General features: G+C 37.5%; 1 protein-coding gene across 1 annotated transcript; it reads left to right on the top strand.

Moving 5' to 3' along the window:
• Positions 1–29,433: 29,433 nt before the first annotated feature.
• On the top strand, positions 29,434–67,652 carry LOC128997488 (protein prickle-like). The gene is made up of 8 exons (XM_054423127.1): positions 29,434–29,600; positions 44,745–46,041; positions 58,947–59,189; positions 61,693–61,896; positions 62,332–62,530; positions 62,879–63,320; positions 65,725–66,859; positions 67,534–67,652. The coding sequence occupies exons 1-7, from the start codon at positions 29,434–29,436 to the stop codon at positions 66,797–66,799; spliced, it is 3,627 nt and encodes a 1,208-aa protein (XP_054279102.1). The 3' UTR covers positions 66,800–66,859; positions 67,534–67,652.
• The last annotated feature ends 956 nt before the right edge of the window (positions 67,653–68,608 follow it).

The raw sequence follows: 68,608 nt of genomic DNA, 5'->3' as shown, positions 1-68,608 counted from the left end.
CTTATGGAGAAAACCCGACCTTTGAGAGGGTCTCACGCCCTTAAGAGTAGGAATTTAAAAAATCTAAAACCTTATTGCAAAACTACATATTGAGACGAATCTTTTGACACCTTAAACGTTGAAATTGGTCCACAAATAAGGGAGGAGTTGCGTTAACAAAAGACGGCTTCACGTATTATATATATAGATAGATGTTTATAACTTACTCAAGCTCATAACATATTGTATCTAGAAATACGATTAGTATGGAAAACAACTAAAGGTAAATTAAAATAGATTTTTTGATTGTTTTTTGATTGTTTTTGGCGAATTTCCCATATAGGCAATAAGCTATTACAAAGTACCGCAGTACTCATGGTAAGACCTGGACGCGGGACCGATTTTTTTTTCGTTTTTAGGTCCCTAGAGGCCAAAAACACCATCCGTTCAAATTCATATATATATATATATGTGTGTGTGTGTGTGTGTGTGTGTGTCCGTTAGCACGATAACTCGAGCAAAAATGATTAAATTTGGTACAAACGTGTAAACCTACGTTTATTCGAACGAGTTCGCGATCCAGCATGATCGGACCATGGGAACGGGGGTTTACGGGGGGTTTTATGGGGTAAAAATAGGTTTTCCCCATTTCTGACCCAAAAAACATAAAATTTAGCAATTTCTTTCCAAACCATTTTGTAGAGCTTAACAAAACAAATAATTTAGTATATTGAAGCGTTATTATGCGCCTAATGGTTACGGAGAAAATTCCAAAAAATTGGAAATTTAAAATTCTCATGTTATTCTTATGGAGAATAAGTAAACTGTTGTAGTTTGCTTGTTTATGAACATATTTTGATCAAACTTGGAAAATGTTTTTATTTCTCACTAACTACTAACATTTTACAAAAAAAAAAAAAAAAAAAAAAACAGTTTAACCCTCCCTGATGCAGCAAACCTAAGTATTTGTTAAACTAATTCTATTTAAATAGGGAATAAATGTTATATTTTTAAGTAGACATTTCTGTGTAGATCCAATCAGTCAAATGGAAATTCGCTTAGTCTGCAGGTTTGCTGCGGCGGGGGGTATTTTTTGTTTTTTTTTTAGACCTGTGACATTTTTAACGTGTTTGAAGGGGAACAATCTATATTAATTTCTCTTTTTATTTTTATAACATTAAGCTATAACTTTTGTTGTTGTATAATTTTGTAACAAAGATTCTAATTCGATTTATCTTAAAAGTTTGTACGTATCCTTTTCTAGGACTGAAAAAGTGTAATTTTTGTAAGGATAAACTTATATAAACTAACTACTTTACTGAAATTATTTAAGCAACTCTGAAACTGACCACATTATATGTGAACCACAGACTATGTGCGATTTTATTCATATCAGCTGATCCAATATCAGTGCGGTTAGATATCGACCACAGCTGTGTCGTGTGGCTGGGACTGATAATGAGCTGATATTGTGAAATACTGGCGCCAATCTTGGTAAATAGATAGTTAACATTTAGTCATATTTTGAAATTTGTTACCAAACAGTTATTCTTAACCTCTAGGGAATTGGGGATATCAAACAGATGCTATTTCAATGGGCTAGGAAAATATTTAAAATTTGTGGTCGATTCGTGCAGCAATACTTGTAATATGAATCAAATTAGAGAAACATTTGTTTTACAAAACACATTTAAAATTTATGTATACCACTGTCCCAGTGTTTAAGAGAAAATAAGTTTTGAAAAGTAAAAAATCAAAAATTTTATCTGTGATATATAGTTTTATCTCTTACTACGTTTCAATCGTGGCAAACTGCATAGACAACTTTATTGAATGAATGAATGAACATACTTATTTATTGAGGCGAACAATTAGGACCACATGGTCCTTTCTTACAGTTAACCTCGTAAACCTCGTGTTTCTTGTAAGGTATTGAATCATTATCACTAGTTATCATAGTAAAAACATTCAAGTGCATAATAAATGTAGTAAATATCTTCTTTGATCAAAAACCTGGCAACAACTGCTTCATATCGCAAGGGATGTAAACCTAAGTATCCAAAGTCAACGGTATGTTTTACATCTGTTTACAAAACGACGGCTAATATTTACTCTTCTACACATGAATCTCAGAGAAACCTAAACAAACTCTAGAAAGGTTTTCGATGTTTTATTCATTCTAGGCGCCCTCGTGAATTACAATAAACCAAACCAAGGTCATATTGTACAGTGTAAAAATACCTTACTTTTGAATACAGAATTCGGGGAAACCTCTTTCTATAGTCAAATAAGTTTTTATTGACTGAGGCATTTAACTCGAAGAGGTTTACATATTTTTTGCGTTTGGTTGTCGGACTGGGTTATTTCAGATTGGTTTTACACATAAATACGGTGTCCCGGAACTCTCTACCAATATTTTAGGGCATTGTTCCTGGGTAGTTAACATACCTAAATATCATATTTAAATTGTCCGGAAGTCCTTAGTTACTCACACAGCCGCCATTTTGTTTTTTATGTTATTATTTTTTTTCTGAGGAAGCCATAGCATACAGAACCGTATTCCTTAAAAATTAATAAATACAGCTGTTACGTCTTACGATTTTTTGTAGGGAGAGATCTCCAAAACGTAGTCCGTTCTTCAGGTGTAGAGTATATTTTTACTGGATGTATGGACCTACAGCATACGGTGGTGTTCGAACAACGTGTCTCGGGATTTTCACGAGGATAAAAATTGCTATATCGGCTCTTTTTAAAGCTCAAGGACAGAACCACCGACTATAGAGTAACCTAGAGTATTGACTTAAAGATTTATCTATTTTCTGTAACAAAACCACTCTACTAGCTTTACCTCATATATATTCTTCAAGACGTTCCTCTGGAAGAACAACAAACATTCGTGGGAGTTGGTAGTAAATTTTATATTCCAGCAATTTATTACAATAAATTTGTGAAGAAATATGTACACACGTGAGGGTTGGTAGTCAGCAAGTATAAATAGAACATTCCTCAAACATGTGCAACTCTTCAAGGCAAAGCAATTAGTCAGCAAACCTAGGTTGCAACCGAGGAGAATCAAAATGGAGAAACTGCGCAGCTGATAGACACTCATTAGCGGAGATTTCTGATTTATATCTCTTGCCTACAGCGTTCGTATGATTGGTAGTTTTATTTGCCTTTATTCGTACAGCCAATGCGTCTACTGTAGATAGAAATAAATAAAAAGTTGATGGCGTATGAAAAATTTGCATGGGTTGTTCAAGTAGCTTTGTGTAAAATACTAACCGTACAGGTTACAAGTTTTATGAATAAGGAGGAAGTGCTGATTAAGATTCTGTTTGTAGTGTTAATAGTAGTTGACGCTTTGATGTTATTTATTTTTAAACTACGAGATAATTATGTAAATCAGTGTTGAAAATAGAGGATTGTGTAGTTGAAAAGTTTTTGAATGGATGATTTTCTTACCTTACATCTTTTAATCGTTCATTTAATAAAAAAATACAACAAATACAAGACAGAAATTAAATACCATAGACAAAATAGAATTAAATACTATTTGTTTATGGAAGTACCTAATTCCCCTAAAATCCTAAAAGTACTATCTCTAAAAAATGTTATATATATAGAAACACGACACAGAACTCAAAGAGAGGATTTAAACAATTATAAATCACCCCATTACGCAGCGTGTTCTGTCCTGTTCACCCTTCCACACTTAATAAATGTCCACATTTAATGTGCGAGTGCATTGAAATTAATAACCTCATAACGTGTAAGTAATAAGCGTTGCCGAGCGGGGGGTGGTAAACTACATTACCGACATTAGGGGTGAGTTCACTAAATGTACCTGGTGGTACGTTTTTATATTTATATTAATTTTCTTTGTGTACCTAATTATTAAGTATTAATCTTAAAATAACCCGTTAGCTATATCCGTGCTTTGCAACGGCATATGAACATAGAATATGTAAGAAATCTCTTTCAAGCCTTGTAGAAAATACATGTAGCTGCAAATCCCCATTGGTTATAGAACCACTACGTGTTTATACATATTGGTATCAGTTAAAGTAATTGGAGTATCGTAATATTGAGTATTAACTTTGGAGCATAATTTGGCTCAGTAATGTATCGATTTATTGGGTAACAGTGAAATATAAGGTAGAGATATTAGGGACACACATAGTTGGTATTAACCATAAACTAATGTTTAAGTAAACTGATAGTAGGAAATTTCTTTTTCGATTCAAAACATTGAAATGAAATTGAATAATTTATTTTTAATAATCCACACAAAAACTGTTACCCCTTATAACTTACATTTTCCCCATGAATATACTAATGAATACGACTGATGATTTTTTTATCGTGGACTATTTTCTCATATGACTAGAATGGTTTCAGTGTTTTCTCCAAACATCCACCTAAAACAACACAGTCTGATGTATTATTCAAACAATCGGATTGTGTTTATTTTGGCGGCTACGAGAAAGAAGTCTCGGCTTCTCCGGTCAACATTTGAGCAGCGGATTTGGCGGGGACAAACTAACATTTGGAGGGAAGCAAATCCAAATAAAAGTAAAAGAAAATAGTGCTTTCCTGCATAGAAAATAATAACAGCCTTTCAAACATAGCAATATAATATTGGCCAAAATAATTTTAATTTATCTACAAAACTTATGATACGCGGTATCTATGAATGATAAAATAATTGATGATGAAATAATCAAATAATTACTCAATGTATGGGAAAAAAAATAACAAATAGATAAAAAACATAAAAAAACTATGCAAAGTTGATATTTTATACCATCTGCATCTTCTTGTTTATTTAATAAAACGAAAATTTCGAATCTAATAACAGTATAATTTTATTTTCACAACGATTTATTAAGGAGACAAAAATACGCTTTCCAGTGAATGAAATAAAATTGGAATGCCCTACAGTATTATCCTATTACTGTAAAGTTTTTTGTGTAGAAACCTTGAATTAAACTAATTTGAAATATAAAAGTTTATTTGGCTTTCAATTTGTATGAATGGGTAGTGGGACGTTTTAGTGACTTCGTTCATATTATTTCGAAACCCAATAGCCCAGTCAATAAAGGGATTGTGTCGGAAGTAATTAGTGAAAGGCAGATTTTTTATGGATGTTAGTAGATCATATAAGGAACATTTTCTAAAAGTCCCCGCCTCTCCCCCTCTTGCTTCCCCCTACACCCTTTTAAGTTTATTCGTGTAGGCCTAAGCTTTTATTATTTTATCAATATATCGGAAAATGGCGAAATAAAATTAATCCTATTGCTGTTTGTTTCCAAGATATTGATAAAATAATAAAAGCTTACACAAATAAACTTAAAAGGGTGTAGGGGGGAAGGAAGAGGGGAAGAGGCGGGGACTTTTTAGAAAATGTTCCTTATATGATCAACTAACATCCATGAAAAAATCAGCCATTCACTAATTTTATACTTCTGACAAATCACTATTTCTCCCTTTACTGACTGGGCTATTGATCTTTACCGACTCTCCACGGAAACAAAAATTTAGTGGATAACCTGTCTCTCCACTAGTGGACGACAGAAAAAGTCGCTGTATTTTGTAGAAAAAGCGACTAGTTTCCGAAACTAGTGGAAAACTTAGTGGAAGACTTTGGTGTAATCGCGGCTTAAGAATTTAGATTAACATTGGCTTTAACAGAATGTAAAACTTAAAGCGGGTAAATATTTCAGACTTTACAGCAGACCCACTGTAGAAAGACTGAACATTTTTTTTACTTCTCTCTGATTCATCTCGGCGTAGAACCAGTCAGAGTAGATCTCGCTCTGGACTTCGCACGGGACATATCACGTTTCGCGAGATGATCTGCTATATCTCGTGGATAACGAGATATGTCAGCACGTGACAGGACGCGACATGTCTGCACGTGCTGCGTCGCGCGTTGCTGATTAAAGCATCAGCGCCATCTTGATAGCGTTCCTCAGCATCGCTTGTTGATCTTGCTTCTGAAGGAATCCGATATAGAGAGAGATGTAGCCTTGACTATGGAGCTAGAGATTCCAAAGGAAAATTTGTAGCAAATTTTGTAATAAAAATAAAAGTAAATGAATTTAGCCACTGGCTGATTGCCAATTACTTATTTCAGCACCAACTTTTCAATCAAAACAAACTCGAAGGTCCAGCTGTTTTTGACTATAGCACGTCATAAGCCAAAGTTTATACCAGCAGGTTATACGGTATAAGGTTTAAGCAGGTTTATACCAAAGTTCCCAACCAAAAGTTGCTCTGAACAAATTTGAGAATCTAGTGGAAGATTTTTTTGTGAAAACCAAAAGTTGCTCCACACTAATTTAGAGTGACTAGTGGAAAACTTGTTGGCAAAGAATTGGCGACCGCTCGACGACATACCCGGGGTGCGGGGAGGGGCCAGGGGGGACAGTTTTCCACAAGTTGCTTGCGCAATGCGCGTAGCAACTAGTCTTCCACTTTTTGTTGTAAATTTTCTTTGATCTTTACCGACTCTCCGCGAGAAATCTAAAATTAGTGGAAGACTTTTGTTTCTCCACTAGTGGACGACAGAGAAAGTAGTTGCTTTGTAGAAAAATCAACTAGTTTCCGCAACAAGTGGAAAACTTAGTGGAAGACATTACACTCTGTGGGTGTCATATTAAATTAGTTTAAAAAATAATTAGTGACCAAAGCTGGTCCATGTAGATATAATACATTTTGTAATATTGAAAAGTATATGGTAATAGGTAAATAGCGTATCCATGGGAAATATATTAAAAGAAGCAGTGTTGCACTCGCTTAAGGTCATAGCAACATGGTTGCTGTGAGCAACGCCGTAGCACTAACCGAGTCAAATAATTTAAAATTCCACCTAATTACTCGCAGTTGGATACAAAATATCTTTAATCCCTAAGAACTGCATAGACCTCTAAAGCAAAACCCTATATTTCTTACAAAATATAAAATTCATAAATTAAAATCCTATTCAGCGTTCTACTACGAAACTCTCGCCAGCCACTGCACGTGTGATTGTAAATGGAATGCTGTTATCCAAGACCAATTATAATCTGATCTCTAGTAGAGATGATTTATCGCTCGGTCAGTTTTGTGTACAACAGTTGTTGTTTTGTATCTCACGGGTGGGCCAGCCCTCATTGCCCCAACCCAAATTGAGCCTAATGGCAGGTGTCTCCTAAATGGAAGCAAAAAGCCTACGTCCAAAACAGTTGAACAAAAACAGTAAATGGGAAAATTTCTTCAGACTACCTTTAAAAATATATTTAGTTGGGTTTGTGGATATAATTAACTATTATTCCGTTATGAAACGCACAAGATGTATACAGGGTTTAGAGCAGTGTATCGTTTAGCATTCACTGAGTAAGGTGTAGTTAAAAATTTTGTTATCATGTTTTTTTTTATAGTTAACAATATTCTAAAATTTGTGTTAGGTTTTTCTGGCGCATATACATTTATCCAGTTTGCAAATGATTTTAGTCTAGCGAAACAGTGTGAGACCGCGAGTGTACTGGTCAGTCTTGCAACAATCTAAATGGATCATTTGATCCAAGAGGGTTGATTCTGGACTCGGATGAATCAGTCATTGAAGTATCAATTTATGATTACATCCAACATAATGTTTACGATGGATAAAATACGACAAGTATTTAGTTTATAATTAATGTAAAACTCTGTATGGACTAAAACAAGCACTTAGAAATCTAGTTTGAACTTTCCACACAAAGTAGACCAAGAACATAACAACGTTGTCCTGGATCGAGGAAGATATTCTCCTGTGGTCCAGTAGAGAACCGCATTGGTAGATATGAACTCCAGAGTCCGGTGGCTTAACCACAAACCCGGTTACTAGTGTGGTTGTAACCGCAAACTGTATCAGGTCATTGGAAACTGCAATCCGATAAGCATACCAGTGGCATGGCTGGTTAAATACCTAACCGGTTAAGTTTAAAGGTTCGATGCTTGACATTGTATACCGTTGTGGGCATTTATAGGCATACAGTAAATAGTTGAGGAATTGCTATTTTTGTTGTTGAAATGTATACATTTCGTTTGTTTTTGCGTGTTAGAAAGTTCTTGTCTGAAGGACCTACCCTTTTTCCCCTAGGTACACATACAGTGACGGTGGGTTCTGAACCATCGAGCCATGGAATTGATCACATGGTTGAAGACCATTGTGATTGGTGGGATTTGAACCCAAGGATCTGTTTCAACCCCTATGTAATAATAAATCCACCCAAAATCTTTGTTGTAAAACAAACTGTTTTATGATTGCTTAATGAAGACCAAACTAGTTTTACATTATCATATTCTCAATTGACCTTTAATTTTGATTTTTACGGACGACTTTGATCCTTATTAGCACAGATTACAAAGTAGACCACGCTCAGTCGGTTTTGCTTCTAACGCCACCTAGGAACCAGTCTGTCTTTGGCAGAGAGCACAGCTGGTCTTTGGGCTCAAAAAGTGTAAACTCATATTAGCATTGTGTGATCTGTGCTATTAGTCCGGATGCTAAAACAGTTCATTTGCGTTTTTACGCTTTTGGCATTTTTATTGTTTTTTTTTTGTTTTTTTTAACGGAACGGTCCAAATTATTTATTTGGAAGTATTAAAGAGGTAATATTTTAGGCCACAAACGCACTTTACTAAACCAACCAAGAAATTTGTGAAAACTTACAAACCAAATCAGTATTTATTTGTGAAAACGTATAATTTATTTCTGAGTAAAAAAATATGTACAGCAGGTATACGTCCTCTGATTTACGACGTAGAAGAATTATTTATCCTCATTTTCGCCCCACGAGCCGCCTGCTCGTCTGATATGGTAATCCCGCCATTTCCATCACCCGGGCGATCATTTTGGCGGGAAGGCCTGACGTCCGGAGAATCATTACCCAGCTAATTGATACCCTGTGACTTTGATGTGTCGGAGTTATATTCAAAGCCATAATCGCTGCATATTTTCGGGTAGTTAATAGATTTGGGAGATTATCGACTGTGAGTGGTATAGCTGGTTATGTCACTTTTCAAATCAACTCCCTTTTGTTGCGGTCAAGGTTGTAAAGATCAGTAATTATTTTGAGGTTAAACATTTGGAATTCGTTTTATTCCGAAATGAAAGACGGATTGGTTGTTTTCATATTCGCAGTATACAAGTTTCATTCAAACTCTAGCCTCTGATTTTAAACACCCTGTATTTTTAGTATGTTATATTTCCTGTTTCCTTTTAACCACTAAGCTTACAAAATTCATTTCAATACTCTCCCTTAAAAATACGAGTCTTGATCCTTGTTAAAAATAGTTTCAAACTTGTTAAAATAATAGGAAATAAAGCATACATTTAAGAGTTTTCTTTGTTTTCGGACAGAAACAACCTTAGTCAAATCTTTGGCGGGTGATCCATGAGGAAAATCTACAACTGATCACTATTAATTTACCATATTATTAAAGGCACTCTTGTAATATTACGGTGGTATACCATTACAAAAGGAACATTCTTAGGTTGCCTCCCTCACATGTTTTTTATTACCAACATTCAAACAGTTACAGAATAATTTATTTAAAATACACAGGAAAATGTTTGATATCAGTACTATGGTTTTTGTGGATATCATCAAAATATTCTGCGCTATTACAAAACCTGTCCGAGATTACAGGACACGTACAAATCACGAAATGTTCATTTTAGCCACGACGTGCAGACCAGTGCACGTGACAGTGGGTATCTTCAACGATTCTTTCATACTCCTTTGCAAGTGCTAACCTTACAAACACTTTAGTTATAATAGGTGATAGCTTCACAAAAAATTGTTTATACTTGCATTATTTTCCTCGTATTCCAACTCACAGATACATTGTGGTTAATTTTTAACTGTCAAGTCTGTATCAATATTTGGTTTGACCTAGATTTGCCAAACCTCCTTAAAAACAATAGTTCAGTTTAGTGTTTAGCTAGGAGTATTTCGAATGGAGGAATTGCAAACGATTGTATGGGAAAGCGGTGTAAACATATAAAATATACTCTAACAAGTAGGTTGACGTATACAAGTAACAATGCAAATTTAGAATTAAACGTTGCATTGAATACCGTCTAAAATCAAACTTAAATAGGATTGAATAACTCGTTTATTAGTTATAAAGTAATTTTGTATTCACAATAGCATAACTTTCTACGAGTTTGTTTTTTTTCTTTTCCTATGACGCTAGGCACGAGCCTGGGATTGTTTGTCACATTACTTCAGGCTAGACCTAGGGGTTGCGGCATTTCAGATAAAATCCATTAATGATTTGGCGGGATTTGAACCCGGGACCTCTTGGACCGAAGTCCCGCGCTCTAACCACTAGAACAGCTCGCTCCCCAACTTTCTAAGAGTAACACGTGAAAAAGTAATGTATAACACTGTACTACTTTATAGAATTAATTTAGCAGTGTTGATAGCACTTATATTTTTATTAATTCAATTTATTGAGTCTACAAGATCAAACGCAGCTACCTGCGACGGACAGTGAGAGATAAAACGAAGTAGTCACAATTACAAAGTGGTGTTCCCTTGTTAAATACTAGTTATAATCCCATCACCATCATACACTGACGGGGCAACAGTCGGGCAGTCAGACAGTCGGTGTCGGGGACCGAGCATAGGGGGTGAATGCAGGTGATTAGAACTGTGATGCACTTTCTTGTCAGGACAAAGGAAACTACATCACATAACATGGTGCAGCCCAGTCAGTTCTGTGTCAAATACCAAATTGTTATGTTTTTAAGAGTTTTATCTCATCGAGATGTCACATGTAAACTGAAATCATTTGGCATGTGTCTCAAACATTTTGCTTTGTATGCATAATTTTTATGTTTTGTCCACTGATAGTTTTCTTCAATCGCATCAACCTTCCTCACAATTAAGAATAAGAACAACAATGCAACAAACAATACAACAATTCAAACATTACAAAAAGTTAAATTATAAACATATACACTAGTACGTTTTAAAAAGAAATTTAGTGGATTGACTTCCTGGTAACTTATTTAACTTAAATTAAAACCCCCTTTTTAATGTGAAAACTAAAAAACAATATAAAATAAATTTTAAACCTCATACAATAAATTATACAAGTATAAACATACGTAATATTATTTTGTGTAGTCTTGAGTCAATTAAACATCTAAATAAGAGGTCGCCCTCGTCGGATCCTTGTCAAGAATATCAAGATTCTCGCATATTGAGGTCGTCACATTTAACACGCACACAAGAACATTGAGACAAAACATGAAAAAAACTACCATTGTAAACTATTGATTAAGAAAGCGTCAAAGTCACCGAAATGATCGTCATCCCCTCATTTAAACGTACTACATTTAGATTACTAAAGATATCTTGCCTACATAATCAATTTGCTAGATGACTTGGAACTTAACCTTTGGATGGATCTAAAACAATGAAGCTTGTGTTCTAAAAATGATTCTTTATTACAACTTGAGGTTTGCTTCTATACAGTCAATTTCTAACCACGTGATTTTATTTCCAACCAACTTAATTTAATATTCATTTCGATTTAACGTTCAAAAAAGTTATAAATTGATATTTTTTTTTACAAATCAACTGAACTCATCCCTCGTTCTAGTAGCTCACCTACCACGTCAGATTTCTCTGTTGCGGAACTAAGTTAGATGTCACGTTGATGTTATCGGTCAATTGAACGGTTCAACACCTACTATTAAACTCCCGCGTATGTTACAAGGTCCCACAGACCTGTTACCTGCCCAATCCTGTCTGACGGTTATTCACGTGTCAAAGATGCTGTGGCGAGATGACGGACCAGTTCACCAGTTCCATCATGCTGGGTGATTACTGTTATTTCATCTCCGAACAAAACGCCAACTCAGCCGGCGGCAGCTGTGGGCCTTGAGACTTAAGAACTGGTTAAATAATACGCCGACAGTCGTGGCCTCTGAAATATGTAACAGGCGATAGGCGAAACTGAGGGAAAACTCTGACACCAAATAGAACATCGGCTTTGTATAATGAGTTTAACACGTTGTCAGTATACAGTATCGTGATCTATAATGAAATTGATTCCCCGTTATATGCAAATAACTTCTTGATCAGCATTAAATTATCAAATTTCAAATTATTAAATTACCTGAAGTACAAATATACGTCAAATAACACTTGTGATAATATTGTTACAAGCCAGGAGCCCCGCGCAACAATAGCCAGGCGTCGTCTCAAAAGGATTGTTTGTTTACACGGGTTCTCCGAAAGACAATAGACCCATGTCAACGGACTACGTCAATAGGGGTTTTGACATCTACCAGAAGCTTCCACAGCGATCTGTAAACACCTTTGTCTAGCCTACGAGTAGTCTCTAGAATGTTCCACGGCAAGCTTATATAAGGGACCGTCTTCCGGCACACGGAGTTGAGTTGAGTTAAGCCTTCCGAGAATCTCGCAGCAAGCGCCCGTCGGTGACCAGTGCTAGTGCTAGTGAGAGTGACAGTGTAGTAACGGTGTAGGACAGTGTAGTGACACTAGTGACAGTGTAGTGACAGTGTTGTGACAGAAGTAGTGATAATTCCTGTAAAGGCTAGCTGTAAGTAGAAACATTGTAAATTAGAATAGGCTTTAGCTAGGTTTAGATAGGGTTAGTTAGGTGTTAGGCAATTGTAAAATTTGTAAATAGATAATATTTAGTGTAAATAAATAGTTATTATAAAATCGCCAAGTTTTATTTGTAAAGAACCTGCTAAGCCCGCAACAATTGGTGTCAGAAAGCGGCATTATTTTGGCGATTTTAAAAGTAAAATATTGAGTTTAATTTTAGTTGGATTAGATATTAGTAAAAATCAGGGTCTTGGTTATATATTAGCAATTTGTGTCTTAAATTTGTTTACAAAGGACAAAATAATTTATTGTAAAATTATTTTAATTGTTTGCATAAAAATGGCTTTCAAAGGTGTAAAACTTGATGAATTAAAAGTAGCTGATCTGAGGAGAGAATTAGAAGAACGAGATCTAGATACTAGTGGAACTAAATCAGCCCTTCAGGCACGCCTTAAACAAGCTTTAATTGATGCAGGTGAAGACCCAGATAATGTTTTATTTGAAACATCTGATTTCAATAAAATGCTTAAAAACTTAGAGGCAAAAATGTCAGATAATAGCAAAACATTAGAGTCAATGTCAGAAAATAGCAAAGCATTAGAGTCAAAAATTTCAAACCTAGAAGCAAATATTGAGTCAAAAATGTTAGAAAATAACAAAAACTTAGAATCTAGCATTGAGTCAAAAATGTCAGAAACTAGTAAAGCGTTAGGAAACCTTGAAGCTAATATTGAGACAAAAATGTCCAATGTAGAATCAAAAATGCTGAACAAATTAGATGAATATTCGAGCAAAGTTGATAGTTTAGAAAGTAGAATGAATGAAATGGATGAGAAATTTAATTGTTTAGAAAAAAATCTAGAAGATAGGTTAGTTGATAAGCTCAGGCAGGAGATGGCTGCGTCGGGAAGCTTCACACCTGCGTCATAGGCTAGCACGGACGAACTTCGGCAGGATAACACCCCAGAAACGATCTCCAATCCAGCGCCCACCACTGCTGCCGTTGCCCCACAGAACATCGTTCCTCACTTCGATGGCAAAACCCCCTGGGAGGACTACATGCTTCTCTTCGAGACAGCGGCTATGGTCCATGGGTGGACTGAGGAGACAAAGGCTTCAGCACTGTGCCTTGCACTACGGGGTGATGCGTTAGCAGTTCTGCATGCTATGCCAATGGCGGAGCGGAAGAATTTCCCAGAACTAGTGAGGAGATTGGACATGCGCTTTGGGCATCGACACATGAACCAGCTTTACCGATCTCAACTGCGGAACCGGATCCAGAAACCCAGCGAGTCACTTCAGGAATTTGAAGCCGAAATTGCTCGTCTGGTGAGAAACGCCTATCCATCGGTCACGGATGATGTCTACGAGAGTTTGGCAGTGGATAAATTCCTAGACGGTCTACGTGAACCTGAGACTCAACAGGCAGTGAAGCTCGCCAGACCTAAGACCCTGAGTGACGCACTGACACAGGCACTGGAGTTCGAGGCTGTACGGCAGTCGGTGAGAGGTCAGGCCCGAGTCCGTGTAGCAGACGCAGAACCTACATCTCCACTCGACATCGAGGAGCTGGTGAAGAGAGTGCTGGAGGCACTAAAAACTCGTCGCCGACAGATACGCTGTTGGAGCTGCGGACAGATGGGACATCCCCGGAGTAAATGTCCTTCGACTACATCAGAACTGAAGCAGGAAAACTAAGGAGGGTTGATGGAAAGGGGCAACCGTCAGCCCGTGATTCGAAAGCCCCGAGGAAAAGTGTTAAAGTTGCTTCACTGGGAAGTCAGTCAAGCAGTTTCTACATCGACGGAAAGGTGAACGGGCGTCTCCAAAGCTGTCTTCTGGACACCGGAGCGACTATGACCATCCTGAATCCAAACACTGTGTCGACTGAAGATATTTCACCAACATCATGGTCTCTACGTACAGCTACAGGTCAGCTGGCTCAGGTCTATGGGCAGACGGTTGCTACCTTCCATATCGGCGGCTGCGTATTTAAACATTGCGCACTAGTTGCCGACATAGACGAGGACGTGATTTTGGGAACTGATATAATGGTGAAGTACGGACTGAAGTTGGACATATCAAGAGGACTAGTGACTCTCGGAGACGAAGATGTCATACTTCGGCGTGGAAAAGATATCTCTGCACGCGTACTTCTACTGGAAGACACAACGCTACCAGCGCGCAGCCAAGTCATCGTTCAAGCTACAGTCGAAGGAGATTGGACTAGTGGGCAAAGTGTTCTGCTGGAGCCAGCAAGTGACAGTGAATCCCAGCTTGGACGTGGTGTCTTTGTCGCCAGATCCTTATTTAACTTAGGACATGAAAATCCGGTGCAACTGATGAACTTGAATGGTTTTCCTGTTACGATAAAAAGAGGAGTAACGATCGGAACGTGCGTGGCTGTTAATTCGGTGGTACGTCAACTAAAATCATGCCCGCCATCTCCAAATGGATTACCGAAGGAGCTAGAAGATTTCGTGGAGAGCACCTGTCAGGAGCTGACGCATCAACAAAGTGCAAAAATAAAGGACTTTATTATTAGATGGCAAGATGTCTTTGAGTACGGAAGTGGCCCTAGAGGAAGGACGAGTATAGTACAACACAAGATAGACACCGGAGATGCAAAACCCATACGTCAGGCCCCTAGACGACTCCCACTGGCAAAACGTGACGAAGCCGAGAGAATCATAAAGGAGATGGAAGCGGATGGTGTCATCGAGCCTTCTAGCAGCCCTTGGGTGTCACCTGTGGTACTAGTGAAAAAGAAAGACGGCTCAACAAGATTTTGCGTAGACTACCGCCTTCTCAACAATGTCACCAAGAAAGACAGCTACCCTCTACCCAGGATTGATGACACACTCGACACTCTGGGAGGATGTCAGATATTCTCAACCTTAGACCTCAGAAGTGGCTACTGGCAGGTCGGGCTCGCTCCTGAGGACAAGGAGAAGACAGCGTTCTCTATTGGGACAGGACTTTGGCATTTCACTGTGCTGCCTTTTGGACTTTGCAATGCCCCTGCTACCTTTGAAAGGCTTATGGAGAACGTCCTCAGGGGATTGTCATGGGAAACATGCCTGGTATACTTGGATGACATTATCGTCCTAGGCAAATCTTTCGAAGACCACCTGAAGAACCTGGAGAATGTCTTCATGCGACTGCGGATGGCTAATCTCAAGTTGAACCCCAAGAAGTGCAACTTGTTCCGCAAACAGGTTAATTACCTCGGCCATGTTGTATCAGACAAAGGAGTATCTGTAGACCCGGAGAAGATTAGTGCTATCACTGATTGGCCGAGTGTAGGGGCGCTGGCGACCCGGCTTATCGAACTCGTAAATTAAGGGGTCATTAGAGTGTCGAGGCGAGTGGAGAAGACTACCTGACATAAGCCTATTCTCCCCAACAGTACTATACCGGGTATTTTGCTGGGAGAAAGGGGTGGTCGAGTAAAGAGGGGCGGGAGAAGGAGAGAGAGGGTGAGGAGAGTGTCTGTGGCGAGAGGAGAACAACACGAGAGCGTGGCCGTGTGTTGTATGCACTACAAGTAGATGCAAAGTAGTTTCTAAACAGAAAACAGAGCTTCCAAGAAAGTATCTATTGATTGGCGTTTGACAATCAATACTAATGCTATAATTATCGAACATTTTTTTCGAACATATGTGTAGCCTATGAGGCGTATATATACAAAAATATTCTTACCTACAGTTGGATATTTTAGCTAGAAGCAGTTAAGGTGTGGTGGAATATCTTTGAAGATGAACCTATTTAGCTGTAGTGCGATCATGTGTTTTATGTGTCAAATTTTGAGGTTAAATCAAAACAAACAAACTGGCATGTTGGCAATCAATAATTAAGCATTTAGAGGCCCGGTTGTATTACGGTATTACTTACGAAAGAATTGCCATTAAAGATCAAATGAAATGATTTAGTATATTTCATTGTTTAATTTATAAGAAAAAAATCTGTTTTTAGGCTACTGCATTTTATAAACCAAACTCGAATCTTGCTTCCTTGGCCTATTGTATAATGTTATCCTGTTTGTATGAGGTGAACTTATTTGATTAGTGATTGCATTAATGAATTATCAGCAATACAATTAGCTGTTAATTATAATTTAAATGGGTCAAACCGTGAGTCTATAAAGGTTCATCTCGTCATCTCAAGAGTATTTAATTCTGATCTCTAACATGAAACCCAAAAGGCAAGTTTATATTTAGATGTTAAGATATTTCAAAACTAAACGTAAATCACCATTACTGTATGTCCCAACAGTTATTTTATGTGTATCCCAGTCGCAGCAACCATATTATTCTATTAATATAATGATCGAAATTAATTAACTTATGCAAGAAGATTCAATATTTTAATACTAACTAATATAATTAACTATTATCAAAGCAACCATCACCTATAATTTGGAGAAAATAATTAAGTATCAACTTATTCATTAGCTGATTTGGAGTTAGGAATCACTTCTCTATTTCACAGTAAATATTCTATATATTGCCAAGTAGTTATATAAAAGTAGGCTAGAGTAAGTATAAAGTATATTTAACTATTGTCAATTCCAAGAATTATTATGTCAGTTTGTTTTTTTTTTTACTTAACCTCAAAATTTGACAGGTCTGAACACATGATCACACTACTGCCAAATAGGTTCATCTTCAAAGACATTCCACCTTAACTGCTTCCAGCTAAAAAATCCAAATGTACTTGTTATAGGACTTTATTAAAGAACATGGGCAGCATTAGTGTATTGGCAATCGAAACATCATTATATACCGTACTGATATTATAAAGCTGTAAGTGTGTGTTCGTTATTTGTTTGGGACTCAATCAAGAAATGACTCGAATTGGGTTGAAATTTCGCATGATCATAGCTCATTTTACCCATTAATAAATAGGCTGATTATTATTCCAATAGTTATTTGTGTAACTAGTGGGCGAAGTGGCGCATTGCTGCATACGAGAGAAATGTGTACGCTGTTCCGTGGGCGAGTGTTTATCGAAAGTTTATCGAGTGCGGCAGAGGTAGTTTGAACTCGTGTTACACATATTTTCCCAACAAATCATATAAATCATACATCTCAAACATTTTAAATTTAAAACAATAACGTAGGCCTAGTAACTAGTCCTAGGGTCTTTCAAAAATTTTTTAGGTTAAGTTAAATCCAAACATCGAACGAAATGGGAAACGCTATGGTTCCACAGACTGCGGAACTTCCGCCATGCGGTGCGTAATTTTCCGCAGCGTAAATCTGGAGGGGTGGACTAACTGCGGAAATAACGTTGCGGAAATTCAATTTTGTCCAAACTAGCAACGAGTAGGGAACACAAATATTTACCATAAATACTATAAAATAATAGGCTATTAGGTAATATTCAGACTTTATATTTAATTGTGGTTACTTTTATTGTCAACTGATATTAGACATAGTTCTTAAAAATCACCTTATTGATTTTTATGAGGATGGTGATGGTAAACATTAATAAAATAACAATTTGAACTTAAATTGCAGTTTTATTGATACACGAATAAAAAATACAATCCCTAAAAAGAATAAGGTTATTTAAATAATGTTAGGAAACTAAATTATCACAATAATTAATAGGATTGGTCACAATAATTAATTGATGGCTCTTCTCCGCTGGCGGAATCCGCACTGCCAATGCTCTCAGACCAGTATGATTTGTCCGCCATGCGGAACCGAAAATTCGGGATGCGGAAACGCACGTCAGTGGAACCGCATGGGAATTCCATTAAACCAGTGTCGTTGTAATTCCGCAGCGGAAAAAACCCGCACCGCACAGCGGAGATTCCGCATCCTGTGGAACCATAGCTTAATAAGATATATACTAGATAAGGCTATTGTCCAGGTCCCAAAACGCAGCTGCCCGGAGTGGTTTCCTAGACTGCGTACAATACACACGGTTGGTGCGTAAGATAAGTTCACGGGAGAGATTACTAGTGGCTACTATGAGGTTATACGATGATTTAGATAATGAAATGTATACTTTGGTCAGTTTCGAAGAAGCGTAAGCAGTGATAAGTACGTGATTAGGAAATGTAGTGGCCCTCGCGGAAGTTTAAACCGTAATATTAAAGCAAACATTTCAATTTAAAATGTAAAAAATTAATTATAATTTAACCTCTCCAACTTTGCTTTAACTGTTATTATATTTAGGTCTACCTATTCGGAATTTACCGAATTGACGAAATAGTATACTATTTACGAGTATAACTGCAATAAGCATTTCATACTTATACGCCAACCCCGTAAGAAGGACGGGTACTCTGCTAGTAATTAATATACTGTAGGATTATTACTAGGATATTCAGGGGTTCTTAAAATAATTATGGGGGTTCTTATATTTGGGAGTTGGTGTTGTGCTGGCTTGAAAAGAATATTTGTCAACATTAGGTTTATTTACAAATTACAAATATGTGAGGACAAATTAAGTGTAGGGAACATTTAATAAAGGGAATTAAATATTAAAATTACATATAATGTGGGGAATTAACACTACCTAACGAATGATATGAAATGTAATACTATAAATATTTTAATTGTATGAACAACGTACTTACATAATATGATATTTCAACAGACAAATTCAATCTCATAATAAAATAACCTACTCCCGCCGCAGTAAACCTGCATGCAGATAAGCTAATTTCCATTTACCTAGCAAGATTTACACAAAAATATTCCCTTAAAACTGTCTAATGATAGTGATTTAATGATTACCTAAGTTTGCTGCTAAAGTGATAGTAAAGAGGTGTGTTTGCTGGTTAAAATGTCGATAGCTTGGTATGAAATTAACAAATTTCCCCGATTGTATTAGGTACAATATCCGTCAATAAACAAGCAAACTACAACAGTTGATTAAAAAAATAAAAATAACAAAGAGTAATATTTACTTTACCATTTTTATTGAATTTTATCTCCCCGGCAGGCGTACAACCAACGCTTTGTGGTACTAAATGATTTTTTTATAAGCCCTACAAAATGGTTTAGAAAGAAATAGAAAAACTGTATGTTTTAGGGTCAAAAATGGGAAATCCCTATTTTATTATTTAACGAAAGTTTAAATAATAACCGGTAATAATAATAAGTTTAATAATAACGTTTAAACCACATTTCATCAACATCAGATTATATTTGCTTGAGTTATCGTGCTGACGGACATATATCTAAAAATGTGGACGGGTGGTGTTTTTGGCTGTTATGACCCTTCAAAACGAAAAAGTAAATCGGTCCTGGGAGTCTTTCAACGAGATCTCCGGTAATAGCTAATATCCTATACCTTTGAATAAGAAATTCGCTTAACAACCTGATCAATTTGTACTGAAACAATAGAAACAAATCAATAGGCATCATTAAACTATTCATCCAAACCCGCGTGATCTTCCAGAGACCGCTCATATATAACTAATTTTTGTTTCAAGGCAAAGCACAAGAAAATTCACAACCGAATGTTGTATATGCAACACTAGTTAGTAGGCCTACGTTATTGTTTCAAATTTAATCACCATTATTTAAATGCGGCCAAAATTAAAGATACTTTTATTATGAACTCAACAAGGTATATAAAACTATTTATTGTTCTTATGAATTTGATTGACTAAATATATAATAAATTATATAAAACAAAATTCACAATAACAAATATACAATAATAATGAAGTGATGATAAAATTCCAAAAAAAAACACATCTAAGTTATTGGTTTTTATTGTAAAATAAAACAGTGCACTAAGGGAGCAGAAAATATAAAGGCGAGAAACAACTATGTATTAGTAACTATTTGGCAATCTCCTGAGCCATCCATATATTACTTATGCTAAAGTTTAAGACGGAAATAGCTAGCTCATTACCTGAATCGTCTTTATGCTATTACTCTAGTGATTCAAAGAATTGGCTGCAATACATTTGTTTAACTTAATATCTCAACAATAAGAATTCAATTCTAGGAAGGTCACTATCCCATCAGTTGCCCTCAGTAACGAAAGTGTTTCCTCCCCAAAGCCATTGCCCTTTGCACCCCTCCCCCCCCCGGGCACCAAAGTCATCCTCCTCTCTTACCCACGGGTCAGGTACTTTTTGGGGAGAGAGGTATTCTTGGGGGAAAGCTAGTTGGTGTGCGAACTGAAGCCTAATGAAGCGTAAAAGGGTTCGACCCCGGATTAGGGCCAGAGCTCGCCAGGCTTCCGTTTCCCGATTGGCCAATACCTCAGGATAAACACCAAGTTAGGAGCTTCCTTGGGCTGTGCGCTTACTACAGAAGATTTGTAAAAGGATTTGCTAATATTGCCAAACCACTAACTAAATTGACCGAAGACAAGAGAACCTTTGTTTGGGACAACGACTGCGAGAAATCTTTTGAAGAGCTGAAGGCCAAATTATGCAGCGCACCCATATTGAGCTATCCACGACCAGACGGAAAATTCGTACTAGACACGGATGCCAGCAATACCGCCATTGGAGGAGTCCTTTCTCAACTTCAGGATGGAGAAGAACATGTGATCGGATACTTCAGTAAGGTACTGTCAGCACCTGAGCGAAATTACTGTGTCACCAGGAGGGAGCTTTTGGCAGTGGTGAAGTCCATAGAACACTTTCACAAGTATTTGTATGGAAGAAGGTTTCTCTTGAGAACGGACCATGCCGCACTGATATGGCTTTTGAGATTCAAGTCTCCAGAAGGGCAGGTTGCTAGATGGTTGGAAAGGTTACAGGAGTATGACTTCGAATCAGTCCATCGTGCGGGACCGAGCCACAGGAATGCGGATGCACTTTCAAGAAGACCATGTGGAGACACCTGCATACACTGCACACGCAAGGAAAACAAAAGTGCATCGGTTCATCGTGTGACAGCCGTTGACGACGAATGGGACAGCAAGAAACTGTCAGAGGACCAGAAGGAAGACCCAGACCTAAGACACGTCATGCAGTGGAAGATGGATAATAAAGGAAGACCATCGTGGCAGGATGTTGCTCCATTCTCTAAGAACGTCAAGACCTACTGGGCGCAGTGGAACTCGATTTTAATGGAAGAAGGAGTTTTGAAACGAGTCATCGAATCGGAGGAAGGGGGACACCGAAAACTCCAAATAATAATTCCAAGGAAGAGGGTTCCTGAAGTGCTAAGGGAAGTGCACGATGGAATTTCTGGAGGCCATCTAGGGGTACATCGTACACTGGTGAAAGTAAGGGAGCGCTTCTACTGGGCTAATCAGAAAGATGACGTCATAGACTGGTGCAGAAGATGTGTGACCTGTGCAGCATCAAATGGCCCTGTCAACAAACGAAAAGCCCCAATGAGGAAATACAACGTAGGTGCCCCGTTCGAGCGCATCGCCATTGACGTGGCAGGACCGTTCCCCATGTCTGATTCTGGAAATAGATTTATTTTGGTTGCAATGGATTACTTCAGCAAATGGGTAGAGGCCTATGCATTGCCTAACCAGGAAGCGGTAACAGTTGCAGATATATTAATCAAGGAAATGGTGAGCAGATTTGGCGTCCCGCTCGAACTTCATTCTGACCAAGGAAGAAATTTTGAGTCAGCAGTATTCTCCAGAATGTGTGAAGTTCTTGGTATCCGGAAGACTCGAAGAACACCTCTGCACCCACAGTCAGATGGCATGGTAGAACACATGAACAGGACGATGGGAAGATATCTGTCAAAAGTTGTCTCCGAACATCAGCGGGACTGGGACCAATACCTGCACCTGTTCCTGCTTGCGTATAGGAGTTCTGTCAACGAAACCACCGGCCAGACTCCAGCCAACGTAGTTTTCGGCCGAGAGCTCCGTCTTCCATGCGACCTGCAGTATGGATTGAAGCCAGATGAATGTGTGGTTGGCGAGGACTACGTATCCAACCTGCGGAAGAGGATGGACGAGATACATGAGAAAGTTCGTCGCAACATATCTGGAGCATGTGACAGGATGAAGGAGAGGTACGACGTGAAGGCCGAGAAAGGAGGGTTCACACCTGCAGACCTCGTTTGGCTACACAATCCCCGAAGGCGTCGTGGATATTCACCAAAACTCCAGAACTCGTGGGAAGGACCTTATGAAGTTATTTCCCGTCTAAATGACGTCATCTACCGGATTAAGAAGCAACCAAATGGCAAACCCAAAATAGTCCATTTCAACAGGCTTGCACCCTACAAAGGAGATCACGGCCAACAAGATGAACAACAAGTTCGCAACATCTCAACCGAACCAAGAGACGTCGTGCCCGAGAAACGTGGAAAGGCGGAATTGAAACTGTTATATAAGGACCTCTTCACCTTGCCAGTGGATTATGCCTTGGCCCACTGCGTAGCAGAAGACCTGAGAGTGTCACGAGGTTTAGCCACAGTCTTCAGGAAAAAGTTTGGAGGGACTGAAGACCTTGAGCGTCAGAGACCCGCCATTGGAACCACCCTTCACCTGAAGCGCAATGGACAGCATTTGTTCTACCTCGTTACGAAGGAAGCGTCAAGCCAGAAGCCCTCCTACGAATCGTTGAAGAAAAGCCTGCAAGACCTGCGAGACAAGCTCCTTGGGATTGGAATAAAAAAGCTTGCTATTCCAAGGCTGGGATGTGGTTACGACGGACTGGAATGGAAGACTGTAAGAAATATGGTGCAGGAGCTTTTTGAGGACACTGGCATCGACATTGTGGTCTGCGTATACAACCCATGGGGAACCGGAGACATTATTGGTCCAGAAGATCCCAAACTTCGAGAGAAATCTGTTCTGGGACAGAACAGTCTTAAGGAGGGGGCAGTGTTACAAGCCAGGAGCCCCGCGCAACAATAGCCAGGCGTCGTCTCAAAAGGATTGTTTGTTTACACGGGTTCTCCGAAAGACAATAGACCCATGTCAACGGACTACGTCAATAGGGGTTTTGACATCTACCAGAAGCTTCCACAGCGATCTGTAAACACCTTTGTCTAGCCTACGAGTAGTCTCTAGAATGTTCCACGGCAAGCTTATATAAGGGACCGTCTTCCGGCACACGGAGTTGAGTTGAGTTAAGCCTTCCGAGAATCTCGCAGCAAGCGCCCGTCGGTGACCAGTGCTAGTGCTAGTGAGAGTGACAGTGTAGTAACGGTGTAGGACAGTGTAGTGACACTAGTGACAGTGTAGTGACAGTGTTGTGACAGAAGTAGTGATAATTCCTGTAAAGGCTAGCTGTAAGTAGAAACATTGTAAATTAGAATAGGCTTTAGCTAGGTTTAGATAGGGTTAGTTAGGTGTTAGGCAATTGTAAAATTTGTAAATAGATAATATTTAGTGTAAATAAATAGTTATTATAAAATCGCCAAGTTTTATTTGTAAAGAACCTGCTAAGCCCGCAACAATATATTTACACGTATACTGTTTACTCACAAGACGGTAAATACATATATGAGATGGTAAATGGTGATTGATTTCGATTGGACACTCCAATATCGTCTGACCCAATTGGCGAATGAGAAGAATCTCAATGGCGTCCCTTATATACTATTGGCTACTGGACTCCAGTTGTACTTATATAAAATTCTTGGCCGGTACTTCCGCTGGCGAATAGAATACAAGGGACGCCATTGAGATTCTTGCCATTCACATATGATTATTGAAGTGTCCAATCAAAATTGATCACCACTTACCATGTGAAATATTTATTCACCATAATGTGATAAAGAGTATAATTTTAAATATATTAGGAAACGATAGGAAAATGGTTCTAAGAAGGTAATGAAGTCCTGCCAAATCTCTATTGAGTCTAAATGGGTTACAATAAATTATTACAATTTCTGTTGGGCCATTGACGTGAGGTCTACAACAAAAGTATATAATTTTGCATTGTGTTTATCTAGCCAATCCTGTTATTTGATTAACTGTTTTAATTTAGATTTGATGAGCTATTAATTACTTGTGACATACTGTGGGATGAAATACTACTCTTACTTACTGGACAATCTTTTTATAAACTGTCCTAAAATATATAATCCTAATGTTACATTATACGCATAGTTTTTAACAGGTACTCACCTGTTAATTGCTGACAAACATCACTGTCAAACTGACAAACTGTCGGCTGTTAAATGCATGTTTCTTATGCATTTAACGTAGAGTGAAATCTCACTTGCACTTAGGTTTGTTTCTAAATCTAGATTTTCAACACCCAAAACAATTTTCTTTTTCAGTTCATTATCCATCTCGGGACGTCCCATAAATCCCGCCCTTTCATCATCACACGCTCCTGATCTTCGATCAGAGTGTCGTATTTACAGACTTTATGACGCAATTTACGACTCATCAGCTCAGCTACCCGATATTGCCTATAAAAACATCAATCACCTTCAATTTATTAGGTTTTTAAGTCAATAATGTGTTTTCTAGGGGTTAAATAAATTGCAGGAATTGTAGGAACATCTCTTGGTTCTATTACTGGGTTTCTTTGTCGGAATTTTGAAGTGTAAATGAATCAATTCCCATGGCTTTAAGTTGCTTGGATTGAAAAATATGCCTTAGCTATGTTTCCCCATAAAATAGATTTAACTTCAGATTTGGGTCATAAGTTTTCTTTATAAAATTCTTACCAATAATGAAAAGTTTCGTAAAATTTGCGTAAAAGATTTTTGTAAAAGCAGATGTTTCAATACAAAAACGTATCTATTGATTGATTGAAGTGTAACTATCTTAATTTAAACCTGTACTCATCAACCAGTACACCTCTATGAAACCTTAGACGTCCTGTGGTCGGTTTTACCACAGAAAACGTACTACTAGTAGTACGTTTTCTGTGGTTTTACTGTCTAATTTGTTGTAGATGTGTATACACTGAAATTAACCGATCAAACTGTTTCTATTGTATCAATTAACCACTAATAAGGAAGAAACTCACTCTCAATGCTTATTTCAAGTTAGATGTGGTGAATAAAGAATAGAGCGAGAACATATTTGTGTCTTTGTTGGGTAAGAGGAGATTTTTCTTTTGCAAGGGCCATGATGCCCTTTTTCATTTTCATCATTTTCCTCAATGATCAAGGAAAGTTTGATCTAGTTTTGAAACATGAAAGCACCATCATTTAACCAAGGTGAACATTGTAGTAAAGGAAGAGGTATATTAAGGGTAAAATGAGAAAATGATGACACAACTGTTGGATTAAAGTGCAAACAAAGCCATAGACTCAATTGAACGCTTGGTGGCAAAGAACTGTTTTTGCCAATATCCGTCTAAACGATTCTAACGTCACAGTTGGAATGACGACAAAAGATTGGCTTTCGTGACAGGAAATTGACAAAGGAAAATAATTCCCGGTCCAGTGGGAAAGAGAGGATAAAAACTGCAATTGCCAATAACATAGAAACTACAAAATAGTAATTATAGTATTTTCTACATTTGCAATGTCATGGTGTGCGATAATTTTTATTACGACAGTAAAAAGCCTAATCAAAGCGTGAAATAGATTTTCTAATTTTATTTGCAGTTTAATTAATGAGTTAGATAAAAAAGTAATCGCTGGGCTAAAAAATGAAAATTTTATGTGTTCTTCTTTTATTTGGTTGTAATTTGGTTGCTAATCAAGAAATCGTTTTAAGATAATTATCAAAGCAAAACCATAAAATCAAACTATAAACAGATTATACAACTTGCTTTTAAGATTTAGTAAAAAATTATGTTAATTATATGTAATAATGGGTTATTATTTCAAAACATTTATTTTTCATAATTGATGTTTGCTAGGCCTATTTGCAACGGTAACCTAAGGACATCCAATATCAAGGTTAGCCATTTCCTGTGTACTGCTGCCAATCACTGATTTATGTCTCTCCTACATTTGAACCAATGAAAGGACAACTTATTGTGGTCTTTTATGTCACATTGACAATCAAAGTGTGAACAACTGAGAAAATAGAGCATGATAATTGCACACTTTGTCAGTGACTATGTTCAATTATAACAAAAGTGGTTACATCTAGTTCACTGATGGTATGTCTAAGCTAGTGTACAAAAGTCAATTGCTTAATCGTTCTCCAATACCCGCTACACAGGACCACCCAATGACACCTAGCGATTCTATTCTCAAAGGTATAACTCGACACCGCTCCCTAAACCACTTCTCCAACTTCCAAATACATCTAATGACAGGGTCTCCGCCCTAACGCCGCCTCTGGAGTGATACGTGATCAGGCTCCAGCTCCAGGAGCGGGCATTGTCGTTGGACAAAGACTCCAGCCGCTGGAGAACGCCAGTCACCCACATTAATCATACAGACAGACAGTAACGCGGGAATGGTGTGATCTTTACCAGCCAGTGTCAAGTGGGAGTATTGGTCCACAATAGATTATCGTTAAGGAGCAAGGATAAATTACGTGTTAAGAACAGCCGGGAGTAAGGATTATTGTGTGTGTTTGTCACAGGATTGAAGGAAGTGTAAGAATCACAAAGAAATGGAAGGAAGTTTGACGCAAGAATCTAACCTACGATTTGTTTTATATGTTATTTATTCTGTTGTCCAATTTAAATTTTGTATAACAACATCCGACGTCGACCTTTTCTTTAGTACCATCATTAATTAAGTTAATAACCCAAAAACAAATGGCATCTAGGTCTGGTAATGGTCTCCCTTGGAATCAGACTAGCCATCTTCAGATTAAAAGGCAAGCACTATAACAACTCGGCTGCCCAGACAAAGATGAAAGTACTACTTGATGTATCAAATGATCCTATTTTTGTTAGGCCACCACTGGTTTCAAACCTAAAGTTTTATCATCAAGCTAATTATCTTCAGCACTGGTGTTGTGAAGAATCGTAAAAAATACATACATAGATCTGAATACACACCTATAAAACCATGAACACCAATGGAAGTTTTGCCAAATGAAAACAATACCTAACACACGTGGTGACAACTTAGATGTATACATTTAAAGAAACCAAAGAGCACAGGTAGCACCAAATTTTGCAACCAAACTATCAAAATATTTTCTACAAAAGACGAATGAATAGATAAAACAGGTCAAACAAAATTATGATAACTAAAACATAAAATACTCTTGATAGTTAAGGTGACAACATCAACAAACATCACAATTCCTACATTATGGCACGTAATATAGCAATTAACGGAGAATCTTCTCTTTCCATACTTTAACTACGATATTTGTTCTTGTTAAAGTTTTACTGATTGGACCACAAATCAAAGCTTCATGTATCATTGCCGTTGAGATTTATAGGTTATTCAGATCGCGGATTGAGACGAGCTTCAACAGAAGGCCTTTAATTGAGATGCAAATTCACGTTGGGAATGTGGGCTTCTCGATCTGTCGGAATGGAAGTCATAAACTTGAATTGTGATTATCTGGGGTTCATAAAATTGGATTCTTCGATTAAATCTCACTTAGAGGTTTCTAACTTATGCAGTTAAGAAATCGCAAATATAAATATGAGTGATGTAGATTAAAAGTATAAATGTATTTTACAAATCATAACTGGTTTAATGTTTTGATCATAATATTTACTAAAGTATAATTAATGTTCTGTACAACCTTTTGGTGAATGTTGTGAATCATTTAAAAAAATAGGTTAAAGTGTTACTTACTACTTGAGATAATATCTGAATATTTAAAAATTCTCATTCGTTTATGAGTAAAACTTGTATATTTTGTCCCAGATACCTCTTTAAACCCCTAAACACCTCACTCCCTATTGCCTGTCTACCACCTTTGAATTTGCATATTGGAGTAGATTTCAAATATATTCAAGCCAGATGTAGCTATTGGTTGCATAGACTGTACAACAGTGTGTTACTGAGTTGTAGGTCATATGAGTTTTAGGTTTCCATGATACACTTGCTCAAATAAGTTTATGTTTCAGTTTGACATGAATAGTTTACAAGAAAGAGAATTGTATTTACAGTGACTCATTCTATCGGTAGCTCAATTTAATTAAATATAAATAGCTACAACTTGACACTGGAATAGAATGAATTATTCTCTGTTGTATTATAATAAAAGTTACCATACACTTTACTCTCACGGTATCTCACAGGTTTGAATTCCATTTGAGTAATATTTTCTATGGTGTCATATTTCTATCTATCGAAGTACTCATGTTTATATCTGTAAACTATGAGCTAGCCTTGTAATTAAAAGGCCAAAGGTCTTTCTATCCTGAGAAAACCATAGCATTTTTGATGGATCGAAATTAGATCTTACAGTTTTTGATCATTGGACCTTTAATAATCGTTTCTGGTTAAACAAACAGCTGATCTTAGTAAAAAACGAAGAACAGATTACCCCTCTCCACACGGTCAGTGCTCATAATTCACTCGTACTCTGCTTACCAACTAGGTGGCGTTGCTCAAAAGCAACAATGAAATTATAACAATGATCAACACATCTGTCATATTACACAATGTTTATAACATGAACAGACTGTACAGAATACATCCAACGGACGACAATAGTTATATAAATATTGCTCCCAGTCGTGAATAGAGACCCGAGCGTTCATCATGTGATAGTTTGTAGGTCGGTAACTACTGAGCCTCCAGTGCCGCAGGGGTTTTTACCAACTCCCCGTACAACAGTGCTGGGGGTGGGGCAGAGCCCTATCCATCCATCAGCAATCTGGATTCTGGAGTCAGTGTAGAACCGGCGTCCGCGGCAACTGCACCTCGGGAGGTGCATGCTGAAAGCTGCAGAAACCTGCCGTGCGTTTGCGGAAAATTGACTATCCATCGAGTCAACCCCCATTTTCATACTTACATTCTTTTGATGAATACTTAAAACAACTAGTTTTAGATACGTTTCAAACTTTTTATTTTTCTCGTGTGTAATGATGGAATCGACGGGTGCGAACATGTTGATGTGTCGTCAGTGGTGGAAGGTGTGTTGGATTTACGGTGATCAGGAGAAATTCTATAGACAACTGTATGGGAAAAGACCCACATCTATGGGGCCTACCATGGTCACAGTACAGGGTGAAGTTTCTACGGTGCATAGCGAGTAAGTAATGAATCCATAAATTTACTTTAAAAGTAGTACGTGAATAATTTAAGAGTAATTTAAAAGTAGCTTACGTGATGGAGATAGAAGGGGGTTTTAAGATAGTTGAGTAAAACCTCTCACACGATTTGGCGGTTTATATGAAAAGCTGTCTACTTAACTCATATCTCAGTACTTTAACAATACTAATAGCCTACTCTGCTCATTTGCATTTATTCGTTTACTAGCAGAGTACCTTTCCTTCGTACGGGATTGACATATAAAATGCTTATTGAATTTATACTCAAGCTTTGCGTTTACAATGGGGGGGGACACAGTTTGATAAAATTTCCTTCTTTAAATTTACGGTATACTATAGTATTACTCATCTACCATAGCCATAATGTTCTACTACTTCACCTAAACAATAGAGAAAAATAAATTATTAAATATTCGCAAAATATTACAAATTATTCATGAAATTAAAAACATAAACATAAGTGCAAACAAACAAACTTTGACAGTTCCCATTCTCTCACGTTTTTTTTTTTGCTGCTTGGTTCAAACTAGCTGTTTTCATAAAGAAAAAAAAAACAACATTGCTGAACCCTGTTGATAAATCTTACAACTTTTAATGCTTTTGCATATCATAGAACCAACTTTTTAAGTTGAAATAGCTGACTAAATTCTTTAATTCCCTTTAAATATGAATACTCATAAGGTTAACATGGGGAACTACAGAGCCACTGGGGCGGAGCCCGAAAGGATTTTTGAGATAAGAATATGCAAATGAATTTAAAAATCGGGAATGTGAGCTATCATCATACCAAATTTCAGCCGAATCCGTCCAGTAGTTAATGCGTGATTGAACTTCAAACAAACAAACACAAAAACTTTCACAGTTATAATATTAGTAAAATTACTAAAGGAATCGAATACTGAATTATTTACTAAACATTTATGGACGAATGAAATGTTCATGTCATACAAAACATGTATGAAGAATCGACAGTATGCTGGTATCGTGATTGAACAGTGGGACTTCTATCTTAGAAACCAGGACTCAATCCCTGCCAATCACCAATTACATTTTGATATGTTAATCCATGACCTGATGGTTCGGAATCCACCCTCATCTGTACTATGCACTTAAATATAGGTTTCTCAGCCACGTACAACCTGCCTCCTATAGATATCAAAGAATGCCTACGCCAATGGCAATCTCAAAGTCAATTTTGAAAACACAAATTACTAAAAACCCAAACCAATACTTCGTCGAGTACGGTAGAATTTATCGCAAATAAACGCAGTTTAAGTATGTTAATTAGAAGAGCTAAGTAGACCTAAACCACTGATATACGCGGCTTACAGACATATTTCATTACTCTGAGGTAAATAAAGCAGAACTCAACCTCATAAACATCCCGGTTTATCTCGTCATAAACCTCATATTGCCTCCAATCTCATATTTTACTTCCGACCCGTATATTATCTTCATACTTTTGTTCATCATGTTAAAATGTTTATATCTTGTCGTAAGACATGAGGATAATTTTTTAAGCGTAATAAAAACGTCAGTTTAGTAGAGTATCTAAAATAATTATGTTGTCTAATTAATATTATCGGATTGAATTATTGTAATACTGTCCATGTGAGATGTAAAGATAAATTTCTGCATTTGGATACATAATTTTGTTTATCATTATCATCTTGTTACTCGTCTTAAAGAACTCATTTCTTCTCTCGGCCTACCACTCTACCAGATGATTATTATTTTAAAATCATAATCCACTCGACATTCTCTCTAATGCAAGGCCGCCACGGTGGTGTTTGGCAACGTCGCACCGGCCGGTCTATTACCACGGTAAACATAAACATTGTGCAGACACTCCATTATGAATTAGTGGAACAAATGCTCCAGTAGGACGGGTCTGCGACGTTGCCACTTTTGTCTCATTGCGTACTTGTAAAGGAGGCCGGTAGCTGCATTCAGGCACGCATGACTCAGTATGTTCAGTCAATGATTTTTGTACAGTAGATCAATAAATTTAAGGAACTATCTCGAAAACCCGTTGGTATATTATAGTTCGGCCGCCTCGATAGCGACCTGCACGCTATGCTAACCAATGCTAGAGGAGGTCGCTATCTAAGAGGTCTAAGGAGGTCGTCGAACTATAGAACTGTTTTGGAATATTATCATTAAAACCAGAGATTAAACGTACTCTTACACATTTATTACCTCATGGATCAGCAGAAAACATATGATGTAGAGCGATGCAAAAGTAGGTTAATTTCGAAGCCCGTACGAAAAAAAGGATTCGGGTTTTTTACAAATTTTTGAAGAGTCTACTTCCTACTTGCTACATATTTCGCCGACCAAGCTTTAGATTCTACTATAGAACAAGAAGTCTCCTTGATAATGTCCATGAAGTTATTTATGATCTTGTGAATAAGTAAAGAATCTCAACGTTTCTTGCAAGAAACAAACCCAAATCTTGTTAACAGAAACCAAGACCTGCTCGACTGTGAGACATGTTTCACCGATCGAACCGATCCGTTATTGTATTAATTAATCGCCGTGTTCAGGGCGTAATCTTACTAGGATTTCTATGATTACCAACTCCTTAACCAGCTGAACAATGGGGGTCATACCTAATTAGTCGTGTACTGTGGGAGCCGAGCTATCAGCTGTTTTCTAATCACCTGTTCTCTTGTCAGCTGTTAATACGGTTGCTACTTCTGATCGCGTCGGTTGAATAGAGATGGGAATTTAAGATATATGAAGATGACAAGGGGTGGGATAAGCGTGGATCGCCAACAATGAAACAATGTGGACTTAGTTTTGTGAGGATTATTCTTGTTTTGTTGGTACTGTGAAATTACAATTAGTAATACATGTAGCTATCCAATAAGTGCAGAAATATTTCGGAAGTATACGACAACGTGTTTACGTATAGTTTTCTAGTATGCAATATTATAAACGCATATTTATTTTATTTTCATTCTCTTATATTTTAACCCGCCACATAATTGACCAAAATGATATTCTAAAATGGAAAACGTAAACTGAATTTCACTGAATAAAAATATTACAGTATTGCAATAGACGCTTAATACGCATTATAACGACATACATGAACAATTAAAAACACTGATCAAATGGGGTATCCGTAGTATCAAATTAGAGAGTGTAGGATAGTGGATAGTGTAGTATCCAAGACCTGTCATATAGCTGATTTTTATTCGTGATTCTTAACAACTGATGTAAACATCTAAAAGTCACTAAAAGATCCTTATAAAATAAGGAATATTTTATATAGAATATTAAAGATCCTAATAGAAATAATAATCTTAATTATTTAAACTGCTCCTTTTGGTTTTATTTGTGATTTAAACACAGCAGTAAGTTAAGTAAAATCTACTTTACAATTAATTTTTAATTCTTCTTATTGCAAAAGTTAACCTAACATGAACGTCTTCCTTCAGCTAGACCATGCTTAGCCGGATAGGATTACTTTTCTTGTATATCATAAAAGAGATGATATATTGCCTTACTAGTTTTTTATCTGTTCTAAATATTGACATTTTTGGATCCAAATATATAATCATTAAGAACCCAGTTGAATAGAACCCAGTTGTTTTCGACTGATTAAATATAGAGAAAGACTTGTTATGTACTAATAACATGTGATATACCAGTCGAATGAATATAGGTAAATTAAATATTTGTTTGCGCTACATATGGATGGTAACAAATTAGTAAAAATCTCCAAGTAGTGCTTTAAATAGAGGAGATACATAATTTAAATGTACATATCCAAAAAACCGTTGCTTTTATAATAGTAAAGATTTACCCTAGAGAAGGTAAAGGAGTCACAAGACGAAATTAAGGTAAATTAACCTCTTAGAACATGTTCAACTAAAGATTCAAAATATTCGTTTCGTGATTTCGGTAGTTTCCCAGATTAATTCATTAACGCAAGTTTCACATTCTGCCCTTGGAACTGCATAATGGAATTAGTTAATGGCACCATAAACGCGTAGTCCCGTGTCTCGGACCGACAAAGACGTAACAGAACAATAAAATACATCATTAGACGTGGAATGTTGATTGGTGTGCGAACATTACTTTGAATTTTAGAAGTAAAATATTATCTTCTGTTAATGACTGGGTTGAGTAATTTTTTATTTGTGGGAGAGGAAGTTAAAAAATCCATTCCGATATCATTCATTGGGGTACAACTGTGAAACGCATTTAGTTTTACTTTAGATGTCATTGTTAAGTCTTTCAGTATGGTCTGTTATGCATCACTATTTCTTTGTATAGGTATAGTTCTCACAAACCGAATTGATAGCCCAGTTAATAAATGTTTTTAATCGCAACTAAATGGTGGAAAGCTGGATTTTTTATATGTGATAGAACCACATGAGAGGTGTATTTTCCCAAAAGTCCCCACTTCTACCCCTTGAGCTTTCCCCCCCACCCCTCTCCAAACCTAGAAATTGCAGTGTTTTACTTAATTGGTCATAATTCAAATGCTATGTGAGCTATCGAGCTGCAATTTGTTTTGTTTTATTTCTTATTAGTTTTCCTACAACTTTTGTATTTGTAACATTTTTCTAAAACCAATACTTAGGGAGATATAAAATTTAAACTTCGTTAAAAGCTTTGTTTCAGAGTGCAAAATTATGTTTTTCTCTATGTATACTTTTAAATAGAAATAATACGCAAATAGGGTTCGAACAAAAGTTTTAGTACGTTTTTCAAGGTTTACAAATATATTATTGGTTAGTCATCTAGGTGACCAGGTGAAGTGCTGGGCGTCGGCAAAGTGAGCGTGTGCGCGCTAGTAGAACAACTCTGCGCTGCGTCGTCGCATCTAGCCCAGCCAATAAACGCACAAACTGCCTTTTTTCGTAGCTAAATAGTGGAAAGCTGAGTTTGTAATATGTGATGGAACCACTTAAGACGTGTATTTTCAAAAAGTTCTCGATTCTCCCCACCCCAACCCCCTCCAACCCCCTACAAACCTGGAAATTACAGTCGTTTACTTTACTGCATATCATTCAAATTCTACGCATGCCATCGTAGTGAAATTTGATTTGTATTATTTATAATAAGTTTATCTCCAACTTTTGTACTAAAGGTTTTCTTATAAAACTATACCCAAAGAGATATAGCATTTTAATTTTTTTTTTTTATGTTTATGTATTAGAGTACACAATTTTGTTTTACCCTCTATATATTTTTTCAAATAAAATACGCAAAATGTGTAAGAAACTAAATTTAGTATGTTTCTTAAGGTTTATAAATATATATTTGATTATTCATCTGAAAAAAAAAAAAAAAACTGATGTGGTGTGGGCGTTGGCAAAGACAGCGCGTGCAGGCTTCCGTGTAGCCCCGCCCGTCGATGCATAATAAGGACCGGCACCTCTAAGTTCTCAACTGTTTCATACAAATCCGACTTAATAATTTGTAGCCTACGTTACTACCAAAACAATCTGTTTCCAAGCTAAACCGTGACTAAATGAAGCACCTCACGGTCAGTAAAAAGTGTTCGTCGACCCACTGATACAAACTGCGTCCTATCGTTGATATGTCCCTCTCTTCACGCTTCCCGCTAGCAAGGGTTCTCTTTCTGCTCTGCCATGAGTTGTAAGCCTATGTTAAAATAATATCACGAACAACGTAGAAAACTGTCGGGAATATTTATAAGCCACTTTTTATCATGGTAAGGAACACAAATTAAAACCAGTCAATGTTAAAACTAGTTTTTTTATTAAGTCTATATATAGGAGATTTTAAAAAACTTAATAAGCGCATTCATCTTTATTAGCGATGTTAATCGATTGCACAATGTCTACCACAAACCAATAAAGAACTATTATGCTGACTCTTTTTAGGATAACATGAAAACAATCAAATATTAGAGAACAGAACCTCACCAAGATTCACAGTATAGTCTCTAAAAATGATTGATCTCGACGACGTATTAGTGCCGTAAAGCAGATTCGTAATACATTGCTGCCAATTTTTACGGAAAACCCCCAATTTGATTGACACATCTACACAGTATGTTAATTGTTAAGAAAGGAAATTTGAATAATCTGCCTGTATGTATTACGTAAATAGCCTTGCCTGCATGTGTGGTGACACAAATATACTTTTTTTATTACATATTTATAACTTTTGGATATATGCCTTTTTACATTAATTAATTGGAAAGTAAATAAAAGAAAATACGTCTAATAATCTAACACTCAAAACAGAAATTTACACTTATAATGTTACTCACCATACTGTAAATATTACATAAAAGATGGTAAGTGGTGGTGGATTTCGATTCGACACTCCAATCATCCTGAGACCCATAGGCGAATTGGGTCATCTCATCATTGGGTTCAGTATGTTTCTTACCCAGCTTTATGTAATGTAATATTTCTTTAATTAACATGGATATGTATATTATTGTCAATAGGTGTAGCCATTAACAGAAATTATTAAATAAATTATTATTTCAAATGAGAAACGAGTTAAAAGTAACAATAAATCTAAGAAATGTACAAATGATTAGGTTTCATCTTAGTATTTTTTTGCAGTTTTCTGTTTAGATCTTGACTGACCGCGAGGCGCAGTTAGTAAAAACCTTGCGGAACAAAGCGAGTCCCATTGGTGGTAGATAATGGAAATCACATTGTAACGTAAGGATGAGCAAAGAGTATGTTTGTAGTGATTTTTAAAGTGTTTACTAGGCCTAATGTTCTATACCTCAATCTATCAAACTTCCGTTGGTCAAAGATGAAGAAATCAAGTACCTATTACAAGTATTGCAAGTATAACAAGTAAGTAGGTAGAGATTAATTTACCTGAACCAAAACTGGTTATAAACAAGTAAATGATTGGGTTCCATCTAAATAATAATTGTTTTTGGAGTTAACGGTTAATCTTGGATACAGATTGTTTTGGTAGTAAAATACAAAGTACAAGGCCTTAGCATTTGTATATACAACCTTTGAGAACTTAGCGATGTCAGTGCCTACGACGCGACGCATCGACGGGCGAGCCTGCACGCGTTCTATTTGCCGACGCCCCACATTACATCAGTTCGTTCGGCCGACTAACCAAATATATATTTATAAATCTTAAGAAGCATAATAAAATTTTTGTTTGAAACATTTTAAGAAACAATTTTTTTGAAACAAATTGACAGAGGGTAAAAAAAATTGTGTACCTCTAAAACATAAACATTACAAAAATAAAATAAAAAAATTATATCTCTATGGATATAGTTTTATAAGAAAATCTTTAGTGCAAAAGTTGTAGATAAACTAATTATAAATAATACAAACCAAATTTCACTACGATGGCATGCGTAGAATTTGAATGATATGCAGTAAAGTAAACGACTGTAATTTCCAGGTTTGTAGGGGGTTGGAGGGGGTTGGGAGGGGGGGAGAATCGGGAAATTTTTGAAAATACACGTCTTAAGTGGTTCCATCACATATTACAAACTCAGCTTTCCACTATTTAGCTACGAAAAAAGGCAGTTGGTGCGTTTATTGGCTGGGCTAGATGCGATGACGCAGCGCAGAGTTGTTCAACTAGCGCGCACACGCTCACTTTGCCGACGCCCAGCACTTCACCTGGTCACCTAGATGACTAACCAATAATATATTTGTAAACCTTGAAAAACGTAGTAAAACTTTTGTTTGAACCCTATTTGCGTATTATTTCTATTTAAAAGTATACATAGAGAAAAACATAATTTTGCACTCTGAAACAAAGCTTTTAACGAAGTTTAAATTTTATATCTCCCTAAGTATTGGTTTTAGAAAAATGTTACAAATACAAAAGTTGTAGGAAAACTAATAAGAAATAAAACAAAACAAATTGCAGCTTGATAGCTCACATAGCATTTGAATTATGACCAATTAAGTAAAACACTACAATTTCTAGGTTTGGAGGGGGGTGGGGGGGAAAGCTCAAGGGGTAGAAGTGGGGACTTTTGGGAAAATACACCTCTCATGTGGTTCTATCACATATAAAAAATCCAGCTTTCCACCATTTAGTTGCGAAAAGGGGTGTTTTATTGCATTCATTGACTGGGCTATGAGCTCATTTGTGAGTGTATATTTGTGGTTCCATCATACTTTTATTAATTCATTCAAAGCCACTTTTAGATTTTCTCTTTCATTTACGTCAGGTATAATCTCAACATTTTATTTCTTGTGTAATACGTTTTACACAATAGAAACCAGTATATATGTTTTTTTTTATTTGTCAAATATTAAATGTAAGTAATTACGATAATATTTTTAAGTATCGTAGAACGCGATCCCTGAAAGAATTTTTAAAATATGGATGAAGATTTTTTGAGTAGGCCTACTTAAAGAATATAGAAAACAGTAAGTTTGCCTGGCTTAATAAAATATTGATTAGTTACCGGTATTGTAAAATCAAAATTAGACTGGGTTCACAAAAGTGAAGCTTTTAAAGCAATCTTGAATAACGCTTAGGAACGGGCAAGGCAGGTCTTGTGGTCTAAACGCGCTTTTTATACTCTAGACACCCGGGTTAAAATCTCACCAAACACTAATGGATTTTATCTGATAATGCCGTGACCCCTTCTAGGCTTAGGCTGAATTAATGTGGAAAACAGCTGCGTTCTAGAACCTGGAGAAATAAAATTACATTTATATAGTACTGTAAATTACCCACAATACATATTTCATACAAAATCGGTTGTATTACAACTAAACGAATAAGAACAATCAACTGACATAAATGATAAAGTTGGTGTTTACAATTGAATCTACCTCTGGGAAGATAGACATGCTTTTTTATATAAAATGTATGTAACAATAATCCAGAAGACGACCGATACCAAGCCTCCATGAGTAGTTACGGTTTATTAAGCTAATGATGTTTCGATGTGCTTCAACGATTGATTGCTTCAAAGGAGATACGCTTAAAGGGATTCCTTCTTCATATCCTGCAAGAGGCTTCATTTGATACTCAACAACTAATGTCAACGCTGCTTAGCTGATTTTATGTTTTAATTTGACAAAATTGAAACATGGTGAATTTAAATTTTGTACACGGATTTAAATTACTGATAAGATATACTGTATGATTGTACGATATGTTATAATACTTCACTGGATAGTATAACTTCTATGCAATTTTATATGTTGCATGTGGGTCTGTATTAATCACACTGTTAAATAATAAATTTATGATTTCATAAGCATTTCCACATCACGCAAGACGCGCTGAGTTATATTTAAAAGATAATATGTTTTGAAAAATGTTAATGACTTGATATAGTTTTTAAGTATAATGTTATTGAAAGTATTTGACATTCCTTAAATTACTGTTGGCAAATTTGATGGCAGCGTGTGTGTACTTGCATTACGTCAATATTTTATTTTGAAAACTGCACATTACAAACATTTGATTTATAGTTATAAATTTTAAGCTTTTAAGATTTACAAAACGTGGATTTTTTGCCAAAGTGCTGCACAGAAATTTTGATTTATTAACGAAACTTAGTAACCGTATTCAGCTCTATAAAGAAAGAAAATAAAAAATCCAAAACCATCCAGCCTTTGACTCTTTAACACTACTATTTATTACACTGGAAACTAATTCACTTGAGTCTATTTTTAAACTTGAAAAGACACAAATGAGTTTCAATTTTAAAAAACCAATAACAAGAAACCAATTAGACAGAAACTCAATTTATCGGTACTTTACACAACTTAACTCAGAGGTCAGAATCGCTAAAGAATACAGGGTTTTATATTTATAAGCAAGTGAGACGTGCTAATTCCAATAGTTATGGAGTGAACCAGTTCCGCAGATACCCAGATAACTGCATAACGGATTAGTAGTCTGTCTGTGAGACTCAGCCTTTTTGTTTCACCTTGATTTATACGTTTGACCTTCACAGATTATTCATCTGCAGCACTAACAAGAGTTTCGCTAGATTCATCTATTTGCAAATCGCGTCGGCTTCTGAGTAGGCGTCAATTGGTTTCTTCGTGACTGATATTCTGCGACGTTGAAGATAACCATTGGAATATTTTGCTAAAGTTAGTACTGGATAATGTAAAAAAATGTTGGGTAATTTAGGGTTTATTAATTATTTTTCTTTCAAGAGTTGACGCTAGGCCTAATTTTTCAGACGAAGCAATAATGTCTACATTATCTAAACAAAGCTACAGTATAGTTATGCTTAAGCAACAGAACTTAACACTAAGTCATTTAGCTTTATGAATCCAATGGTTGTCTATAATATATATAATTATTCAAACAAACCATAAAACTCTGAGGAGAACTAATGCATCTTAGCCCCGCTATTTAAGACCTTAAATTCTCATTTGGAGACGTACGCTACAAGGTCAAATTATCTACAAACGAATTATGTGCATACCAAGACCCACCGATATTTTCCTAAGCTATCGTTTGTTAATCACAAAAAGTAATTAAGCCGACTTTGAATGCAAGAAGGTCCCATTGAAATTCAAATGAAGCGGTCCTGAATTGATGGTGGGCTCAAATGTTTGAACTATTCATCAACGGCCTTGCTTTAGACATAAACCAAAACGCCTCCGCCGCTCTTTGTAGACGATCATAACCGCGGGATTGTGTCTGGAGACAGACTTTTGGATATAGACATACATCTGGTCTATGATCAAGGGACAGACAATTCGTGGGGTAGAAAGAATTCAGAAAAAGTGTCATATGAAAAGAATCCATTATGATCTCTTTATTGCACTGATTCCAGCTAGCTATAAATATCATTCGTATGTGACAACAATGTCCAAAGTATATAACACAACGTTGTTTGCATAGTATGAAGATGAAGGTTAATTTTTTACTGTGCCCGTTAATAGTTTAAGTCAATTGTCACATTGGTTTTAGCGAAGAAAGTTTTCTAAGGCAGAGAATATATTCCTTGCATTATACAGTATACTTATTCTTTTTTCTAGACAGGTGGACATTCAGTTTAAGGTAGGAACCGAATCACTAATACACAATATTATTACATTAAGTCCGTTAATGATTTAAACCTACAATACACTTAAACGCTCTAGCCATTGAAACAACCATACCCATAGCTTGTAGTGAAGTGCATTTAATACGGTTTTTACTAACCAAAATTATTTGATTAGAGTTTCTTTGGTTAACAGTTAAGTTTCAAATGGTCAATGGCATTTATGAGTCCAGCCAAAAGAGTTTAAGATCGAAAAATATGAGATAGCTCAAAACAATTTTTCACCCAGTAATAAAATTGTTTTGTTCTTCAACTTGAATGATTGGGTTTTTATGAATAGACTATTTTAGGCTTATAGGCTTAAATGAACGCATTTTAGTAGGTAAAACCATTGAAATAAACAGTACATACTTTCTGTTTTCTTCTTGAACTTAAAAAGTCAGCAAATCAAATATCACCTGTTTGGAAAGAAGCCAAAGCCTCCGTCTGGTATGTCATGATCATGATCAGCAATCACGCAATCAATTCTCCTCAGTTGTAACAACATTTCTCTAGCTAGACAATCGACATCGCTAACGCCAGGTTGAGCCAAAATAGAAGACATGTTCGACCTACTTATGTCTAGAAACAAGCAACATCATATAACGAACAATGCATTACGATTAAGACAGATACAATGGGTGATGACAAATCTGGAATGAAAAAATTCTACATGATGCATGGCTAAACTTGTCAGGATGCAAATTCAAAGACAACGGTTCTTACAAAACATCACAAATTTACCTAGAGTCTCATTTGAATTACGAGGGATAAAACCTAATTAGGTGTGGCTAATTGAATTTGCCTTTATTTACCCCTGAACTAAATTAAACACGCCATACAAAAATGAAGTGTAAGACAGAAAGAGTTGTGTCTCTATCTTTATTATTTGACACAACGTGGAAGATGTATATGCGTTTAGAATTATTCATTTCTGAAAATAGAGGTTGTTGAGCCTAGTTCCATGTTTAGTGCTTCTTCTTTGATCGCTTTTCTTCGCTGCTAAACTATATGATGCACTCCATTCATTTTATTACCGTTACGAAAATATAGATGGAGCCTTGTCTTGCCATTAACCTTAATGATAAAACAGGTAATCTAGCAATCGATCTATCTCTCACTTGCAAACTGCATCCTACAATAACAGTGTTGAGTAATACAAATGGATCGAAATTACAACAAAATTTGCTTCAAGAACCAGATAATATCTGGAACGATTTGGCTAAGTAGTTGAATTACTTGACGTCGCTTCAAACCGGTTTATAATTCCTAAGTGTCATGTACGTATCGCATCCTCGGGGTTGGAGCAAAAACCACACCGTTACTTTGTTGCCTCAAGAAACCCATAGGAAGGTCGTGTCAGGTGAATTCCTCTGAGTGCGTAGTCACTTCCGGTTGTTGGTGCACCTGTTTCCGGCAATTACGTGTGCAGGAATACCACCCCTCTCAATGTCTCCTACGACTTGTGTTGGGAAAATCTACAGGTAGATCGGTCAAAGCAAACGGATAATTGTATCTTAATTCATATAAATTCCTATCTGCATTTCATCCTAAGTGATCTTCCATCTTCTAAATTATTCCACGCGTCCATTGCGTTCAAACGGTATACAAATCGCAATTCCAATGCGAGTACATTTCATTTGTCTCGTATCAACGGGCAAGATCGCATTAGGGTCTGTCGCTCTGCCATAGTCACGGATTCCTCGGTGTATGCAAACGTCGAAGAACAAACTGATGTTTTATTCAGCAGCGATGGTAGGCTGCCTGGGATTCAAATTGGCCGTCAACATTTTGAATTCAATAACCACTAGAGCTCCCGCGGCTGTTTCTTACTAGTTGTAAAATATCTGATGCGTAAAGATAGGCCTAACTTGCTTCTGGTTACGAAACTTCTGGGAATTCAGTGGTTAGACCATTCGATGAGAGGGATTTGATGGCTGGTTCGGAGTAGCTCGAAAACTTGTCAATGGCATTTAAATACAGGGTTATGAAGTAAGGAAGAGAATCACTGCTATCAAAGCTTCATAAAAAGACGTGCTATGTAATAATATTAACTTTCCTTCTACTCAGAGAAAATAATATTTTTTTAGTTTTAGGTTTTTGATTTAGACCGCTTTTAAGTTCACCCAACAAACCATTATGTGATACCATTTGTATTGCAATGTCTACGGACATATTCTGCAATTAAAACTTCAACACGTATCCTACTTGCAAGTTAAAATCACATAGGAGTTTCTCATAGTGTACAGTAAAACCATTACAAAATATCATACAACTTGGGTGATAAGTGATTTTTCACAACAAACGACTCTCACAGTTAGTCTTGTTAGTTGATTGGCCTAAAATGAAAGACCTCCAACTCCAACTAAGGGTAATTCTGGCTAATACCAGCGTCGGTGTGGCAAAGCTATCGGCTGATTGGTCCTGAAAGACCGTAGTTACCGCCAATACACTACTACGGAAACGACAGAGAAAGACTGAACTAATTGACCGAGAAGAAACTCAACAAATAAGTTTTCAGAATAGTACCAGTCAAGAAGGATGATTGGCTGAACAAGAGAACTATCCTGATTCTGTAAATTCCGTACCTCAAAGTGATAAAATTTCCAGGCAGGTTTAGTCAATATGGTTTCAAAGGGCATGCAACTTTATTTGCTCTTGATATCTTTGAAGTCAGTGAAAAGCTGCCTGAAATGCTTCCTCGGTCGAGCACAGATACAGGAATTGTTTTACTGAGTGAAACTCTGAAGAACCTTAATGTATCCAGAGATTATACCATTTCACCAGATCGTGTTTATAAGGCACTTGATTGGCTAATTGTAAATAACCCACTATATAAGGATGTAATAGTCAATCGATTTATAAATGATTAATTAATCATGCACGCACATTAAAACCAAAAAGTATAAAATAATTTATAAATAAAAAACTTTTTTAAACAAAACATTTTTAAACGCCCTAAAAAGTAGAAAATAATTTACAAATAATTTATAAATATGTTGAGAGAGTATAAATACTTGTACGATTTAAAACGAAAAACGTTGGGTGCATGCAATTAATTGATAATAATACATTAGTTCAGTAGGTGAAGGTAAACTATCTATTGCATGCACCCCACGTTTTTCGTTTTAAATCGTACAAGTATTTATACTCTCTCAACATATTTATAAATTATTTGTAAATTATTTTCTACTTTTTAGGGCGTTTAAAAATGTTTTGTTTAAAAAAGTTTTTTATTTATAAATTATTAAAATTAGTTTTAATAGCGTGTCTTCGTGTTATTCTGAACCTATTGCAGGATTACACTAGTGCTAAGTGTAGACAAAAAACAGAAAAGATTGCCAAAGTGGACTTTATGGTTGAATTTATGCTTACTCACCTCATTTTTTTATCTTAGGGGGTGGTGCATTAGGTGTAAGAAATTGTTCTAAATGTGTATGTTCTAGATTCTCCTCATAGGTATTGAGAAATATTTTTCAACTGAGTTCAAACGTTAAGAGGAACGTTGAATATTCCCATAAACAATTTTGTGGGCAATCAAAGTACATCACTGCAAAATCTCCGTAGAGTTAAAATAGAGAAATTACGTTTATGGCCGTAATATGAAATACCAAGTCCAAGTACAAGTCTGGACAGCTGTAAGTTTATCCCACAACTTTGCCATAGACGGGAGAATGTTTTATCGATGACTTAACCGATCACGGTGTGAAGCTTACAACAAAGGACGAATTTTAGGAAAGGGTTTCGGGGTATAGTATAGTGAATTGTATAATTTACTTACCAAGGTTGAAAAGAAGAGTATAGGAAGCTCAGAAAAACCAACATATTCTGTGGAGTGTTCCATTGCTTGCGACCTTGGCCATAGTTCCGACATCAGAACGTGCTATGTTTGTATATTCCTACAACGTTGACTTGTTGGCCCCCTCTTGGCTTACCGGACAAGATAATGATTAAAAAGCTGCAAAGATTCCCTATACATACAGGAAGGTGTGTCGTAACTATAACAGTCCCAGGGAGGACCACAGTCAGACGTTGTCCATGTCGCTGCCTCCCCCGGACTCCTTTTCCCTCTGGCTGGCAAAATCTTGTACATCAGTTGTGATCACTATTGTTGTGTCTACAGGAAGGTGTGTCGTAACTATAACAGTCCCAGGGAGGACCACAGTCAGACGTTGTCCATGTCGCTGCCTCCCCCGGACTCCTTCCCTCTGGCTGGCAAGATCCTGTACATCAGTTGTGATCATTGTTGTTGTGTCTACAGGAAGGTGTGCCGCAACTGTAAGAGTCCCAGGGAGGACCACAGTCAGACATTGTCCATGTCGCTGCCTCCCCCGGACTCCTTCCCTCTGGCTGGCAAGATCCTGTACATCAGTTGTAATCGGTGTTGTTGTGTCTACAGGAAGGTGTGCCGCAACTGTAAGAGTCCCAGGGAGGACCACAGTCAGACGTTGTCCATGTCGCTGCCTCCCCCGGACTCCTTCCCTCTGGCTGGCAAGATCCTGTACATCAGTTGTAATCGGTGTTGTTGTGTCTACAGGAAGGTGTGCCGCAACTGTAAGAGTCCCAGGGAGGACCACAGTCAGACGTTGTCCATGTCGCTGCCTCCCCCGGACTCCTTCCCTCTGGCTGGCAAGATCCTGTACATCAGTTGTAATCGGTGTTGTTGTGTCTACAGGAAGGTGTGCCGCAACTGTAAGAGTCCCAGGGAGGACCACAGTCAGACGTTGTCCATGTCGCTGCCTCCCGCGGACTCCACCCCTCTGGCTGGCAAGGTTCTGTACATCAGTTGTAATCAGTGTTGTTGTGTCTACAGGAAGGTGTGCCGCAACTGTAAGAGTCCCAGGGAGGACCATAGTCAGACGTTGTCCATGTCGCTGCCTCCCCTGGACTCCGCCCCTCTGGCTGGCAAGATCCTGTACCTCAGTTGTAATCACTGTTGTTGTGTCTGCAGGAAGGTGTGCCGCAACTGTAAGAGTCCCAGGGAGGACCACAGTCAGACGTTGTCCATGTCGCTGCCTCCCCTGGACTCCGTCCCTCTGGCTGGCAAGGATCTGTACCTCAGTTGTAATCACTGTTGTTGTGTCTACAGGAAGGTGTGCCGCAACTGTAAGAGTCCCAGGGAGGACCACAGTCAGACGTTGTCCATGTCGCTGCCTCTCCCGGACTCCGCCCCTCTGGCTGGCAAGGTTCTGTACCTCAGTTGTAATCAGTGTTGTTGTGTCTACAGGAAGGTGTGCCGCAACTGTAAGAGTCCCAGGGAGGACCACAGTCAGACGTTGTCCATGTCGCTGCCTCCCCTGGACTCCGCCCCACTGGCAGGCAAGGTTCTCGACCCTCAGCGACATTCACACTCTGACGACGACTCTGGCTGCGCCCTCGAGGAGTACACCTGGGTTCCTCCTGGTCTTCGACCTGATCAGGTAGGAATCACGATAAGTGTATTTAATGCTTTAGTTTTTATTTTAAAGCTAAATTATCCAACCGAAGTAAACGCCAATGGTATGTGATAAAGGAACCTCCACCAGTTACCATCACGGGTAATGAGTTGGTCCATTTCCTCGCCAAGTACCTCATGGCTCAGTTTATACTTTTGGCTCTTCCCCAAATCGCTTTCATCCATCAACAGTATGGAGTACTATCGACTTAAGGCTTAAACGAAGACCATTTGAGCTCGCCGTTCGCTTAAAATCGTCTTTCAACTGTTTTGTAATGAGATACTTAACTACTTGCCTGGGCCTGCGCGTTACTCATCTGCGAAGAGGGTCGCATAACGGAGGTTTTATAGTTCTAGTTAATGATGCTGCTGTGACCTTTATCTCGGCCTGATCAAGTTTACATTACGTTTTAAGGACAAACTAAGATTGGACATTTAAAAATCAGGTAATGAGTTGATCTAGAGAAAATATTGAGATATAATTTCAGGTTTATTATTGCTCCGCCTTAAAAGCTTGTTACAATAAAAACAATAGATACCGGTACCTTATGCTGGCTTGAAACAGCTCTTAAAGTGAAGTTTTACCCATTATAGAAAAGTATTCACACATCCCGATTTGAATCGCACCAAACGCTAAACACCTTTATCTAAAATAGCCTCCAGTAATTTGGAGCCCACCTATAGACTAGTTAAAGGCTAGTAGTAGTATAGACTAGTTAAAGACTAGTAGTAGTATAGACTATAGACATCCCAAGAACAAAACAACCTGCGCAGAAACGAAAAGATCACGTGTTTCGCGCCGGTAGACGTGGCGTACCCTTCAAACCTGCTCGGCTCGAAATGGCCCAGGGTTCTTTTCTTTCTGGGATGTCTATAGTTAAAGGCCCTTCTAGCAAGAAACCAAAAAGACCACCCTGCTGAACAGAACTTTTCTTTATTGTATAACTTTTTCCAAAGCTATACCATGAAAACCCATCCAACGACTTTCAATGTGAAACATCATCTACAGATTATTTTACCAACTTTTCTTTAATTAGAGAGATTCGACTAGCTTTGATGTGTGAGCTAGCTGTAACCCTATCACACTTATAGCTGAACTTTGATAACTACTTTAAATACACCTCGCACTATCGAGCATCTGTTGAAATCTCGGATCATTTGTGGTTTCCGGATGTATTACGGGCCGGATCAATGTTCCTGTAACGGCACCTGTCCGGTAAATAATTTACGGGGAATGTTCATTCGGTTTCAATTTTGGTGATAGCCGGTAATGAAGGGGTTAAAGCCTAGAGGGGTCCGCGGTGGAAGTTATCTCTCAATCACACCTTTGGCGAACAGCTGAGTTATGGTGCGAGAAGTTGAACATGTGTTATGTTCAATCTTGGCGTTGTGTGATTTAGGTAGGAGAGGGCTTGGTAACTTGGAGGTGGTATTTGAGCAATACTTTACTTGTTAATATTAATTTTAGTTAGAGGTTGACGGTTCCTAAAAGAAAAATATCGCTACAGCTTGTAGCCAATTATTATCTGAAGAGAAATTAGTTGTATGAGCCACTCATAGGTACCACTGTTGGAGATATAACACGAGTTTCTTAGGTCATATTGATGTTACAGTTAACAAAAATGTCCCTTTAACTAGTCACAATAAAACGTTTAGAGTCAATTCAACAAAGTTTTAATACCAATTGACAAAAAACAAGCATACATTGAAAGTTGTATATAATATAAGCTAATGGTTTACCTCTAAAAAATTAACAAAAAAAAAAAAAACAGATTATCTATTGCTTTATTACTAAATTCTAATTGGGATTTTTGCCTTTACTCTTAAACAACAACGAAAATGATAAATTTACATTGTGATTAATCTGTTGGAAAAGTTAATAAGATTATACACTTTAATAACTATGCAAAAAAGAATTTAAAAAGTTATGACATTTTCGTATTGCACAAAGACAAATCATTCAAATTAAATAAAAGCAAACTTTTAAGTTTAAAAGCAAACGTGAACATAACATAAGCCAAGTAGTTTTGCTTAATTCACCGTCAATTGATAAGCCGAACTGAAGTTGTACAAACAATTCATTATAACCATTGTATTTTTATAGGAGTTTATTTACGATAAAATTGCAACAGAACATGACCTCTCGATTAAATACATTCAATATAATACCTCACAGTACTTGAAATTCAACTCCGACGTGGCTACCCCTCTAAATAAAATCTTCTTCCGCAATTCATGGCGTTCTTCCGCGTTATATCCTTTCGTGGTAGAATTTTATTTTGAAAACGACAAATGTATGATGTTTCTCATCATATTCAACAATGTAAATATTACAAAACAAGAATGTTATTCTGCCACCGTGTTCGGATAAGGAGGGTCGGGGGTCTCTTGGGGGAGGTCCTATCTAAGCAAAGGAACGCGGCAGGGATGACAAATCTACGTCAACCCTTACATAAGTCAACACTAGTGGTGTAGATATTGTACACATTATACAATATAAATATATATACATATATATATTTTTTTGTCCTAAGGACGCTAGGCACGAGCCTGGGATTGTTTTTCACATTACTTCAGGCTAGACTTAGGGGTTGCGGCATTATCACTTAGATAAAATCCATTGGTGACTTGGCGGGGATCGAACCCGGGACCTCAGGGACTGAAGTCCCGTGCTCTAACCACTACGCCAGCTCGCTCCCCGTTATAAAATATATTGTAAGTGGTATAAGTAATAACCATAATAGGTAGGGAGTGAGAGAGCTAGGTCGAAAGTATTATTTCAAATATGGGTGGGCAAAATGGCAAAAGCATGTTATACTCGTAGTTTAGCCTGATTTTTAGACATTTAAAAAATAAATGTATGAACGTGTTGCAAAGAAGATCTCTAGAAGAAGTCTAACTATGCATCAATATTTTTGTCTGTTCGTGTGTTTTCATATTATAAATTACTTGTTCAACGCTTTTAATCGCTAGTGTCTTTCTAATATCCAATTCGCTGAAATAATATTTTGTCTTCAAAGACATAAGCTAATAGAACTTTTAGAAATAATCTTAATCGATGCCGAAAATCTAAGTCAGCCATTCTAAACATTAACCATTTTTGTAAACGGGTTCAAAACGTTTCAAATTACATGGTTAGAATAGTGCTAGGATATAAACATCAATGAGCTTATTGCGCAGTTTAATTTAGTTGTATAACAAACTAAATTATCTTAAAATTACAAATATTACAAATTATCAAGCTACTAACCCATAGTACACAAATTAATTTCTGTATTTTCTGTAAATTGGTTTTACCTAGTTGTTCCTCTTTATAACAACTGGATTTTCTTTAACTCTTACTTCCGTATTTTGACTAATAATTCGATATATCAAGGACGTATTGTAGCTTACTTTGGTGCTTTAAGAAGTATTTGACCTTCAATCTAAAAAGAATATATACATACAGTATCTTGAATCAAATATCGGTGCAGGCTCTTGGACTAAGAATTATTGCAATAAAATATCTATATACTAACAATCAACTAAAATTGCCAAATGTCTTTACTTTTGTTTATATATTATTAAAGTAATTTATTTTTGTTAGTTTGTTTTTATTACATCTCCGCTGAGAGACTTATTTTATTATTTGTATAAATAAACTAAGTCGGAACTACCATTTTACGTTATCAACTAGGTAAGACGATGTTTGATGGATTTGATTTTAATACAGTCAAGACCTCCAAGACAATCCCGTGTTGTAACTGTTACGCCAGCCGTGTTCCCATTATACAGGGAGGTAATAAATTATTGGACACATTTTAAGATTATATAAACAAAAAACCGAGCAACTTTAAACTTGTTTTTACAGGGGATTTGTTTAATTGAATAGAAAATTTAAAACAGTTTTATAGAGTAACTGCAGTTATATAAATGTCAGTAGTTATAAAAACTGGTTATTAAAAGTGTGCAAAAATCAATCAAACAGTGAATGTAAGCTATGTTCTTTTCTCAATGACTTGTGTTGTGGCATAGCCAGCATGGATAACGTGACAAAACCAACAATGGGCCTTTCTACACCAGCTGTGTATGACATTTGGTGAATCAAACCTTAAAATGACTTGATTTGAAAAAAAAATACTAGTGTGCAATAAAAAGCATAGTCTTTGGTTTCATGAAAGCAAATCTGTAATAACTGACCGAAGAAGGCTTCGTTTAGTGTATGGCCGTAATTTTCCGTGTAACAATTCTATAAAATGGTGGTACAGACAGTTCGAACGTCTGGGAAGTGTCCAACATATAGTCTAAAGGGTCCTTAGTTCAGAAGAACATAAATTAAAATAACAGTTTAGGTGTTAGTTTTTTATAACTAATCATCATAATTGCTGACATTTTTTAAATTATTTTTTTGCAGTTACTGTATAAAACAGTTTTAAATTTGCTATGTTACTTGGTTATTTATTTATTTTATCTTAAAATTTGTATTATTGTTTATGACCACAATAGTACAATAGTTTCCATTTCTACATAAGTCCACCAGTTATGGACCATATATCACGTAACGCGTCCCGTTAACAACGAACTACTCTCTGAAGCTCCCAAGACATGATGGTACCTAATTACCTCGTAGTAACCAGTCTCAACCACAACCAGTTGCGATCACCAACAACCAGCAACCAGCAACCAGCAACCAGCAACCAGCAACCAGTAACCAGCAACCAGCAACCAGCAACCAGCAACCAGCAACCAGCAACCAGCAACCAGCAACCAGCAACCAGCAACCAGCAACCAGCAACCAGCAACCAGCAACCAGCAACCAGCAACCAGCAACCAGCAACCAGCAACCAGCAACCAGCAACCAGCAACCAGCAACCAGCAACCAGCAACCAGCAACCAACAACCAGCAACCAGCAACCAGCAACCAGCAACCAGCAACCAGCAACCAGCAACCAGCAACCAGCAACCAGCAACCAGCAACCAGCAACCAGCAACCAGCAACCAGCAACCAGCAACCAACAACCAGCAACCAGCAACCAGCAACCAGCAACCAGCAACCAGCAACCAGCAACCAGCAACCAGCAACCAGCAACCAGCAACCAACAACCAGTAACCAGCAACCAGCAACCAGCAACCAGCAACCAGCAACCAGCAACCAGCAACCAGTAACCAGCAACCAACAACCAGCAACCAGCAACCAGCAACCAGCAACCAGCAACCAGCAACCAGCAACCAGCAACCAGCAACCAGCAACCAGCAACCAGCAACCAGCAACCAACAACCAGGCTCCCAGTGTAGGAGTGTGGAGTAAACCGGTCGAGTGCAGTATGAAAAGGTAGCGGCGAACTTTGAGGGTAATTTGAAAACTGGTTGACATAAACTCTTTCCACTAAATAAAACTGGGTAATTAAATAGTAATTTATGTGGCAAGCCTTGGGAATGTGGTCACCTGGCGAATACGAGCTATCGGCTTAACTGGATACAAGTCATGATAGGAGATTAGCTCCGTGGATATCTTAACAGATGGACATTTATTCAAGATAATTACATCGATTGATGTTGAAAGATTGCGGAGTGGTATTAGAGGTTATGTTTTTAAAATAAATCACAATAAGATGTTTCATTTTGTGTAAATATATAAACGATTATCGTATAGATATAAAAATAAAAATTTGAATCACAAAATAACTTGTGCGAATTTTTCATTATTTTAAATAATAATAAAGGTACGGCGTAAAGATTTATTACAACAAGGTTTTGTTCAGAAAGACTCAGAATCACGATTTTCATCCTCAAAAACACGATCCTTAAAAGTAGGTAGGCCTAGACTTAAGAGAACCCCCTTATACACTAAATAGTCTAATGTTCAATTTAGTCTAAACAATTCGAATCGTATTTTAAGATTGTTATAAGACAATTTAATCACTTATTTGAAAGATAATTAAGATAGAAGATTTTATATGGCCGCCATAAATTTATAAATCTGATAGTTTGTGCAAAGATTGGACTTTTTACTACTTACGTACCAAGTTTCAAGTCAATCGCTCAATGAGTTCGAAAGTTATGAATTCATTTGCGAAAATCACATACATACACACAGACAGAATAACAGGCATCTTAGACCCATGTTTATATGGTGTTTCTGCATTATTTTGACCTAAGGAACAAATGTACAAAAGGGTTCCAGAGAGTTCAGGGACACTTTGTATAAACTTGGACTGCGTATGATAAATATTAATGGTGTGACTAAGTAACACGTGGGACAAGTACCAACCCCTGAGGCATCCCAACATTGAAAAGAGGTTTTATTGGAGACAAGGTAAGAACCTCCACGAAGATTGTCATTACTCCTTTTGCAGTAAAAAACAAAATTACTCTAGCAGATGGGAATACCCCAGGAGACGGCGACCTAGTCCCAGTGGGTTTAACCTTTCCACAAGATGTAACCGGACTGTCAACTCTGATTCTACCTGGTCACTAGGTTACCATGGTCATGGACTGAAAACAGAATGGTACATAGTTATAATTAAACGTCAATTTAAATGTAAAACCTGGTAAAACAGTCAAAGTACAGATATAGAGAAGCTTTTATAATGAACATTATAAGTATTTAATCGAGCATCATAATAAAATTTTTGTAATTGCTAATGATTTTATAGTTCATGTCTCGTAAACTACATTAACATCAGCTCATCGAGTGACGAATATTAGTTACTCTCAAAACGCATGAAAACTTTATACTAAACACTAGCTGTACCCGCGGGCTTTGCCCCGTTTAACTTCATAAGTATTCGCATGGCTCAATCACGTCCTGGTTGGAGTGAGTTCGCTACGCTTACTCACCTTTAGGTTGGAGCTCGTTCGCTGCGCTCACTTGCCTTCAGGTTAGCTCGTTCACTACGCTAACTCGCCTCCAGGTTGAAGTTCGTTCGCTACGCTCACTCACCTTTTGGTTGCAAATTAGCTGTTGTCATCAATTAAAAAAATGCCGGTAATAGTGCTGCACCCTGTTGGTAATCCTTGTAACTTTAATGCTATTGAACATCATAGAACAGAACCAACTTGTTTAATTGAAACAGCTGTTAAGATTCATTAATTCCTTTTAAATATGAAAAATCATAAGGTTAACATGGGAAACTCCAGAGCCACTGGGGCGGAGCCCGAAAGCCCGATCAGAATAAAAACTACTTAGTTGTCCTATTTAATGCCCAAAGAATCGGTGTACCGAATTTCAGCCTCCTAGGTAAATGGGAAGTGGGAGAATTAGTGATGAGTGAGTGAGTCAGTCAGTGAGTCAGTGAGGGCTTTGCCTTTTATATATATAGATACTCCTTTGAAAAATTGTCCTCCCGATTAATCGACAGATCTTAAGGCTTGTTTCTGTAATGTAATTTTATGTCCAGGGTGATTTCATGTTCCCGTTTTTTCTTGGCATTTATCTCACTTTAAGTTATTATGAGCAAGTAGTAGGATATATTTATTGACTAGCCGTAGTTTGGTGCAATTAATAAAACACACATAAGCAGAGTTTTGAGTTTTTAGATCAAAAGTCTATGGTAAAACTAACATTTTTTATTTCCCTTCATTACTTCTTACCAGTTCCAAAACCTGTGTTCCAATTATTCCTTTATCTACAAACCACAGAAGGCTCATCTCCTTAATCCGACCAGACAAGGTTTCACCCGAACTCCTCTGTAGGGTTCAATTATTAAATTCCAGAGGTTTGCTCCATAACGGGACCTAACTCCTGTCAATTAGTGGGATGGTCTTTATTTCGCGCATAATTAAAAACAATCTTCTGAGAACTCAGTGATCATTCAAATTTGAGTCGTAAGACTGGTTCCACACTCAGTGGAAACTGTTATAAAGCGGCAACACCGTTCTGACGAGGTGTCTAATTTCGAGCGTTTCTAATTTGTAAATTGCTCCTGTATTTTAAGTAAATTTCGATGGATTTTAAATTAGTGTTTCCTGATCCAACAGCGTGAAGTTAGACTTGTGGGAGGTACAGGGAAAGACAGCTGGGAGGTAAATGTTAGGAAAACGTCCTCAAAGTAAGTTGATTGCTTATTGTAATACATAAAGACAAGAAAATTAAGTTGATTGCTTATTGTAAAGAATATTAATAAAATAAGAACGTGATAGAGACAATTTTACGGTTGATTTAGAGAACGGCTGTTTTCTGGACAGGATGATGAAAATATCATTTTCCTACAGTTACCTAACAATGTACATGTTCTCTCACTGATTTGAGAAAGCAAAGTGGCCAATTCGCTCATCAGTGAGACAATGTTAACATTGTCTCACTCTATGCTTTGTCTCACTCACTCCAGATTTGCAACGTGAAGGCACGAAATAGTGAGCGCGTAACATGCAGACAAGGTCGTATGTGCGCGAAATACGTTGGCAGCACTGGCTGTAAATCAGCTGGTCAGCTGTTGTACTGTTGTATCATTAAATGTAATATTATTAAAAGTTCACTTCTGTGTAAAAATATTTCACGTTTCTTTACCAATTTATTTGTTTTATAGTAACTGTATGAAAAATATAATGTGCAACTCGAGTGCAAAGTGCTATTGCTCACTAGTTGCACAAATAACTATTGTAGTATGATTTCCCTGAATCGAGGAACAATGGGCAAGTATGTATTTTATTGTTTATTCTGTCTCGTATCCATACTGATACTTAACTTACAAATTTTGCTTCTACCTATCTCACATATCCCAGTCTGAAACCCATGGATTAAAAACGTTTTATTCTACGAGAGTAATGTTTCATTTCAATAGTCTCAGACCCAGAAAGACAAAAGAACATAGATTGTAATGATATTTAGTAAAATAAAGGTTGATTTCCATGACATCAACAAAACGTCTCTTTCTCTGCAAAATGATTAACCTAAAAATACAGTTTTTCTGTCATTCCACCATGGCATCTTTCTAGTATAGATTGTATTTTTCACACAAGTAGTACTAGTTGTCACATCGCATTGGATAACTTTTCTGCTGACTGCAATTGTCAGCATCTTCTCAGACACAGGAATGTTCCGCCCCATAAACCTAGCATGGTCCAAGTCCTGTCATACTGTCGTCCAACTGCAGCCGGTCTTTAACTTATTACACGATTTTACAGTAATTTGTCTCGTCCGCGGCCGCTCTCCACTCCCTGGGCCACAATAATCATAATAATAACAGACCAAGAGGCGGCCATCTTGTGGCCGGTCTGTCCAGTCGGGTTCCGGAGGAGGTTAGGTTACCTGGCTCTTAGGGTTGCGAAAGTTTCGCAGAATACGTAATAAATGCAAAGATAATATAAAATTGACCGTGGAATGAATCATATTTAATAATAAAAGTTATTTTTTAGTGTAGATTTTAAGGATAGTTTTTGTTATCTCTTCAATTGTTGGGATTCTAGAAGGAAAGTGTAGAAGGTTTGAGAAATTTCAATAGTAAACCAATTGAAATCTAGGTCTTCCTTGGGTACATAACAAGAAGTAAATTCCAGTCAAGTGTTTCTTGAATAGAAAATACTGTGAAGAGGAGGATGCCGAATTCCTCGTATGGTTTGAAATGCCTCGTCCTGTATAGTATGTGCCAAGATCCCTTTGGATAAATTGTAGATAAAAATGTAAAGGTCTCTGGGTTCATTTAAGATCTGGGATTTAACGGGAAATGAGTTCCTGCAATAGACCTACGTGCACAATTAATTACCTAAGAATCTATCTATATATTAATAGGCAAGCATGTTTCTTTAAAACCTTTTTTCTCAGCTCGTGTGCATCGTAGGGAAAATCTACGCATACTGTTAGAAAGCTATTTTCCTGTAGGTGTGCAGAATCCCTTTATAAATTAAAATAGGCTCAAAAATAAGCACAAAAAATGAATTTAAAATTTTGAAAAATTTAACATGGATATTATGAGTTGCCATGCCGGTGACGAAATAGCAACGAAATATAAACAGGAAATCAAAACAAATAGAAGAAACTCCAATCACATGTTCTATTCAAAGTGTGGAATGAAAATAAAGAAGTCTGTACATTACATATTTTTGGTCGAGTTTCGACCACTGGACGACCTCTAGTCTATATATTAATAGGCAAGCATGTTTCTTTAAAACCTTTTTTCTCAGCTCGTGTTCATCGTAGGTAAAATCCACGCATACCGTTAGAAAACTATTTTCCTGTAGGTGTGCAGAATACCTTTATAAATTTAAATAGGCTCAAAGATAAGCACAAAAAATGAGTTTAAAAATTTGAAAATATTAACATGGATCTTATGCGTTGCCATGCTGGTAACGAAATAACAACGAAATATAAACAGAAAACCAAAACAAATGGAAGAAACTCAAATCACATTTTTCATTTACAGTGTGGGGTGAAAATAGATAAATAAGTACATTACGTATTTTTGGTCGAGTTTCGACCACTGGACGACCTCTAGTAACTCAAATTCCATGATATCAAGTCTGGCAATCGGTAAAAACCATGCCAATAGTTTCGTAAAGCAGTATGTGGAACTGCCAAACGTACGTGAGGTATCTTTCAGTTAGTTTTATGGCCACTTAGACATCTACTACAAAATACAAACCAGGTCTAAGATAATCTCCGTGGGTACTTGCTACATTCTCCGGAGGTTCAGAAACAAGTGATTATGAATAATGCATCCACGTCTGCTAGCCGCTAGCCGCTGGGCGCTGGACTCTAACACGCACCAGTTGAATCCTACGTAGAACAGACTGCCAGGGGTGGGTACGGGCTCATTAACATGCGACCATTAAAGATCACAATGGTGTTTACTGTGGAATCCGGCGGCGATAAGAAAACAAAAACGCAACAAATCTGACGGCTTGAATAATGAGAGCCGATAAATTAACGGGATATCAAAATGGCGTACAATTACGTACGATCTTGTCTATCCGGATTAAGCTATAATTCATCCGGCCCCACCTAGGGTCCAATCAATTTCACATTATATTCCGACTTTTTATTTTATACCAAACACTACAGGCCTGTGTAATCAGAAAGTTCGGCGATTATAAGATTAGGACCCGGTTCGTAGCGTGTGATTATAGACTGTCTTATTATGCTAACACCGACGGCGTACGTGGAGGTTCGGCCCGGGGTGAACTTTCAATTAGGGAATCGAAATGTTTGTTTCTACCTTGCGTGGTCTGATTGGAGCTGGGATTGTGGGATTGTCAACACGAGTTGATTAACTTCTGGAGTAGTCTTGTTATCCATTTTGGAATGTCGGTTTGATCAATGTTTGGGCTCACAGTTTAAGAAACTAATATAAAACTTGTCAAAGCAGTGACAGATTCTAATTAGAATCAATTTGTTGGTAGCACCAAGAAGCCATTAATCAGTTATAAGTTTGTACTTCGTCATTGTTTATTACTGCTTCACTGAAATGTTTTCTTCGCGAGGAGACCACACATTCCGAGTTACTACTGACACGACATCGCCGGTAATCTGCAGACAGTCCCGTTGTTGTAATGGGAGCAGTTTATCTCACCAGGTTCGCTAGTGTGTATGACTCGTACAAACCTGATGTCATGTAACTGAAGACTCAACTAATGACATTTCAACGTCAGACTCTCGTTAGGCGCCAAGCGGAAACTACTAGTGACGTTGAACATTATAATCAGCTGAGATCTCACATTGTTGCGGTGCAACTTCCGGCGATTTTCCGAACAATAAGTCTAATAGGAAGGTTGAGTTACTGTCAAGATGTTAACATTTCACCTGCGCAAACAAAAACAAATCATATGAGCTTAGTAAAGAACTGGCAGATGAATGTTCTGGAGAAGAGTAACTGACAATAAAGTAAAGTGGGTATTTACTACGTAACTCTCCACTGAATTTGGCAACACGTCAAGATATATTGTTACTATTATAGTGTTGACAACAATACGAGCAAAGCATTACGCAAATAAGGGAACAGACTTCTGCATTACAACTTTTTACCCAAATTAAAGTTATTTCCAAAGAGGTCATCATCATTCATGCCTCTTCCCTATTGTCCACGCTCAAATAATTCTCACTAATACACATCAGGATCCTTAACTACTCTAAACTAACTACAATCAAGTAAGCAGAGTACCTTTAGTATTGATGGGAAGTTCGAAGAGTCAAAGTAGCAGCTGTGTCAATTAGAACGACATAAACCTCCATAACAGCCCGTAATGGAAGTATGTTCCAAAGTGGCTATCAGTTAATGACAAGTCGGCCTCCGTGTAGCTACTGACATAATTGTTGCGATCCCTGTTTATTACATTCACATGTCGGAGATTTGCCTTCTGATAGCTCTGTTTCTCAGCCTTGTCTCACTAATTATAAACGCTAATCGGAACAAAGTCGCTGTAGAACTCCTTCCTCTCGCGTACTCTTAAGCTGATCCGAAGATAAGATTTGCCATAAAATACAGTTGAACGAAGACAGTTCTTCGTTTGGAATTTGAAAGAGCTTGGCTTGGAATTAGATGTTCTAATTAAATGCTCTGTTTTTAATCTTTATGAGTTAGATGGTTTTAAATTTGATCAAATAGTCAAATTAATTAATTTCACCGTCAGTAAGGGCAGCAAGGGAGGGGGGGGGGTGTAATTTTTACTTAAACTTTTACCCATATTTTTCAGATATTCACATTCCTTACAAATTTATTATATCAACATTCTCGAGTACAAGGTACCATACGTCAACTCAGCAGGAAAGAGACACAATGCATCAGTTGCCTCCTCAAGACTCTCACATTCTCTGACATGATACTTGATGTTGTAGGTACACTTGTACTTCTCATCTCTACCCGAGGACAAGGTACCGTATGTCAACTCAGCAGGGGAGAGACACAGAGTCCGACAGTTGCTGCATCAGTTGCCTCCTCATGACTGTCTCATTCTCTGACATGATACTTGATGTTGTAGGTACACTTGTACTTCTCATCTCTACCCGAGGACAAGGTACCGTATGTCAACTCAGCAGGGGAGAGACACAGAGTTCGACAGTTGCTGCATCAGTTGCCTCCGCATGACAACGAGGTCCGATACTGCCACAGTCCTTCTGAAGAGGAACGAAAGGAATTGAAACTCTTCTCTGCACAGAGGAAGAGGGAAGCGCTCGGGAGAGGAGCTGTGAGACAACTCGTCGCCCCCATGCCATGTGAAGGGGTAGGTCATAAACTTCTATAGCAAGCGCTTTGTATTCATTGACGATAACTCAGTAATATTTAGTGTGGTAAAAAAATCTAAAGCCACTTAGTAACTGCAACCTTATATTCAGACCATTACCCTACATGCTAGTACATCTCATCAATACAGCTGTTCTTGTGTTACAGTGTGATGAGAGACTATCTACAGGAGACATGTCAGTGTTTGCCTCTCGTGCTGGGCCCAACTGTTGCTGGCACCCTGGCTGCTTTGTCTGTAGTGTCTGCAAGTAGTTGCTGGTAGATCTCATCACTATGTACTGCTTGTGTTACAGTGTGATGAGAGACTATCTACAGGAGACATGTCAGTGTTTGCCTCTCGTGCTGGGCCCAACTGTTGCTGGCACCCTGGCTGCTTTGTCTGTAGTGTCTGCAAGGAGTTGCTGGTAGATCTCATCACTATGTACTGCTTGTGTTACAGTGTGATGAGAGACTATCTACAGGAGACATGTCAGTGTTTGCCTCTCGTGCTGGGCCCAACTGTTGCTGGCACCCTGGCTGCTTTGTCTGTAGTGTCTGCAAGTAGTTGCTGGTAGATCTCATCACTATGTACTGCTTGTGTTACAGTGTAATGAGAGACTATCTACAGGAGACATGTCAGTGTTTGCCTCTCGTGCTGGGCCCAACTGTTGCTGGCACCCTGGCTGCTTTGTCTGTAGTGTCTGCAAGGAGTTGCTGGTAGATCTCATCACTATGTACTGCTTGTGTTACAGTGTGATGAGAGACTATCTACAGGAGACATGTCAGTGTTTGCCTCTCGTGCTGGGCCCAACTGTTGCTGGCACCCTGGCTGCTTTGTCTGTAGTGTCTGCAAGGAGTTGCTGGTAGATCTCATCACTATGTACTGCTTGTGTTACAGTGTGATGAGAGACTATCTACAGGAGACATGTCAGTGTTTGCCTCTCGTGCTGGGCCCAACTGTTGCTGGCACCCTGGCTGCTTTGTCTGTAGTGTCTCCAAGGAGTTGCTGGTAGATCTCATCACTATGTACTGCTTGTGTTACAGTGTGATGAGAGACTATCTACAGGAGACATGTCAGTGTTTGCCTCTCGTGCTGGACCCAACTGTTGCTGGCACCCTGGCTGCTTTGTCTGTAGTGTCTCCAAGGAGTTGCTGGTAGATCTCATCACTATGTACTGCTTGTGTTACAGTGTGACGATAGACTATCTACAGGAGACATGAGAGTATTTGCCTCTCGTGCTGGGCCCAACTGTTACTGGCACCCTGGCTGCTTTGTCTGTAGTGTCTCCAAGGAGTTGCTGGTAGATCTCAGCACTATGTACTGCTTGTGTTACAGTGTGATGAGAGACTATCTACAGGAGACATGTCAGTATTTGCCTCTCGTGCTGGGCCCAACTGTTGCTGGCACCCTGGCTGCTTTGTCTGTAGTATCTGCAAGGAGTTGCTGGTAGATCTCATCACTATGTACTGCTTGTGTTACAGTGTGATGAGAGACTATCTACAGGAGACATGTCAGTGTTTGCCTCTCGTGCTGGGCCCAACTGTTGCTGGCACCCTGGCTGCTTTGTCTGTAGTGTCTCCAAGGAGTTGCTGGTAGATCTCATCACTATGTACTGATTGTGTTACAGTGTGATGAGAGACTATCTACAGGAGACATGTCAGTGTTTGCCTCTCGTGCTGGGCCCAACTGTTACTGGCACCCTGGCTGCTTTGTCTGTAGTGTCTCCAAGGAGTTGCTGGTAGATCTCATCACTATGTACTGCTTGTGTTACAGTGTGATGAGAGACTATCTACAGGAGACATGTCAGTGTTTGCCTCTCGTGCTGGGCCCAACTGTTGCTGGCACCCTGGCTGCTTTGTCTGTAGTGTCTGCAAGGAGTTGCCGGTAGATCTCATCACTATGTACTGCTTGTGTTACAGTGTAATGAGAGACTATCTACAGGAGACATGTCAGTGTTTGCCTCTCGTGCTGGACCCAACTGTTGCTGGCACCCTGGCTGCTTTGTCTGTAGTGTCTGCAAGGAGTTGCTGGTAGATCTCATCACTATGTACTGCTTGTGTTACAGTGTGATGAGAGACTATCTACAGGAGACATGTCAGTGTTTGCCTCTCGTGCTGGACCCAACTGTTGCTGGCACCCTGGCTGCTTTGTCTGTAGTGTCTGCAAGGAGTTGCTGGTAGATCTCATCACTATGTACTGCTTGTGTTACAGTGTGATGAGAGACTATCTACAGGAGACATGTCAGTGTTTGCCTCTCGTGCTGGACCCAACTGTTGATGGCACCCTGGCTGCTTTGTCTGTAGTGTCTGCAAGGAGTTGCTTGTAGATCTCATCACTATGTACTGCTTGTGTTACAGTGTGATGAGAGACTATCTACAGGAGACATGTCAGTGTTTGCCTCTCGTGCTGGACCCAACTGTTGCTGGCACCCTGGCTGCTTTGTCTGTAGTGTCTGCAAGGAGTTGCTGGTAGATCTCATCACTATGTACTGCTTGTGTTACAGTGTGATGAGAGACTATCTACAGGAGACATGTCAGTGTTTGCCTCTCGTGCTGGACCCAACTGTTGCTGGCACCCTGGCTGCTTTGTCTGTAGTGTCTGCAAGGAGTTGCTGGTAGATCTCATCTACTTCTACAAAGACAACAAGTTGTACTGCGGGCGGCATCATGCTGAAACACTCAAGCCTCGTTGTTCTGCCTGTGACGAGGTAATAAAGTCGTCAATAACTACTGAGATGATATGACGTAAATTTTTTTTCTTTTACCAGCTCCTAAGAAACGGAATACATTTTTGTTTTCCAATGACAGTTCTAGGCTGAACGTTACTGGTATAGCTGTTGAAAATATGTCATGCAATTTGGGTGCTCTAATACCAAAATTAATTTTGATCACAAATTTCAAAACTATGTTCGCAAACTATTTAAGATAGGAATACTGAATTACCTGCATGGATTTTTCCTTCTATTTTCACATTCCTCTTTAATGTGTCTATAGGCAATCCCTCTATTTCTTGCCTTCTGCACTGGTTTCCTTGAGTTCTCCAGCCTTTGATGAAAAAAAAATTACATACGTGTTTCCACGACTTTGGAGGAGTAAAGATTAGATAAGTACGATAAGAAACTCACAGTTTACTAAATTTTCAGATAATCCTAGCGGACGAGTGTACAGAGGCGGAGGGCCGAGCTTGGCACATGAAGCACTTTGCCTGTCTGGAGTGTGACTTACAGCTGGGAGGTCAGAGATACATCATGAGGGACGGCAGACCTTACTGTCTTGCCTGCTTTGACGCCATGTTTGCTGAGTATTGCGACTCTTGTGGAGAACCTATCAGAGTTGATCATGGTAAGAATTGTCGAGTGAAACTATTTTGGCTTAAATTATTAAGAGTAACAAATGCATGATGACAATCTTGCCTGATGATAAGGGTATTTGGCAGAACACATTGCTGAAAACCCGAACTCAAACGGACAAATGAGTAAAAAATGGCAGCCTTTCAAATATCGTGAATCTTCCTTTGCATCTTCCAGCGGCTACCATTTTTTTACTCAGTTGTTCTATTGAGCTCAAATTTGCTTTATTGGATTCTACTGTGTAGACGTTTATGGCAATGCGGTTAAACTACTATCAAATTAGTGCAAAACATCACAAAACTATTTCCAGCATAACTATCATATTTGCTTTTGTCCACAGGTCAAATGTCACACGACGGCCAGCACTGGCATGCCACAGAGAAGTGTTTCTGTTGTCACACCTGTAGGTCATCTCTGCTGGGGCGACCGTTCCTGCCTAGGAGAGGGGCGATCTACTGCAGCATAGCCTGTAGCAAGGGAGAACCACCAACACCCTCGGACCGTCTCAGAGAGCTTCCATTACCTGGAGACGTCATTGGTTTCACTCCCTCTCTAGTGTCTACTAAACTCACCACCAGCTTGGCCAGTGAAAACACTCCCCTCAAGTCTTGCATTACAGCCGTGACTCCCAGCAGAGGAGTGAGGCCTTACAAGAAGATCATTCGAAGATTCCCTGAGAAATGTCAGAGGCATCGGGCTCTTCCACCTATACCAAGTCAGGAGTCCACGAATTACGCACAAACAAATTTGGGATATGAGGCAGATATTTCGTGGAGAGAAAAGTAAGCTGTTTTTGGTAAAAAAAAAAACATTGTCTCAGAGTCAGGAGGAGAAACCTTAGTAGATTTGAATATCATGTAAATAGTTTGGAGGTTCTTTATGTCTACTGAGTATTCCTTGTCCTTTCCAGGAGGAATAGTGTATACAATTTTATACTTTGGTAATATTTCGTGAAGATTCATTTAACTAACTAAGTTCTAGTGGTACAACGAATATGACACTACAACAAATATGGTGAACAAACATGATGTCATTTACAATTCTAATGTAAAAATGTAATTGATGTTATCTTATCTTATACTATTATAAAGAAGAGGTGGTGTCTGTGTGTGTTTGTATGAGCTAATCTCAAAAACTACTGAACCTATTGGGCTCAAATTGCACACACATGAAGCTACAGTTCCGAGGATACATATAGAACTATTCCCGCCTCAATATTGTCCTAGGGCTATGCCCCGTGGGCTTTCAAAAATCGGAGGTGAGAGATTTCAAAGTAAATTTTGATTGATGGTATCCATGGTAACAAAGAACAAACCTACAAAGTTTCAAAATGTAAACAAGCAGTACTAACTGTCAAATTAATTTTGATTTTACAATTCCATACAGCTGGTTCAAACATTCATTTAAATACTGCATGAATATTAGAACAGAGAGGGTAAGGATTATAAATTTAAAATAATGATGTCACTAGCCTAAATGTAAACATTATTTAACATTACTTAAATGGAGCTGTCAAACCATATGTTAATGTCATTTCATTATAATAGGATTCATTCAGTTACATAATTTGTTTATTTTTATAATCTATTATCATTGACAGCTATTATACTGAGTCTGTTTTAATATTTGTGATATGCTGTAATAATATTTTACAGTGAATATTTCATTGAAAAAGAAATAGGCCTAATTCATGGATAAAGGAAATAATTAAGATTCTACAATCATTGCTGTATCAACCTAGGCCCTTATCCTGAGTTGTATGAGAATTATGTTTTAGATTTATTTTTGTGTAAAGAGTAATTTAATATCCCTGCTGCAGCCAACCTATAGACTAGCGAATTTCCATTTGCCTGATTGTCATTTCCCTAAAATATGTTAGAAAACTACACTCAAATCAAATCAAATCAAATCGTCTTTATTTCATATTGTACATAAATCAGTACATGGAATGGTGTCAAATACTATACACTATTGACAGGTTTGGAACTATTGTGATAGCTATTCGTTTACAGTCCAAACCATTAAACAGGTTCTTTTATTATACCTTGAAATATATCATTGGTTTTGTATCCTAGGTAGCCTAAATAAGTATTCACAGTATGAGTTAACAAACAAGTACTAGACCTATTACTATTATAAAGTTAAGTAGGCCAATACAGTTCAATTTTGTTTCTAAAATAAATGGTAGGGAGTGAAACCATTTGGCATTTTCAAAGAACCAGCATTAACTCTTTTGCATACTAACCCCATTGCAAGGCACGGGTATAGCTGCTAGCGAATACGAATAGTAGCGCTGGTTGCAGTAGCACCAGTCAAATTTTTAAGTGACCGACGCTACTAATTGGGACCGACAGGATTGATTTTTTTAGTATCTTAACTTAGATCATGTAGATCATGTACTACCACAAAGTCGTCTTTCTCTATCAATTGCAATTCCATAATACCCCCACCCCAGCAAACCTGCAGCCTATTTTCAACTAAATCTAATTCAATAAAATTAGGTTTAACGAGTATCTAGCTACAGGGAGGGATACGAAGGGTGATTTTAGGAAAATACTATTAGCTTAGTATAGAATAAATAAATTTGCCAAATTTGATAAAAATATATCCAAAAGGAATTAAAGAATTTTGCCAGCTGTTTCAACTGCACAAGTTAGCTCTATGATATTAAATAGCTTTAACAGGATTTAAGGTTTACCTACAGGGTGCAGCACTATTATTTTTTTGCATTTATGACAACAGCTAATTTGAACCAACTAGCCACAAAAAGCTGTGGTACACAATGAGACCTTTACTTTTTTCTATGGTTCAGGGGCAGTGGTAGAACAAAAGAACCAAACTTTCTTAATCCATGTCCTCACCCATAACTGCAATAAGCATTTTATACTTATATGCCAACCCCGTACGAAGGACGGGTACTCTGCTAGTTTTCAATATTGATTCAGGTGAAAATCGGATGCTGTAAATTATAAAAGTTATAAATGAGGATTGAGGAGTAATATTACTCTGATGAAATGTTATTACTCTCATTAAAGTAGTTAACCAAACACTGTTGATTTCAGTAACAGGTTGATATTAGGGTTTGGAATGCTAGATACAGTGCTAAGCTTTATCTTTTGTTTCCATTTACAGATGAATCAAACTCCTACTTACTCAATTGAATTAAAAGCATTTATCTTTCTCTAGGGAATTGGATCGGCTGCCTCCTGAGAGCCAATACCACTTTCTGAGTTCATCTTCAACTACCTCCATGAAGGAGATTCCAATAGTGAAGCCGCCTGTAGTCTCTGAAAGGATATCTTACAACCCTAACACAAGAAGGCTTCCACCTCTACCACCTTCAAGTCCAACGCCTTCATGTCTACCTCAAATAACTGAAGGGCTCACTAGATTACATGATGACGTGCATTCTAAGGTTTTAAAAGAATCCAGAGTAAATAGGCTTGAAAATATTACAACATCAAAAGAAATATCGAACCACTATTCAGCTTTAATGAACACCCTTTGTCAACCAGTCAATAAATATCTTGAAAACTTGCCTTCACAAGTAACTATAGAATCTCAAGTAGAACATTTAGTAATTAAGGATCAGGTAGTTGAATCTTCCCACTTGAACATCGACAGGATAGTAATTGAAGGAAACGATTTTTTAAATCTCAAACCAGAATTCAAAAGCCTAATTTTAGGAAATCCACCAACTACTGTAGACTCTGAAGTTTTCAAAGAGATTAAAAAGTCAGCTCCGACAACTGTAATTACTAATGTAGACAGTCATGAAGAACCTATACTGACAAAGGCCGAAGATAAAGAAATAGAGACTAATGTAATTGTGAACGATAACAATTATCTAAGTGATTCTAGTGAAGACGCAAACTTTCATAGAAAAAGTACAAGTTCAGAAAAAGAAGTTTCTCCTAGGAAGAACAGAAGTGTTAGATTTCAAGGAGGCTCTTCTCCAGCGACTCCTCGTGAGAAGAAGCATTGTGATGACCGAAGAAGAAAAAAGAACAGGAGGAAATACAAGAACAAGTTTGACATTTACAAAGACTTTGATGATTCAAGCAGCACTTGCTCCACGTGTTCTTCCAGTTCAAGCAGTGATGATCAGTCGGCGTATCAGTTGCCGCCACGAAGAGCCTATGGAGGAGTGAGGATATCTTACGTCCCCAACGACGCGGTGGCCGTGGCAAAGAGAAGGCAAGCGATGAACCCTCAGTCCACGGAGAAGAATACTCTGGACAAAAACTGCACGATATCATGATGTTATGTGGCAATGCTCTGCATACAGAGGAAGGGAAGACCCTTTCCTCATGATGAAGAGGTATGTTGTAAATAGCATCCTTAAATAATGTTTAACTTTATAAGTTGTTGCTAATGAATTTATCCTTCTTCTAGATTTATTCATAGGACATTTAAACGAAATTTGATATTTTTAGCTCACTGTTTTATCCCATTAGGGCTAGTATCGATATTACATAAACTTTACAATACTCAAAAAGAGAAATATGTCAAAAAGCTTTCCTAAATTCTTGAATTTGCAGATTTTTTTGAAGTAAAATTAAAAAACTTTCCTGGATGTTGGGTGAAACTCTTTTTTTATCTTCAAAATACTTAAATACTCGTATCTATTAGTTTTGCTTGCAAAATAAAACGTTTGATTAGATAACACGTATTTATGTTTAAGTTGAAATAAATATCACACAGAATACAAACGTACAATGCTTATCCGTTTACCATATTTATTATCGAATCTTAACAATCACATAAACAGATTCCTAAACCATTTTTAAGAAGGATAGAACAGTACATGGTACATCGTTGTTTTAAATAAAATAAAAATTTCAATACCCACTCAGGTGGCATCCCCATATCAATTAAATTTGATAACTAATAATTGATTAAAAAAACCATTGAAATTGTTCACAAAAACACCTTATATTAAGCTATTTTTTGTACATACAGTGTTTGTCAAATTGTCTGTTTTTTTGATTTCAGAATATTATTGCTGCTCCAGCAAAAGTACCATCTGTTCACATCGAGTGCAGAGGGAACTTCAATACTAGTACCTGACAAAAAACCAAATAGATAAGTTAGCTAAGAATTAAACTCGTAAAATATCCTTAATAATTGTTTATTTCCACATCCTTTTAAAATATAACCAATATGGCATATTTCCTTAAAAAATGCTAGCTATCAATATGATTGCCGAAGAATACAAAGAACGCCAGTTCGATCCTCAGAATATTAGCTTTTGGACGGTTTGAAACTGGTCCCAGTTGTCCTGGATCAATGTACTTGTAATCAAGAACCAGCTGATGTTAGATATTAGCAGTCTACAAACGTCATCTCGGCAGCTTCTACATTATGGTGCACTACGTCACTAGTCTGGAAAATAGGTCTTTAACGCACGAGTATAGTTGCAACAAATTTTGCAACCCTACTTTGGTTATAATGGACCAACGCATGGATTATTCCTGATGAATTTTGCTGGACACTAGCTGGTTATAACTATTTTTTGTTGTTTAAAACCTCATATATTTCGTAAACATAATTAATAATAAATTTATAAAATTACACTTAACTTCATTCTAAGGATGAAACAACAAAAAGGTTTGAAACTAAGTAATTAAAAACGAAAATATAACCTTTCATAGAAGCAATGAGCAATGAGTGGTGGTTAAAAGGAGCAAATTTGAGATTTTCGTTGTTATTGGGTTGGTAAACCATATTTTTTTGGACTGGGGACGCCACCTAGGTGCGTACCTATTTAAACCCAAATATGAAAGAAGGATGAGTGTAGAATGAAGTGTGATAGCTTTGTTACTAAGATCAGCTGTTCCATTTGCCAGGACCATTTATTTAAAGCCCAATGAGCAAGAACAGCTGAATCTAGTGACAATCCATTAAACAGCTGATGACTCTGTATCGAACTGGCATCATCTTGATAACAAGGCGTGCACTATGTCAATTCCATAAAAAAATATGATATACATTTTAAACACATCAACTACCCAGTAAAAACAAAAGTTGATGTGCCGTTTTTCAGAGGTATGCAAATTCAACAAAGATT

This window comes from Macrosteles quadrilineatus, unplaced genomic scaffold (genome assembly GCF_028750875.1).
Source record: "Macrosteles quadrilineatus isolate MER2022 unplaced genomic scaffold, UCM_ALF_1.0 Scaffold_6__1_contigs__length_79288215, whole genome shotgun sequence".
NCBI lineage: Eukaryota > Metazoa > Arthropoda > Insecta > Hemiptera > Cicadellidae > Macrosteles > Macrosteles quadrilineatus.
The sequence above is the reverse complement of the archived record's forward strand: the minus strand, read 5'-3'. Positions and strand labels throughout refer to the sequence as shown.

What these genes read in the sequence shown, in the direction of transcription:
- LOC128997488 (XM_054423127.1), top strand. Translation starts at nt 29,434, where the DNA reads ATGGAATCGACGGGTGCGAACATGTTGATGTGTCGTCAGTGGTGGAAG. An exon ending in GTTGTTCTGCCTGTGACGAG is followed by an intron (nt 61,897 to 62,331) that starts GTAATAAAGTCG and finishes CTAAATTTTCAG; the next exon opens with ATAATCCTAGCGGACGAGTG. An exon ending in GATATTTCGTGGAGAGAAAA is followed by an intron (nt 63,321 to 65,724) that starts GTAAGCTGTTTT and finishes ATCTTTCTCTAG; the next exon opens with GGAATTGGATCGGCTGCCTC.